The sequence below is a fragment of the Malania oleifera genome, chromosome 2 (assembly GCF_029873635.1).
Source record: "Malania oleifera isolate guangnan ecotype guangnan chromosome 2, ASM2987363v1, whole genome shotgun sequence".
Classification (NCBI taxonomy): Eukaryota; Viridiplantae; Streptophyta; class Magnoliopsida; order Santalales; family Ximeniaceae; genus Malania; species Malania oleifera.
The window spans coordinates 34,391,689-34,463,777 of record NC_080418.1 but is presented as its reverse complement, the minus strand read 5'-3'; the positions used below and the strand labels follow the sequence as shown (position 1 = coordinate 34,463,777).

The window sequence follows — 72,089 nt, the reverse complement described above, 5'->3', positions numbered from 1 at the left end:
GAGAATACCTCCATGAACCGACGATAATAACCCTCCAGTCCTAGGAAACTCTGAACCTCCTGCACACTCTTTGGTCTCAGCCAGTCAACCACAGTTTCAATCTTGTAAGGATCAACTGAGATACCGCCCTTAGACACCACATGGCCTAAAAATGTGACTTGATGCAATCAAAACCCACACTTCTTCATCTTGGCATACAGCTTCCTCTCCCACAGAATCTGTAGCACCAACCTCAGATGGTTTTCATGCTCTTCCGAACTCCTCGAGTATACCAGAATGTCATCAATAAAACCCACTACAAACTGGTCCAGGTACTCATGAAAAACCTTGTTCATCAGATCCATGAACACTACTACATCATTCGTCAACCCAAAAGGCATGACTAAAAACTCATAGTGGCCGTATCTAGTTCAGAAAGCAGTCTTCACAACATCCTTAGATCTAACCCCCACCTGATGATACCCTGACCATAGGTCAATCTTCGAAAAGGCTTGTATCCCCTGTAGCTAGTCAAAGAGATCATCAATATGAGGCAATGGGTAGTGGTTCTTCACAGTCACCTTGTTGATCTCATGGTAATCAATACACATGCACATAAACCCATCCTTCTTCTTTACGAACAAAACTAGAGCTCCCTAGGGCGAAACACTAGGTCAGATAAAGCCCTTGTCCAATAATTCCTACGACTACTCCTTCAACTCTTGAAGTTTCGCTGGAGCCATCCGGTATGGAGCTTTAGAGATCGATGCCTTTTCAAGCAGCAACTCTATCGCAAAATCAACCTCACGATCCGGAGGTAAACCGGGTAAGCCTTCTAGAAACACATCCGGGAACTCGTTAACCACTCGAATATCCTCAAGCTTCAACGCATCCCATGGTGGTTCCTTCATGCAAGCTAGGTACCCCTGACATCCGTCCATGAGTAACCTCCTCTCCTGTAATGCCGATAGAACCTATGGTGTCGAACACACACACGATCCTACAAACTCATACTCTGGCTCCCCCAGGAGGTTTGAACACTACCACATTTCCTCGATAGTCGATCATAGCATAACTGGAGGATAACCAATTCATCCCCAGTATAATGTCAAAACCAAACATATCGTACACCACAAGATTCTCCAGAAGCAGCCTTCTCTGAATTTCCACTAGGCAACCTCCCAACATCCTCCTATAGGACGTTACACTTCCAGACTTTGTTGCTACATATAACCCTTTATTCATAACTTGGGTCTCAACCCCACACAGCTTTACAAAGTTCACAGATACAAAAGAATGGGTTGCCCCCGAATCAAATAAAATAACAGCTATATTTAAAAGAAATAATAAGGTACCTATCACTACATTCCTCGCACGATCCGCATCCACTAGAGTAAAAGAATATATCCTCGCCAGAGCTGTGTTCGCTTGGCTGGTTCCCTGAGGTATCTGATTGTTGCCCCAGTTCACACTGGATGCAGGTACATCTCTCTTCGATGCACGATAGTCACAAGCCATTTGGCCTGATTTTCCACAACTGTAACAGTTATCCCCAAATGATTGGCACTTACCTTCATGCCATCTATGGCACCTGATACAACAATCACACAATTGATCCACTTAAGCACCCTGACGCTCGGTATTATGGCGGTAACTCGAGCCCTTGTTCTTCTTCTTCCATAATCCCTGATTAGAACCTAATGGCACTGGCCTCTTCTTCAGTTCCTAATCCACCTCATCCTCCCAGATGTCGGTCTCAATCACAGTGGCCTTATCCACCAAAATTGAAAATTCACGGATCTACAGCACACCCACTAATCTGCAAATATCTTTCCTTAGGCCCTTCTTGAACCTCTGAGTCTCCTCATACTCATTCAATAAAGCATCGCGCAAAACGAGATAGCTTTATATACCGAGCAGAATACCCCTACACCGTCATATCTCCCTGAGTCAGAACAGAGAACTCATCCGCCTTAGAATCTCGTGTGGAGGCTGAGAAGTATCTCTCAAAGAACACTTCCTTGAAGGGGCTCCATGTCATCTCTGTAGGACCAGCTCTCTGCTTCTCCAGCATACTCACTGCAGTCCACCATTGCCCAGCCTCCCCAGACAACTGGAAGGTAGTGTACAAGACTCTCTGCTTATTTGTGCAGTGTAGAACCTCCAGAATCCTTTCAGTCTTCTCGACCCAGTCCTCCGCTATCATCGAATCAGGTCCTCCTGAAAATGGTAGAGGGTGCATACGTGTGAACCTCTCGATGGTACACCCCGCAGAAGTAGGAGAATATTCACGTCTCCTAACACTCCGCCCGATATCCCGCATAACCTGCCTCGTCAGCCCTCAAAGCCTAGAAGGAGACTCATCGCTCACAGTCTCCTTGGAGCCACTATCCAAGTTTTTATCCTTGGGTTCCATTCTGAAAATAAAATAGGAATTGGTTAGAGTTCCTATGTCATACACAGTTTACACAATCATTGACATCTAATCATCTTAACTACCAATCTCACGGGTTCAGGTCTGTCCTATCACGCCAACATGAAATCATCAATGGTTTGCTATGATTTTACTGAAATTGTCATTCCAGGAAAAACACAGAACACCGCCTATGAGTCCCTGTCTAGCAACAAAACAACCCTCGACCCATTCTACCCATTTCCTACATCCTATACTCTAGTATGTACACATAGCTACGCCTAACCAAGTCTACAAAACCTAACAACCTGGTTAGCTCTGATACCAAGTTGTCATGTCCCGAACCCGACGATGGGACCCAGGGTGTGATGTAGTAACCTAACCTATCCCTGTATTATACAAAACACAAATGATACTATAATGAATGAGGGTCCGACCCCGTGGGGTTCCCGCACACCCTATACACATTCACAAACATGACATATACATAGCGAAAAAGTTCATTCCATACATACATTGTACCATACCAGAGTCTATACAGATTGAGTCTAAGCTCTATAATACAAAGCATAACCCAGGGTGCCAGCAAATACTCAAAATGAAAACCCTATTACAGTCCTAGTACTTACACAAGCACTTCACGCAGTATACCGACCACTGCGCTCCCAACACAAGGGCGCTAGTTCCGATGACTCAAAGGACCTGAAAACATGTACGAACGATAGGGGTGAGACACCCCCTCAGTAAGGAAGAATCAGGTTATATCGGTGTGTGGCATATGAGTGTTGTCATGACATAAAACATACACAGTTCAATACAGTTCCAGTATTTTCACAAAACAGTTCCAGTATAGTTCTCAACACACACACACACACATGATCAAGCAAGTTGATTTCGTCACACCCTTCGGAATGAAGCCGGCCCACATTACACAGTGTCCCCGGCACATAGCGAAGCCCCCGGCTCCCATGGTATCGTACTGGTACAACTGGTGGATCCACACCCTTTGGTGATGAACCAGTAAGAGGTAAAGACGGACACTCTTGCCACTGGCAGGTGGTATTTCACACCCTCGGATATAAAGCCGAACACATTTTCACAACCTGGAACAATTCAGAACTCACATTCCTATATCTCATTTCAGCAAATCACAACTCAATGCATGTTCATATAATAGTCCATTCCACACTCATTTGGTAATCTCAAAATCATGATTTTCACAATACAGTTTAAACAAGTCAAGGCACAATCATCTCTATAACACAATATATCTATGGTTTTTCAACGAAACCAGAGATGCAACCCAATGCCCCTTTTTTCCCAAAACTGCAATATGAAAACCCCATAATTTTACCAGTTAGATTTCCCCAAATAAGTAGCCAAAACACACACAGGATTGTGAACCACAGTTCTACCGAATTCGATTTCGAAAATAACCAATATAAACAGAACCCCTTTACCTCTTCCCGAAAATTCAACCTGAACTCTACAACTCCTAAACAGCGAACCGCATTCCCAAAACCTATAAACCACAATACAATAATTACTTACAATCTTAGTCTCTACAGTTCTACTGAAAACGGAAATAAAAACCGACCCTACCTCAATTTTTGGGTAAAATCCGAAGATCTCAAAACAAAGATTCGTTCCACAAAACACATAGAGATTTCTTCCCTGATCCTCGCAATAACATTGGTTTGTCGATTCTAACAAAAAACGGTGAAGAAATCTAGAGAGTGAGAGTGTGGCTTCGAGTTTTAGAGAGAGAGGGAGAGAAAACCTTAATAGCTTAGCTTCTAAGCAAAGAAATGGATATTTATAGCACCTTTGACTCAGCCAACTTTGTCGACGAGGCAACATCTTTATCGACAAGCTAGAGAAGGAAGTTCGTCGACGTAGTGGTGCTTTCGTCGACGAGTCTGAGATTTTTAGATTTCCCAAAACCTCTCGGCTTCTCCTCGTCGACGAACCTCTAAATTTTGTTGCCAAACAATAGAAGTGCCTTCGTCAATGAAACTCTGGCTTCATCCACAAAGCCTACTTAATTTACTGTTTTACCCTTTTCTCATTTATTTATTCCATATCTCACAGATCGGGTTCTTACAGCGTATGTGTGTGTTCTATATTTTTTCTTCATTAGTTGTTGCGTTTAATTTCCTTTGTACGATTCCGATTTCATTCACAAAAATTAGTATCAAAGTGTTGTTGTTATGGCATCGGTACTTCATCTGCGAAATTTGATGTTGTCAAATTTGATGGAACCAGAAACTTCGGTTTGTGGTAGAGGAGAGTGAAAGATTTTCTTGTGCAGCAAGGGATGGTGAAGGCCTTATATGGTGTTCAATCGGAAGGTATGGATGAGGCTAATTGGAAAGAATTAAAGGCAAAGGTTGTTACTACAATATGATTGTGTTTGGCCGATGAAGTGTTCTATTATGTCATGGAGGAAGATTCTCCTGTGGTTGTTTAGTGAAAGCTTCAAAGCCGGTATATATCTAAATCTCTTACTAATAAACTATTTCTTAAGCAAAGTCTTTATGGGCTTAAGATGGTGGATGGTTCAAACTTGAACCAACACATCAACGCATTTAATCAAATCATAAGTGATTTAATGCGGGTTGATGTGAAATTTGAATAAGATGATGAGGCGTTGATGCTACTGAATTCCTTGCCAGCAACTCACACATATGAGAATCTGGTTACCACTCTTACATGGGGGAAAGAGACCCTAAACTTGGAAGAGGTGACAAGTGCGTTGTTGGGATTTCATCAAAGGATGAAAGTCTGCGATAAAAATTCACACGGAGAAGGACTTGTGGTGAAAGGTAACCATGATTGTGGGAGAGGAAAACTTAGAAATGGATCAAGTCAAAAATCTTGAACTCAATCTAAGAAAAAAAAAAAAAAAGGATATGTGGTCTTATAAGTGCAGTAAAAAGGGGCACATTAACCCGGAGTGTCTAGATTGGAAGAAAGGAAATGCTAAAAAACATGAAGTGACTTCAAAATTAGCACATGTAGTTCAAGAATAAAATTCAATTTGTAGTGATGCTAATGTAGTTTCAATTTCTTCGAGGTCAGAGAGCCTCACGAACTCATGGACCCTAGACTCAACATGTCTTACCATATGACTCCAAATAAGGAGTGGTTCAGTACTTATAAGTTAGTAAATTCAAGTTCAGTTCTTATGGGCAATGATGTCTCTTGTAAAATCATTGGCATATGAAGTGTTAAAATTAAAATGTTTGATGGTGTTGTAAGAACCTTGAGCAATGTAAGACACATACCGAACCTACGGAAGAGTCTCATTTCACTTGGCACTTTGGATTGTAATGGATTCAATTACAAGTCCGAAAGTGGGATTATGAAGGTGTACAAAGGTAATCTGACAGTGATGAAAGGGCAAAAGTTAGATAGAAATATTTATACACTGCAGGGAACTACTATTGCAGGTGGAACTGCAGCCATAGATTTTGAATTTGATGAAACCGTTTTGTGGCATATGTGGCTTAGGTATATGGGTGAACATGGTATGAAAGAACTTCATAATAGGAAACTCTTGAAAGGTATGAAAACATATACGCTAAATTTTTGCAAGTTTTGTGTTCTTGGGAAACAAAATAGGGCACAATTCAAATCAACTATTCACAAGACAAAAGGTATTCTTGATTATATACATTATGATCTTTAGAGACATGTTAGAGTAGCATCACGAGGTGGACATGTTTACTTTGTGAGTTTTGTTGAGGACTACTCACGAAAAGTCTAGGTATACTTCATTCAGCACAAATCTGATACGTTTTCTAGGTTTAAGTTGTGGAAAGCTGAAGTGGAAAACTAGGTGGGGAGGAGAATCAAATGTCTCAGGTCAGACAATGGGACTGAGTATGTTGATTCTAGGTTCATGGAGTTTTTTGAGCAGCAGGGGAATTAAGAGACATTTCACTATTCACCGGACACCTCAACAAAATGGTGTGGCTAAAAGGATGAACCGAACTCTAACTAAAAGAGTTCGGTGTCTCAAGACTAATGCAAGACTATCAAAGAACTTCTAGGCACAGTTAGTATGACTTGTGTCTTGGTAAATTGGTCACTAATGGCATCACTAGAATGGAAAGTGGCAGAAGAGGTATGGACGAGAAACGCAGCAGACTATTCTGGATTGAAGGTATTCGGTTGTCCAACCTAAGTTCACGTGTCTAGTGAGGAGAGATCAAAACTTGATGCAAAGTCTAGACATTGCATCTTTTTGGGATATCAAAAGGGTGCAAAGGGGTTCAAGTTGTGGGATCCAATGGCAAAAAAGGTGGTAATCAGTAGGGATGTAGTTTTTGATGAGAAATCTATGGTGAAGCATACTCAAGAATTTGATGAAGAGAAACAGGAACTAGAAAATTGGAGTAGAGACGGGCATGTTGTGTAGGTGGAGTTAGAAACTCAAGGCAATGATAATGATCTTGGACCTCTGGTTTCAGGGAGTTCTAGCTTAGGAAACCATCAAGTCGACAATATTCCTATACGGAGATCTAGATGCACTATTAGACCAACACCAAGGTATGGGTTTGAAGAGTTAGTATCTTTTGCTTTCATTACCAGTTGCAATGATCCAACTACTTTTCAAGAGGCAGTGCACGGCCAGGAGAAAAGTAGGTGGATAAGTGCTATGATTGAGGGAATAGAATCCCTACATAAGATTCAAACATAAGAGTTGGTGAAGCTTCCAAATGGGAAAAAAGCGATAAGTTGCAAATGGGTATATAGGAAGAAGGAAACAATTTTAGAAAAGGAAAAAGAGAAATTCAAGGCACAGTTAGTGGCAAAGGGGTACTCACAGAAAAAGGGAATAGATTATGATGAAATCTTTTCACATGTGGTCTGACACACTTCCATCAAGGTAGTGTTGGCGTTAGTAACTCATTATGATCTACATTTGGAACACATGGATGTGAAGATGACAATTCTCCATGGTGACTTGGAGGAACATTTTTATATGGTACAACTGGAGGGATTCAATAAACCAGGTCAAGAACACTTAGTTTGCAAGTTGAAGAAGTCTCTTTATGGGCTAAAACAGTCTCTGAGGCAATGGTACAAAATATTTGATTCCTATATGATTAGGATAGGCTACAGAAGATGTGAGTATGATTGATGTGTGTATGTTAAGAAGTTTGATGATGGTTCTCTTATTTTCTTATTGTTGTATGTCGATGACATGTTAATACCTGCGAAAGATTTAACTAAGGTAAATTAGTTAAAGGATCTATTGTATAAAGAGTTTGACATGAAGGATCTTGGTTCAGCTAAGAAGATACTTGGGATGAAGATTCGTTGGGGCATAATTGTAGGGAGGTTGTGGTTATCTTAGAGCAGTTTTGTGGAGAAGGTGTTGGAAAGGTTCAAGACCATACTTGGCACATGCAGTGAGTGTGGTGAGTAAGTTTCTCTATAATATGGGTATACAGCACTGGGAAGCCATCAAATGGATTTTCAGATACTTACGGAGTACGTCTAATTATGGCATCATGTTTGGCAAGCAATAGGATAGTCCCATCAATTGTGGGATTTTTGTATGCTAATTATGTAGGATATATGGATGAGAGAAGGTTTACAATGAGTTATTTCTTTACCCTTGTGGGAGGACCTATATGTTGGAGATTCATGGTACAATCCTTGGTGGCATTGTCTACAACTGAATCTGAATACATGGCAGTTGTCGAAGCTGTAAAAGAAACCTTATGGATTATCGGCTTGGTCAAATAGTTGGGTATACAGTAAAGTGGGGTTGTGCTAAGTTTTGAGAATCAAAGCACTATCTACTTGCCAAAGAATCAAGTGTACCATGCTAGAAACAAGCATATTGATGTAAGGTTCCACAGGGTCCAGGAATTGATTAGTTCAAGTGAACTTGTACTAGAGAAGGTTCATATATCTGAAAACGCAGCTGACATTTTTACAAAATTGGTTACTATTCAAAAGTTCAAGCATTGCTTGGACTTACTTCATGTCTCCAAGTGCTAGAAGGGAGACGGACCCAACCTAACATTCCAAAGTCAAGGTGGAGCAACGAGCTATGTTTTCAAGTTCTCTAAAAGGGCGTATACTCGCTAAGGTGGAGATTGTTGTGTTTTTGTGGCTCATATACTTGATGGATTGCATAAACAAGGAAGAATACATAATGGAAAATCACATATGCTGAGGGGCATTAGGGAAACAATCGACGGTTTGGCCCAATCAGTCGATGGTTTGGTTTGGGAACTCGGTGCATATTTTCAAAATTTTAATGTGAATGTTATTTTAGTTGGGTGTTTAGAAGGAAACCTCCGAAATATTTATAAATATACCATTCTAGGTATATTCTGAGAGAAGAAGATCATTGTAAAAGTGATTGTATTGTAAGTTCTTTGAAACTTATATAGTGAAACTTTGTCAATTGCTCCTGTAAATGTAGGCATTACCGAATCACGTAATATTTTGCATTGTTGTTCTTGCTTTTAGATATATTGCGTGTGTGTTCCATATTTGTTCTTCATTAGTTGTTGCGTTTAATTTCCACTGTGCAATTCTAAGTTCATTCGCTGTTGTGAATGATAACAAATATGGTTAATTCTTGGGGTTTTCTCTATGCAAATATGGATTATTATTTAGTTCTAGGGATCTCTTTTGCTAAAATTATTATTGCTTGGAGTTGTTGCGGATCATGGAATAGCTCCTTCTAAATGAATAGTCATAAGATGTTAACAAACCATAAAACTTATATGCTACTACTAATAGAAACTTCTATCAAATGGATATAGCTAAAATATTTGTTTATGCTTTGAATCTAGTACGAGAATTGATTCAATCATGTTTTCAAGTGACATCCCATTCATCTAGAATGATGTTTTGGTGAATATTATAGTGTTTCTAAATTATCGATGAATTTAAATTTTGCATTTTATATTATTGGGAATGAAGATCAAGGATTTGCATTGTGGTTTATATGTGCCCAAATTTTTAGTGCAAACACCATAGCATGATATTCATTCTTTATGCTTAACCAATGTTCTTCAATGATTGATTTATGATTCAAAGAATTTGGCTTTACTTTTTATCAAAATGATCGAACTACATTTCAATCGCACCCTAAACATTGTTTTGAATTTGCCTTCACGTACATGACTTATTACTCAATGACTAAGGTTTTTTTATATTATGTTTTTTTGTCTAACTTATTTCATTCTCTACATTTTCTCTTTTGCTCTCAAATTTGAATTTTCATAATAAAATAGATAGATTTTCATCATTTTCAACCAAATGAATAAAAATATAGTCTAATTATTGGAGTTTCAATCATCCAATTCCCAATTGTTGCTACATCCCAAAATAGGATCTTCCAACTTTTTAAAATATAGTGATTAGTATAGCATTGTTGAATTGAACAAATTGTAATGATTTTGAGGACTCATAGGTTCGAATCAAGATGAATTGTGCTCATCTATTTAGTTGTAGTGGTGGGTTACGTTAATACAAGTTCAAAAGAAATGCAAAAACAAAAAAAAAAAACAGCAATAGTGGATAGAACTACCAAAAAATTAAGCTATCCAAATCTAGATTTGATCGAGCCAATAAAAAAATGAGCTTGAACAAAAATTTAAGCTCAAAGTTAAGATTAGATTAAGCTTTAGTTTTGATTAATTCAATTCACTAGGACATATTATTTTTTTTATATATGGAGCATTATATATTTATATAATTTCATACAAAAATATATATAACTTGATAATTAGAATTTGATCATAATATTGAGTTCTTGATATCATGGGTCTAAAATGATATTTATGTTGTGTCCCATTTAAAGTACCAAAGTTGCCCTTTCATTTTCATAATTTTTATTTTTCAAAATTTGGCAAAATATGTAATTTGAGGAAATTTGGAATATTTATCGACTTCCCCTTATATTTTATTTTAGAAACCCCTAAATGAGAATTTATTACACTAGGCAATCTAACCACATCACGTTTTAGACAACCAATCAAATCATGAAAGTTTGAATGATTTAAAGATATTTTTGGGAAGTTTAAAATCAAATGGTTAATTTTTTATTTTGAAGTCATTGGAAATTTGACAATACAATTGGTTGTCTAAAACATGACATGGCTAGACCCTAACTTAGTAATTTCTCCTAAATATTCTAGCCTCTTTGCCAATCAAATGCATCCTTGTCATACACATGCACTCACTATATCATGTTCCCTATTGTCTATATTTTAGCTAAGATGCACCCTCCTCACTCAATAATTCTCCTTTTTCTCCCTAGCCACCTCCTTTTCATTACTTAGAAATCTCTCTCTCTCTCTCTCTCTCTCTCTCTCTCTCTCTCTCTCTCTCTCTCTCTCTCTCTCTCTCTCCTATGCTCTCCAACATATTTCCTTGCTTTTTGAACTATGGCTCCAAAAGCAAGGGATAGTTAAACTTTTGATCCCTAATATTTATGATTATGTAAATTTAGTCCCAATGTTTCAATTTAAGCAAATTGACCCCTAATGTTTCATTGCACGTTTGGCCTAATTCCTCATAGACCATCAAATTGCAAACCAAGGAATGCTTAGATGCAGAACATGAAAGATTTTAGTAATATTTTGGTGAGGGAAAGGAGGAGTTAGTAGTTCCCACAAAAATATCCGTCATGGTTTGAAATGCTACTAAAATAGTGAAGAACATATATAACAATGAGGAGAGGGGAGAGAGAGAAAGGGAAAAAGGCATTTATGTAAGAGAGAAGCAAAAATTGAAAAAGTATTTGTGCCATCTTTGTGAGCCCCTAAATGGTAAATATCGTTTGGTGATGGCATTTTCCTAGGCATGTGACAAGTAAGGTGAGTCGATTATTGCAACATGACCTTAAGAATTAAAATGGGAGGTCACCTACTCATCAAGTGAGGTGAAGGAATAATTTCCAAATTGTCTTTGGAATGAAAGGGAAGGTTGCACAGATGAGCACTCATCACTCAACCATCCAAGGAGATCACAAGTGGCTACACAAGTAATGGAGGTCGCCAAGTCATCATGTGACAAGCATCACCCAACCATCTAGGAATCACCAATTATCAAGCAACAAGGCAGATATGCATGGGCATCTATATCAACTAAAATAAAGTTTTTATCAGTTATAATAATTGAACTTTTAATGTTTATAAGTCGTCCTAATCTATGATGAGATTCTTAATGTTTATAAGCATAATCTATTATTAGAATTTAATATTTTGATTATGATTTTGTAACATTAGGTGTAGGTTTGACTTAAGAAGGGTAAAATAAGTGTAGTGGTTATCCTAAAGGATTTCCAACTCAACTCAACAAAACATTATGCAATAGTACAATGCTAAATAGGTCTCACTGCCTTTTATCCCTCTAATCTCTTTATCTTTTTCTCTTCATTTTTTTCTCTCCTTATTCTTCTCCTTACCTATGTCTTCTTACCTCTTTTAATTTAAGTCATTTTACCTTCCTCTTTTCTCCCTCCCTCTACGATTCCTATGATTTTTACTATTACTATTTTGCATTTTTTATAAGAGTTGACATGACAAGTCCATTCACAACCAATCAATCATATACCCTTCTAAATCCACACCATCCATGTTCTTGATTTTTTATCAAATATCTTTTTGGCACAACCATATGAGACTCTTTATTGACATTAGTTTCTAGAGGTGCAAGGTACAACGACAATGTCATTGAAGCCAATAAGGCTTTTTGATGCTGATTTGGCAATGATTCAACAACAATTTTTTGAAGAAAGTTTTCATGTGGTCACTCATGCCTCTTACAAGGTAACATCCTATGAAAGGACATATTTGATAGTTTAGGAATCATTAAAAAAAACTCCCACAAAAACCTTAATTGCAGATCACTCACAATCATTCCATAGGAGTGGCTGAATCATCGTCTACAATTATTGGGATGGATTTGGCCAACCTGCCATTTTGAAGGTGGATGCTAGGGGACAAACCTGACCTGATGACACCAAACCCGATGAACACCACCCTTGCATCTTCGTCGCCCCCTATTCTCATCATCAACTTCCGATGACATCATTCTCCAATGTCGTTGTTTCTATCCTTGTCACCTAACTCTGGCGTCATTTGCGACATCGTCTCCAGCAACCCTTACCAATCTTACACTGCTGCACCAACTCCCAGCGACATCACTCTCGGTTATTCGACTCTACACATTCATTCTCAACAGTTGTCATCGCCTACCTGCATGCCGACGGTCACCACCCACCGTCACCAACCCTGTTCTTCTAGATCTCCGTCTTCGCCAGTTCCTTGATCATCGCCACTGCCTTCATGCCATGATTCGTCGCTGGTACACTTCCTTTGCTCGCCACTACTACTTTTGTTTTCTTCTCTGTTTCTTTGTTTTTTGTCTTTCTCTCCATCCCTTAGCTCTCCCCTCCCATTTTGTTTTCTATTTAATTCTTTTGTGATTAGTTCAAATGCGGAAGTAGCACGCTAACACAGGGCAGTATTTTGTATATTTTCTTATATTAAAAAAAAATAGAAACGTACCGAAGCACCTCCCCGGTTGAGATCAATGTCAAAAAAAAAAAAAAAAACCTCTTTTATTTGTCCCCATGGCTACTAATATTGCATGCACCGACAATTTTGATGACCTAAGTCATGTTTTTTATCTCAATAATTCTGACAATCCTAGCATCGTCTTGGTTTCCAATCTCTTGACTAAAACCAACTACAATACATGGAGCCAAACCAACTACAATACATGGAGCCAATCCATGGTCATTGCCCTCAGCACCAAGAACAAAGTTGGCTTCATTGATGGTACCATATCCAAGCCCTCCAATACCTCTTCTGCCGAGTATCAACAATGGAATCATTGCAATAATATGGTAAAAACATGGCTTCTCAACACTCTTTCAAAAGAAATTTCTACTAGTGTTCTCTTTTGTGATCTTTCTCGCAATATCTAGATAGATTTGAAGGAGCATTTTTCTCAAGTTAATGGTCCTAGGATGTATCATCTTGAACAATAAATCCATAATCTTGTTCAAGGTAATACGTCTGTGGCCACCTATTTTACAAGGCTGAAATTGCTATGGGATGAGTTGTCGTCTCTTTAGTCTAATCTCTTTAAGGGAGATGTTGCTCCATACCAACAGTACCAGCACACCATGAAGTTCCTTATGAGACTTAATAACTCCTATGGTGCGATTCGTGGCCAGATTCTTTTGATGGATACTTTCCCCATGATCAATCGCATCTACAGTTTAGTTCTTCAAGAAGATTGTCAACAGAACATCCAAACTCCCTCACCTATTGATGGGGTTGCATTAGCTGCAAAAGGTATTCGCTCCACCCCAAAAGATGGCAAGTCGTTCCGCAAGCCTAGAAAAAAGTGTACTTATTGTCACAAAGAAGGTCATACTGTGGATCGCTGCTACTTCATCCATGGGTTTCCATCTGAACCCCGTAAAGTTAGCTCGGGTTCCAAGCCAAGTGCACACTAGGTCTCTTCTGCTAACAACAATCCATCCACTAGCAATCTTCCTTTTACTCCGAATCAATGCCAACAGCTTTTAGCCTTGCTTCACTCCCATTCATCGCCTATGGAAAACCATATAGGTACTACTGAGTCTTTATCAGGTATATTCTCCCATCTTTCTTCTGAAAGTTGTTGGATTCTTGACAATGGAGCCACCGATCACATGGTGCACTCTCCCACTAACTTAACCTATTCTATTCCTATTTCTGGTCACACATTACGACTACCTAATGGTTCTCATGTTGTGGTAACACATATTGGATCCATCATTTTCTCTCCTTCCCTTATTTTGAAAAATGTTCTTTTTGTTCCTTCCTTTCATTTTAAACTCATTTTTGTTCGCCTGTTATGTCAAAATCTCAATTGCTTAATTGTTTTTTCTGTACACCTGTGTTTTATTCAGGACCTATGCTTGATGAGGATGTTTGGACAGGGCACTAAGAAATATGGGCTATACTACTTCCACAAGACATCTCCTGCACATTGTCAGGTGGCTACATCGAATTCCCAACTATGGCATTGCCGACTCGGTCATTTATCGAATAAAATCTTGTCCTTACTTTCACAACATATCTCTGGCATTAATTCTAATTTGGATCCATGTTCCATTTGCCCGTTGGCTAAACAACACAAGAAATATCCTGCACGTTGTCAGGTGGCTACATCGAATTCCCAATTATGGCATCGCTGACTCGGTCATTTATCCAATAAAATCTTATCTTTACTTTCACAACATATCTCTAGCATTAATTCTAATTTGGATCCATGTTCCATTTTCCCGTTGGCTAAAAAAACACGTCTTGAATTTCCTTTAAGTTCTATTTCTTCTACTGTACTTTTTCAATTAATACATGTGGACATTTGGGGGGAGTTATAGTGTTCCATCACTCATAGGGGCATAATTTTTCTTGACCATTTTTTATGATTACACTCGTTGTACTTGGGTATATTTAATGTGTCGTAAGTTGAAAACTCGTTCTCTTCTCCAAACATTTATTCGACTCGTTGAAAAAAAATTTACCCATGCAATCAAAATTGTGCGCAGTGATAATGGTTCTGAATTCAATATTTCCTCATTTTATTTGGAAAAGGGCATTGTGCATCAAACTAGTTGCGTTTCCACTCCTTAACAAAATGCGTTTGTCAAACGTAAACATCGACATCTTTTAAATGTTGCTCGAGCTTTTCTATTTCAGGCAAACATGCCCAAAGAATTTTGGGGTCATGCTCTTCTTACGGCTTATTTGATCAATAGAACCCCTACTCCTCTTTTGGGCGGGAAATCTCCATATGAAAAACTCTACAATGCCCCGCCTAAATATCACCACCTTCGAGTATTTGGGTGTCTCTATTATGCCTCCACTCACTTCCACCACCCTTCTAAATTTGACCCTCATGCAATTCGTTGTGACTTCCTTGGATATCCCTATGGAGAAAAGGGTTATGCGTCATATGATCTTGCCACTCACAAAATCTTTGTCTCCCATGATGTGGTCTTTCATAAGGATCAATTTCCTTTTAGCCGCACCCCTTTTAAATCATCATCTCCTATCTTACCGCATCCTCTTGACTCTCCAAATCTTCTCTCTACCAACCCTACCCAGACACCTCCTGTGTAACGACCCAAATTTAAAAATGAAATTTAAATAATAAGGAAAGGGAAATGGAAACTGGAAACAGAAGGAAGCCGTAGACTTCGTCGACGATATTGCATTTCGGAAGAGAAAAACAAAAAAGGGGAGTTTCAGGGCTTCGTCGACGAATCCCCTGTATTCGTCGATGAAGGCTTAAGAGAATTCGTCGACGAACACAAGGGGCTTGTCGGCGAGAAAATACCGAGAGAGGTTCTGAGGTAGCCTGAATTTCGTTGACGAACACAGGGTCTTGTCAACGAAATTTGTGAAGGACTCGTCGATGAAGGTCGGCTCGTCGACTAAATCCTGTTTTATAAGAATGAAAAATCTAGGAGAGATATTATTTTTTTACGAAACCTCTCTCTCTCCTCTCTCTCTCTCTCTCTCTCTCTCTCTCTCTCTCTCTCTCTCTCTCTATGGTTCTCTCTCCCTTCTCTCTACATTTTTGGCCCCATCAGTCGTCAGATCGATGATCCGAAGTCACCACGACGCTCCTGGCGGAGTTCTCTCCAAATCTGCTGGAGCGGATCGTGGGAGAAAGCTAGTTGGAAATCATCCCAAAGTTGAGGTAAGGCTTTTTAAGCCATATTTGGTATTACACTAGTTAGAAAAAGTGTCATACGCATGAAAATACTGAAGTTTAATACTGGGGGTTTTCAGTTTCGGTGTATTGGTCAGGAAACCCCTCAGGTGTTAAACTTGAATGCTTTTGGGTGGAAACTTTCTACCCAATAATTGAGTTTTTAGCAGTTGAGGAAAATATTGTATGCTTCGAAAAACTGAACTTTAATTATGGAATTTTTCATTTTCAGGGTGTTGAGTTAGGAACCCTGTGGGTGCGGGGCAATTTTGTTAGGGGTTTTCCAAGAATCAGGTAAGGGGATAAACTAATCTAGTACTGTTTTAGAAAATGCTTATAAATATATATAGTTATCATTTGATTTATGGAAAATGTATATGTTTATATACGTATGTTTTATATTTGCAAAATACTGTGAAAATGATCGTACGTTGAGTATGTGAAAAATCTACTGTGTGGCATAAGTAAAAATATATATATATATATATATATATATATATATATATATATATATATTGTGTAATGTTGTTTTCTAGGAATGTGGATTTTTATGAGGGAAAACCGGTGTATGGGCCGAGATGTTTTGTACATATATATTAATGTGTGGATATGTTTGCCGGCGTACGGGCCATGCTATGTGATTTGCCGGCGTACGGGTTGTGCTATGTGGTTTGCCAGCGTACGGGCTGTGCTATGTGATTTGCCGGCGTATGAGCCGTGCCATGTTAAAATGAGAAATACCGGCATACGGGCCGATGATTTTTATGATACATGTATATATGTGAAATGATATAATTGATGTGAAAATAAATGAAATAAGATATTTATGTATCACGGTTTCAGTATATGTATATGATATCAGAACCTGGTTGGCTTGGTTTAGGCTAGCACTTGCACGGTACCATTGCTATATGTCCATGATCCCCGTGATCATGATATCTATGTTAATGCCGCTGTACGAAGTGGTGTGAGATTGGATGGTCAATGTGGTTATTTTCGAGCCCCTGGTGTACGGACTAGTCTGGGTAGACCCATCGGACCTACAGACTAGACTATCGACTTGGCAGTGGTCGACCAACCATTGTCAGGTCCCACCTTCGGGCCACACAACCCAGTCATGTGGGGGTAATACATGACAACAACCAGCTAACCCACCAGGATGATTTTTATGTTATTATTATTATGACATGAGTTGAGATATGTTATAAGAATGCAGTATGTTCTGCTTTGTTGAGATATATATATATATATATGTTTTCCCAGATTTGATGAAACAGTACTAAATGTGTTATATATGATATATGTTGAACACGAATTACTCATGTTGCCACACACTAGTATTAGTTTATTTCCCTTACTGAGAGGTGTCTCACTCCTAAATTTTATTAACTTTTCAGGAGCCCCCGATAGGAAAGCGGGAAAAGCCCCATAGAAGTAGTGTTGTTTATCTGCCCTCTGCGAAGGGTAAGTTTTTGGTAGGGACAGTTAGGTTTTGTGGAGTTGTCCCTAGATTCCATTTTTGGGATGTATATATATATTGAGAGTTAGTGTTTATAGTACTCTAGTATGTATTGGGCACATTATGATGAGATGTATATAATTTTATATTTTCTGTTGCGTAGGCTTCTACTGTATGTTCTGTTATATCCCTGGTACCCACGGGTTCAAGTGGATTGTGACCTGCTGAGCTGGTATGTGTGATGTGTGGATTTGGTTTGATGTTGATTGATATAAAAATATATATATATATATATATATATATATGTGAAAAATGAGCAGGTCGTGACATCCTGGCTCACCTCCTATTCATTCCCCTTCTCCTGATCCAATGGTCCCTGTTCGCGATCCACATGTGTAGTTCAGCCACCTGCCTACCTACAAGATTTTCATGTTGAACAAGAACTCCCTTCTCACCCTAGCCCAACATCTAACTCGGCGGTTGTTCATTCTTGAGGTACTCCTTATCCTCTTTCTACTTTTCTTTCTTATGGTTCCCTTTCTTCTACACACTCTGCTTTCACCACTGCTATTTCCATTGCACAAGAACCCGAGTCTTTTTTGCAAACCATACAGAATCCCAAGTGGCGTGCTGCCATGCATGCTGAGATTGATGCCTTGGATGCCAATCACACTTGGACTTTGCTTCCTCTTCCACTCCACAAATGATCTAGTGGCTGTAAATGGGTGTACAAAATCAAACACAATCCTAATGGATTTGTAGAACATTACAATGCTCACATTGTTGCCAAAGGGTACAACCAAAAGGAAGGGATTGATTACATTGAAACTTTTGCCCCTGTAGTCAAGATGGTCATTGTTCACACTTGCTACTGCCCACAATTGGCACCTCTTTCAGCTTGATGTTAATAATGCCTTTCTACATGGTGATCTCAATGAAGATGTTTACATGCATCTTCCTTCTAGTTTCGAACGAAAGGGGGAGACTAGAATCTGCAAGCTTAACAAGTCTCTATACAGTCTCAAACAAGCATCCAGGTAGTGGTATGCTAAATTATCTTTCACACTTATCAATGCCGGTTATAAGCAATCTAAAGTAGATTACTCTATGTTCGTCCGATCCCACTAAACAAGTTTCGTCATCATCTTGGTCTATGTAGACAATATTATTTTGGTAGGAAACAACTTGGAATAGATCAACGGGCTTAAGAAATACTTAGGAAAATGCTTCAAACTGAAGGATCTTAGTCCCTTGAAATACTTTCTAGGGATAGAGGTGGCTCGCTCCAAAACTGGAATTTTCTTGTCACAAAGGAAATGTGCCTTGGAGATACTTGAGGAGATTGGTTTCCTTGGGGCTAAACCATACCAAAGGAACCAAACCTTGCACTTAGTGAGACAGATGGAGAACTTATCTCAAATCCATCTTCACATCTAAGATTGGTTAGGAAACTGATATGTTTGACTATCATTATAGACCAGATTTGGCATATGCGTTCCACACATTGAGCCAATTCATGGATAAGCCTCATACTTCCCACTTGGATGCAGCACGTCAGGTTTTGCGCTATCGCAAATAGTCATCTGGGTAAGGAATTCTTTTGCCAGCTTCTAGTGGCATTCAATTACATGCATTATGTGATGTCGATTGGGCTCAGTGTAGAGATACTGGGCGATCTGTTACTGGGTACTGTATTTTCCTAGGAAAATCACAAATCTCTTGAAAAACTAAGAAGCAAACAACAATTTCATGTCCTCAACTGAAGCAGAATACCGCTCTATGGCATCTACCTGTTGTGAAATTACTTAGTTAAAGCAACTTTTGACAGATCTTCAGATAGATCACCCACAACCAACGAAGCTGTATTGGGATAATAAAGCAGCTACTCACATCACATCTAATCCAATTTTCCACGAGTGAACAAAGCATATAGAGATCGATTGCCATCTTGTATCGAAGAAGATCCAAAACCAGGTTATTCAAACTATTCACATACCCACAAGTCAACAGCCTACAGATTTAATCACAAAAGCACTCGGACCCACACAATTCAACCATTTACTGAGCAAGTTGAGTATGATCAATATCTACTCCAACTTGAGGGGGAGTGTTGAGGATCACACAACACAACTCATTCCACCGAGGCTTTCCAAATATAGCTGCATTGACCCTCATGATTATAGATATTTCATTCATTCGAGGATATTAGTTTCCATTATACATACGGTATCATTTAATTGTAATTATTCTTTGTAATTATAAATATAGTATCCACACCCACATTAATGTGTGGTGGTTTCTCAAAAATTCACAAAATTCAACAACATAAGAAGGCAACAAGCTTTTGTTATAGAGAACATCAACTATAAAGATCATGAGAATGATTTATTGGCCAATTCTATAGAAGAACATGATAGAGAGAGAGAGAGAGAGAGAGAGAGAGAGAGAGAGAGAGAGAGAGAGAGAGAGAGAAAGAGAGAGATGAGCCCACCATCAATAAAAATTTTGAGGATTCCTTAGTGATTGTATATATCGAGTAAGAGAAGGATTCTGAACCAAACAAATATGAATAATTCAATCATTCTTTGCCAGCTGAGGACTTAAAGCTCACTAAAGGTCAAGGCAGCCTTAAGAAAAATAATGATCTCAAGCTTTATTTTGAGATTGTCGAACTCATTAGCAAAACTTTTAAGTTAGACGAGGACCATCCTTTGGCTTGCCTTAAATCCTGTAATCAAGTAATTGTTTTCTGCCCTACATTCTTGTTCGGTCAAAACATGCTCTAAGCATTATTTACAACATGATTCGACTGATCAAATAAATTATTCGGCCTAGGAAGATATGGTAGACAATACATTCTTCACGGCCAAAAAGTAAAACATAAATAAATAAAATTTTAATAAAATAAATGGGTGTACGTCTACTCATATATAAGTGTTTAGTACAATTAAATGGGGCAGTTATGGAAAACATTATTTGTTCCATCTTTGTGCACTCTTGAACGGTAACAATCCCTTGGTTATGGCATTCGCATGGGCATGTGACAAGTAAGGTGACTCACTTACCACAATGTCACCTTAAGAATTACAATAGGAGGTCGCCCATTCACCAAGCAAGGCAAAGGAATTATTTTCAACTCGCCTTAGGGACGAAAAGGGAAGGTTGCCCGAATGAGCCACTCATCACTCAACCATTTGAGGATATTACAAGTGGCTAACCAAGCAAAATAGATCACCAAGTCATCAAATGACAAATGTCACCTTGATCATATAAAGATTGTCCAACTATCAAGTGACAAGGCAAATAAGCATGGGCAGGCATGTCAACTATGATAAAGTTTTTGTCAACTATAATAATTGGAATCTGTAAACTTTAGAAATTGTCTCAATTTATGATTAGGTTTTTAATGTTAATTTAGAAACTCCAAATATTATTAGAATTTGATATTTTAAATTTATGATTTTGTGACTTTAGATGTAAGTTTGACCCGAGAAGGTTATAAATATGTGTAATGGTTATTATAAAGGATGTCCAACTCAACTTAACAAACATCATGCAGTAACCTAGTCCAAAACAAGCCCTAGTGTCTTTTATCCCTTTAATCTCTTTATCTCTTTCTCTCTCACTTTCTTCTCCCTTTAGTCTCCTCCCTCTCTTTTTCTCTCCTTGCCTCTTCTAATCTAAGTATTTTTCATCTCCCTCTTTTCTCCCTCCTTCTATAATTACTACGGTTTCTACGATTCCTACTACTATTATTCCTGCATGATGAGAATTAACAGAACGAGTTCATTCACAACCAATCCACCATCTACCTATCTAAATCCACAACATCCCTTAAAATGTATTTTTTTTTTTTATCAAACAAAAAGAGAGAATCAGATAAGGGTTGACCTTCATTATAATCGAGAGTGAGAAAGAGATTTTATTGAAAAAGGAGAGAGCATTTGTGAGCAAGTTTCAACTAGCAAAATGTCTTTCCTTATTGGTTTAAAAAATGTAGATGATATGATACTCAGTGTTTACTACCACTATATAAAAACTTCATAAATTGATAGGAACCCTAAATAATTGCTCCAATCTTTCATTGAAAATTTGTACTACATGAGTTTTTGTTTTATCATTGTTAATAAATGTTGGAAATAATTCACAACTGTGATTACTACGTGCGGAATGACCCAAAGATGCACAAAAGGTTGAAGATAATCATACCTAAACAATGTGGAATTAGAAGAATATAGAAGGGTAAATAAAGAAACTAAAGGCAAACAAAAATTAGCTATAACTAGTGGCATCGACTATTTCAATGTGTGACAACTTATGTTGTCAATAATGGTGTGTTCTTGTGCATTGAAGTTGAAAGAAATATCTAGCGAACTTTAATGTTTACACTTGATTTTATGAAACATGGGGTTTTTTTATGCTATGAATAATACATTTTGTGTCATGTATAACAAGGGAATATACTAAAAGTGACTTTTTTTAAGTGTGTAAGCTCATTTCCTTTTGTAAGGACTTTGAGTAAGAAACGGTTAGAAAAGAAAATAGAGAATAGCTTGCTTTTACTAGATCAAAAAATGAAATCGTCATATTAAAATTAAATGTCAAAAGTACTAAATAATGGTAGAATTGCATAAGAAATATCAATAAATAGTGAAATAGTAGAATTTCACAAGAAATAGTACTAAACAATGAAATAGAAAAATTCCACCACATTGAAGCAAAATTTCACAGTAAAACACAAAAAAAAAATGTGAAATACCAAATCAAAAAAGAAAAAAATGATGCAGTTCCCTAAGCAAATAGAAAATTTGAAAAATATATAATTGTTAACAGTGAGTGTAGTTTGTAAAACTAACTAGTATTAAACATATCAAAATTGCACAAACACAATAGTAAAAATAATAGCATCCATGTAAGAATGCTTCGAGCAATATAATCCAAAAATAACCCCATAAAATAGCGTCATCCATATAAAACAATAAAAAAAAAATGATTAGTAGTGGAGTTAGCATGGCATCCAATTTTTTATATTTCTTCTTACTTGAAGCACTACATCTTGATGTGAACACCCAAAAATGCATAAATTTGACATGTTAATGTTCTTCTTTTGGCCTTTGATAATTGAGGTTGAATATAAAAATTCATAATTTAGGAAATCATTAAGAAAAAAAATGTATAAACTTCATTGATTGATAGGAGCCCTATCAATGCCTTTCCCTGCTAGTTTTTGAATATAAGGATAATAGGATACTCAATGTTATATGCCACTATAGAAAATTGCTTTGTACTTGGCAGATTGCCTATTTCCTATTAGTTAATTTAATGGAGCATAATTCTTCCTAAAAAATGTGTTCTTATGACTACAGGCTTCATATATTGATAGGAAATGTTCCAATCATGCCTTAAATGGGTATGTGCATAGACAAGTTTTTGGTTATTTTAGTGATTCTTGGAAACAACTAACACATTGTTTCATAATGCAAACACCTCACAATTGTGATTACTACATGTGGAGTGACCCAAAGATGTACGTGGGAGAGGTTGAAGATGATCATCCTTGAACTACTCAGATTAGAAGAATGAAAGGACAATTGGAGGGGCTAATGGCAAAAGAAAAATGAATATAACGAGCAACATTGGTTGTTTTAGAGTGGAAGGTGTCAATGGTGGGGTGCTATCATGCATGAAGTTGAAAAAAAAAAAAAACATGCAAGGGGCTACGATTTCAGGCTTTGGTTTTCAGGAATATAAGACTTATCTATGCATTGCATGTACACATATGTTTTTAATGATATGTGTAAGAAAGATCAATTTTATCTAATGAAATGGAAGACTTAAAATGACATTTTTTTCAAAGTGGTATACACTCGTTTCCTTTTTTAAGGATCTTCGATATAAAATAGTTAGAATGGAGAATAGCTTTCACTTTTACTAAATCCAAAAAGGGAATATCGCACCAAAGTGAAATGTCAAAATACCAAAAAGTAGTAGAATTGCACAAGAAATATAAATATAAATAGAGAAATAGTAGAAATTCACAAGCAATAGTACTAAACACAATAAAATAGCATTATTCCATCACCTTGAAGTAAAATACTACAATTAAATTCAATGTGAAACATGAAATAAAATATGCTTTTCCTAATTCCAAATGGAAATAACACTAAAGCATAGCAAAAAAAAACGTAAAGAAATAATAGTCAACCGAGATAGTAATTTACATTCTAAATTAAAATAGCACCAAACATATCAAAATTACAAAAAACACTAAACAATAATATGCATATATGAATGCTTCAAGCAATATAACACATTAATACCAAAAAAAAAAGCGGCAACCATATTAAACAATGAAAAGAACAATTAGTAGTGGAGTAAGCATAACATTAGAGGAGAAAAAAAAAATACATCCAATTTTTAATTTTTCTTCTTACTTGAAGCATCACCTTCTAATGTTGCACACTTAAAAATGCATAGTTTGATATGTTAATATACTTCTTTCCACCTTTGGAAATTAAGGGTGAAATGCCAAATAATATCAAGAACTAAGTCAAAGTCTACGTGGTTTCACCCTTAACAAGGCATACGCAAAAGGAACATATTGTTAATTGCATTAGACCCTACTTGTACGCAACAACTGACCACTATAAAACCCTTTTGAATGACAATTATCAATCCCTATAACAAGCTCATACATGACCTTAGACTCCTACTTGCAAGCAATAAACAAATAATTGAGACCAACAAATAGAGACCTTCAAACTTGTCATGGTCTTTTTCTTATCATTCTTTACAAATTTAACTTTGGTCATTTGTTCTTCTTATCCTTATTATTATAATTAGAGTCATCCATACTACTTAATTCAATAGACTTAATGTAAGCCTCATCTTCAACATTGACATGTGAAACTTGTTGTCTTCCCTCCCCTTATCCTTAATGCCAATTTATTCAACTTAGTAGTTAATATTAATCTCAAAAAATAAATCTATTTCTTGAGGTTGGTATTAACATCAAGGAAAATCATCACCTATTATCTCATACTCATTATCAGAGGATGCCTCACTTGCCTCTCTTGAGTCATTACTTTCAACTTACAAATCACTTCAATATCAGGTAACACAAATTTTATCTAGTTATATGCTCCACCTCTATGTCCTATGACAAGCCACCTCCATCCCCTCCCCCATGCCCCTAGTCTTGCTAATTACACTAGCCTCAGTATTTTACCCCACTTGACTGTATATTATAGTATCCCAAAACGGATACTCCACACGCACACATATCATCTTTTGTTCACTATTTCCGGAATGCATTTTGCACATTTTTGGACATAATTATTGGAGACTTAATACCATTGCTCAAATCCTTAAAATAGCCATGCCAAAACTTGATTACATGCTTGTCCAAGTAGCCAAACTCATCAATCATTCTCTACAGCTTAATGAATGACATTTTTTCCCAATCACACAACGACTGAAGTCTCAAATCCTTTAGAAAAGTAATTCCTCCAATGGTGCATTAGAGAAATGGATTTCCTTTTTACATGTTTATGGTTTACACAATTCTAAACAAAATTACAAAAAACAAAATATACAAGATGAAAATGATAACAATAGGGAAAAAAAAACAATAGGTAAAGCACAATAAATCAACCTATGCAACATGTTGGGCTTTAGCTACCGTTCGCATAATGCTTACATGCATTTGGAAAATCAGCACAAAGCACAATACATTTTTCCCCTAATCAATAAATCACTAATGGAAGCAAAAACCCATTAAAGAACCCTAATCAAACACTAACCCTGATGCAACAAAAGGGCAAAAATAAATAAATACATAAACCCTAGTAAATCCAAGAAAAAACCCAATGAAACCATATTCAAACCACAATTAAAAAAAATTAAATGCTTAAGAATAAATTGAAATAACCTATGTTGTGAGATAGAGTTTGATCTTAAAATTCTACGAAATATAATCAAACACTATGTTATGAAATGATGGTCCAATTTCAAAAAATTCCACCAATAAAAAAAACAGAGAGAGAGAGAGAGAGAGAGAGAGAGAGAGAGAGAGAATCCCTTCTATTAGAGGCTTATACCAAAATCAACTATCCTAGCTAATAGGGCTTCATACAAGGGGGAAGGTAACTTCCGTGAGAAATGGTAGTATCTCCTCCTCCCAAAAGCCTTTCTATAAGACCCAATACTTGCAATCTAATAGCAAGTGATGAATTGGACAAATGTATGATAATAATGAAACATGAGTTAAATGTGTTTAAAGTGAAACATTCAAAATTAGATTAACACGACTCCCAAATATTGGAGACCCAAGTGTAGTTTTGTTAAGAAACAAATAGAACCCAATTGGTCAGTATAGAAATAAAAAAATGGGCCTAAACACAATACAAGGCATCAAAACAAAATTGCGTCTTCTCATTGTTTTTGAGTGCCTACAAATGCCAACATAACTCATTTGAGGGGAATGAGATTTGCTAGTGCCCATGAATTGTGAGTTAAGAAATTTTTAAAAGGATAGTCTGCCTGTTGCACGGAGCTCATGCGTGCGCAAGGTCCAACAAAGGGACAAATCATGATGGGATAGTATGCAATCTTACCTTACATTTTTGCAAGAGGTTATTGGCATGCCTTGAACCCGTGACCTTTAGATCACACAGCGATAACTTTACCGTTACACCTAAATATTGTGGTTTGAATCTTGGAAGTCACTTTTCAATTACGACAAAACTTTGGTATTAAGTGGACGAAGATAAAGAAGTTAGCAAGTTATTGTAGGGCATTAATTGGATACTCAAAGAACCCAAACACCACCTAATGTGAGAAAAAAGGGGGCTGTGGTGTTTATATAGAAAGAATATATGACAATTGCAGAAACTTCAAGTCTATATGACTCCTATAAAATGCAAGAAGCAGCATACTTATTTGGGGGGAGGGACTTGGACAAGGTTCTTAGCCCCTTTTTGTTCTTACCACTAGCCCCAGTAGGACAAGAACAAAAACTAGTGCACCGTAATAGTAAGACCTGCTTGAAATGGCATTGTATTTTTTCTTTTCCCAGTCCCTGTGCTATGCAATTACTGGGGGGGGGTAAAAAGTTAAAAGAATCTTACACAAGTTGTGCCCTCATTTGACGCTGTCCTACATCCCATTTTGCCTTCTGATGTGGGAAGAATGAAGAAACACTGTATCTCTCGCAAGATTTTGTATGTAAAAATTGTAATTACCTAGTGTGACTAGGTTGGCTGGTTGTTTGCATAGAAGCTTTTTGTGTTCCCTGCTTTCTGTGGTGTGAAGAAACATTGAGCAACTTCACATAAAAAATTTCCGAAACATGGTTCTAACATATCAAATTTCAAGTTCATGGATTTGCTGCTCTGTCCTCCAAATCCTAAAAAATAATCAAATGAATCCTCCACAATTCCCTAGCCAATCAAATAAAAACATCACAGCCCAATGAATTTTAAGTTTACCTACAAGTTTGGAAAACAACACAGAAGCCTATGAACAGAGGCATGGCAAAAAATGCAAAAGCCTATGAACAATATGTGGCATTCTTAAAACAATATACCTTAGATCCTCTTCACAAAGAACCCATCAAACATATTACACAAAAAATAAATTAATTGCACGCTTACAAAAGAATTTAAAAGAAATCTCAATAAGGGAAAAAAAGAGTCAACAATCTACAAACATCACGTGATCCTCAATAATACACAGGATAAGTAGAGCAGAAATTCCAGTCACTCCGATCTTCGCATTTTAATATTAACTGGAATTTCCTTGTAAGATTGAACCTTCCCAACTGCTTGGCGCAACGGTCTTCCAATGGAAGATCTTTGTGATTCTCTAGTTTCCGATCTTCGTGCACAACTTTTGTCCCTCTCTTCTTTCTTGATTGATGAACCCAGCTGTGTAGATCCATCTTTGTGCATTGCATTCTTAATTTGATGACCAGCTGGAAATTTAACATCTTCTATCTCAAACAATTTTTCTGAAGGTTCGTGCTGTTGGGATTCAAACCTAGCAGATTGCCTTCTCAAACAAGGCCTGGATAAATGAAAAATAGATAGATTTTATTCTTTTAGTTTTTGCTTGAGGGTGGAATATCAACTATATAGAAAATACAATAATCGCAACAGCCCTTGTTGCATATGTACAAGTATGGCTGCTGTCTGCTGAGTGCTGAGTGCTGTAGAACACAGATGTGTGTATCAAATGTGAAGAGCAACAAAATAGGCATATCAAACACTGAATGTTTTCCCAAAGAAACATTTTTAGTCTAGGGGCAAAGTAAAAAGTTGCCTATCACATGCCAAGCGGCTGATTTCCATGTTGGATCCATGTCCACAATAGTGGACAAATGTTCCATCCATCTGCCAAGTCCATGAATTCTAGAAGCAGTAAAAACATGCATTTTTCTGTAGAAGTACATGTACAAACTGACCTTTTGTTTTCAATTCTCTCCTTTCGAGAAACATGCTGGGAAGCAGAAGGGCTCATAGCTGCAATAAATCGATATGTGCAATGTGTTAAATATGAAAGAGACAATGAATTGTACCCCAACTGTTCATAGCATCAATTAGGTTATCGGAATTACATCGGCTTCTAGTGGAGCGCCTTCGGTTGGGCTTATGAGGCTTAATATCATTGTTAGCTTGACCTAAAGATTCCCTTGCTGCCTCCTTTTCTCCCTTAAAAGAAGAATACAAATGTGTTAGTAACAGAAATAATACACAAGAAGAAGAATGATCTAAAAATATATCATGCAAATCCATGCAGAATTTCAGCGGAACACCTGAGAAACAGTCTTCAGACAATTAGTCTTCTCTTTTTCCTGCAAAATCAAGAAGATTTAGTGGTGAATCAAACATAGTTTACATTGAGTTCAATAAATTGAAGGGCAACTTTCAATTGGTCCCATTCCAAGTATTATTTCCCAGTTTTCTAATACAATTAGTGCTTCTTAACTAATTTATGATCGTGTTTGGAATTGTCAGTGGTACTCCAATTTTCTATTCCTTCTATGGCGAAGCAAGTTTATAGAAGAAAAAAGTCCTACAGTATTGATGCAATGATAACCCATGCAGAGGCTTGTTTTAATTAATTCATTGAGAACATGTCTCTCCATAATTGCACACTATGTCAACTATTATGATGCTTGTGATACCCTCATAATCCCACATCAGTTGCATTCTTGCAGAGAAGATATTTGTCTGGCTTATAAGCTTAGGCAGCTTAAGCATTTTGGGCTAGTTCAGCTAGCGGGTTGGCCTAGGACATTACAAATGGTATTAGAGTGACCAAGTGGTGCTCAACTTGCTGTGCCTAATTGGTAGGACAAACATGTGACATAGAGGCATTACCCTGTAGAGAGTTGGACAGCAGAGCAGAGTGGATTCGTGTCCCGCTCGAGTCAGACTGGGCCTGCAAGCTGGATCTATAATGTAATTGAGTTGGGGAGATTGCAGTACTCTAGTGGCAATGCCACATCAACTGTGGAGATGACATTTGTGTGGCTTCTAAGCTTGCGGAAGCCAACTATTAGGTAAAAGACTCTAATAGCAAATTTTGTGCCTATAAAATAAAAGACAAGAAAAGTGATACAAAGATTCGATTTTGTATTGATCAAAGAATAAGTACAATTAAACCATTAATGATGATGATGATGGGAAATTTCATTTTTCTCTTGGCATAAGATAAGCTGTTCTCACTAGCTTACATCATCTTCAAAATTTTCAGCTGATCTTTGCTTTCTGTTCTCGATCTGGAATCAGAATTCTGATTCTCATTGAGCCTGTGCTAGAAAATTTTGGAATGATTCATTGTATGTCCACCGTATTTTGGATTTCTGATGCAGAATTTTATGTTTTCTTGCTTGGTCTAGAAGGATTTTTTCCAAATAATTGGTTTGCTAAGAGATCAGCAAATTAAGCTGGTGTTTGACAAACAGTGATTCAGATTTGTTCTGACAAGGAAATTTTTCTGTTGATTTTGATTCATTAGGGGTTCTTGCCAGTGATTTTGTGTTCAATAGCTGCAATTCAAGATCTTCATCTGTTCAAGATTCCTTTTCTTGAATCTCATTTCTTCTACAGATAATTCAGCTCAGGTTGAAAGAACAATTGGAATTAGTCCAATTGAGGCTCTTTTTATGTACAAGAATTTGAAGGGACAAATGCAATGGGTACTGGCATGTAGTACTTCATGGAGGGATCTGTTCAAGTCTGAAGTAACTACAGAAAGTGATTTAAGCTATTATAAACCAGTTCGAGAAAATAGTTGAATTCTCATTAATCCTCCACAAAATGTCTTCAGACTAGGTGAAGAGAAGTGGAAAAGAGCCATTAATTGGATGAATCATTGGAAAAGCTCCACCTTATTCTTACAAAACAATTAAGAAAATATGGAAGTGAGCAGGTACAGCTGATATTGTTACTCTTTCAAATGGAACATATATATTTCAGTTTGAGAAGGAAGAAAACAGCCTGGATCCTTGAAAAAGGCCCCTGGATTATTGGTAATAGCCCAATTTTTCTTTCCCCCTGGTCCTCACAAACTAAAAATCAACATATGCAACTGGATACTATGCCAATATGGTGAAATTTTATGGAATACCATCTGTCTACTGGACTGAACTTGGACTGAGTTGTGCTGCCAGCTCAGTTGGCAAGCCATTATATCTCGAATCCTTTAAAAGGAAAATGAAAAACATAACATGTGCAAGGGTCTGTGTTGATATAGATATTTGTAAGGATTTACCAGATCAGATTGAGCTAATGAAAACCGACAGGTGAATACAAAGTAATTGATTTGGAATATTCTTGGAAACCTCAAAAAATGCCACAATTGCTCTGAAATTGGTCACATTGACAGATTGTAAGGTTAAGAAAGATTTGGGTGGAAAAATGTAAAGCTAAAAATTCAACAATCATAGTCTTAGACATCTTGTCAAGATCTTGTTGAGGCAAATTTGGAAGGTACTGAGGACGAAGGAGAATTAAATTGCAATCTAACATTTGATTCAGTGGTAGCTGGTGATGACAAAAGAGAAGCTGAGAGATCCTGTGGATACACAAAATCCTGTACTGAAGAACCTGCCAATAAAGGAAAATCTGAAAAGTGTGGTACATAACTGATGATATCGTTGAGAATCCTCTCAACCACAGGGGAAGTGCTGGGAAAATTACTTGCTTTTTAATGGAAGATGATGAAGGTGTTTCTTCTCAACAAAATTTACCAGAAAAGCCTGTAATTTCTGTGAAGACATGTAACAACGAACCTATAAAACCCAACACTCAAGATCAGATACAAACTGAAATTAAAGCTGACATAGCTAAACCCCAGAAAAAAATAAAAGAAGGTATTATCACAAGGTCCCAGGTTAAATATGGATATAACTCAAAATCACAGGCTAGTTCCTAATGTCTAATTAACCTAGGGCATTTGAACATTAGGGGCCTTAATGAGCCTCATAAGAAGACTGAAATTGTCAGTTTCATTATTTAAATTTAAAAAAAAAAAAAAAAAAACAGAAACTTTAAGTTGGCCATTTGTGAGACACGTGAAAGCTAAATGTTTCTCTAAAACCACAAAGGCTATCAACATAGATTGGGTGTTTTTGGATAACTACAGTAGTGGTATCTCTCATGGCAGATTATGGCTAGGCTATGATCGTAAGGTCTTCAATATCATAGCTTGCATCATCAATCTCAACATATTACCACTAAAGTCAAAGTTCAGAATCTTCCTTTGTACTGTGTATGCTTCTGACCCGATTACTGAAAGATCATTATGGCACTATCCTCAGGACTTTTCTAATTGTATTGACAGTATTCCATGGTTTGTCCTGAGAGATTTCAATACAGTATGTAGTGTTTCTGAAAGCTATGGCTCGCCCTCAAATACCTGTATTGCAGCAGCAGATGATTTCATGAGTTATCTTATTGATTCTGGTATTCAGGATATTCCATATACAGGGCCTCTTCAAACCTGGTCTAATAAAAGGAAAATAGGTTTTATTGCTAGAAATCTGGATAGAGTTGTTATAGGCTGTGATGTCTTTTAGTATTATTATTATAATTAACTGTGTCAGCAAGGTCTTAAATTTCAATTTCGACTCAAATTTCGAAGCTTCAAAAGTATGGAAATTTCGATGGAAATTTTGATTTTGATTTCGATTTGAAAAAATACCGAAAAATCAATAGTAAAGCATGGAATTCTTTGAGAATCTTTAGGAATGGTTAGCAGATGTAATAATGTAAGTTTTATGACTAATATATTACAAGTTAAATACATATATGTTGTGTATAAAGTGGCAAAGTTGTAAGATAGTATGTGTATCAAATGTACTTGTAAGATAATGTGCATTAAACATATTCAGTTAAGCAAATGGGATTCATAAATCATTTAAATATTATTTATTATACAAATAATGATAATTTAGATATGAATGGTTAAATTAAAAATGTTGTTGTAAGTTTATTTTAACATATAATTTCAAAATCAATAGTAATAATCTTTTGCTTTGATAAAAATAAATAAAATAAATTAAGAGAGAAATTTCACTTCACTCCTAAATCTTTCATTTGAATTTCGAGGAAATTTCATTGCATGGGTAAAATTTTGACAAGTTCCGCTAAAATTTTGAGATTTCAATAAATTTGGGATGATTCCTTGAGGTTTCGATGGAAAATATGCAAGACAGAAATCGATTGCCATTTTGATTTCGAGGGTGCCGAAAATTTCAACAATTTCATGGAAATTTAAGACCATGTGTGTTAGTATGTTAATTAGTGAGAGTTAGTAAGGGTATAATTGTCATTAGAATGTATTTAATTTCAATTATAAATAGAGGGAGAGACCTATTTTCAAGTTAGGTCATTCATTTTAATCAAATCTTAACATGGTATCAGAGCATGATCCAACCTAAACCCCATTCCCCACAGCTGTTGCCGGAAAACATCATTCTCACGGCTGCCTTTCCCAGATCCACCTCTCCACCTCCACCTCCACCTCCACCTCCACCCCACATTATTTCACAAAACCAACCATACACCCATAAACAAAACCGCTCAAAGCCTAACCCCATAGCTAGAGGAGCCCCCACGCGCTGGCCAAATCCCAGTAAAGCTTACCCCACGTGCCGGCGCATGAGTGAATTTTCAGCCACCTTTTCTTTTTTCTTTTTTTTTTTTCCTCTGTCATGTTTTGATTCCATCTCTAAAAAAATATTATCAAGCTAAGGCCTGTTTTTTGCTCAAAAATTCAACCGTTTTCGACCATGCAGTTGCGGTATTCCGTTAATCTCAGTTCAAGGTTTGTGAAGGCTTCTTTGTGAGATTTTTTTAAGCAGTGACAGCGTTCGTATGTTCAGTTGTGAGGCTATGACAGTGCTACATCCATCAGTGAGTTGTTCATCTCGTCCATGGTTGTGTTGGTGCTTCACACAATTTGTGATTGTCCCGATTAGTTTTAATTGTTCTTCTTGTTTGGCATTGGTGTGATGGTAATTTGTGAGTTCTAGGATGAAATCTATGAATCTCAAAAATTTGTCTCCTACATCGATGCCACAAATAACAACTCAAAAATTGGATGGAAAGAACTATGTTCAATGGTCTAAAGTTGTTCGGGTTTATTTAGCAAGATTAGGAAAATCTGACCACTTGCTCCAATCTAATCCTTCTGATGAGAAGAGAAAAGATGTGTGGGTTCAAGAAGATGCCTTGATTGTTTCCCTTTTATAGAATTCGATAGAGCCAGAGATTGCACGGATGTGTATGCATCTAGATACGTGCAAGGAAATTTGGGAATATGTCAAACTTTTGTACTTTTGTAACATTACACATATATATGATTTATCCTAGGAGTACTTTCAGTAGCAAAGAGGAGATAAGAGTGTTGTAGATTATTTTGGAAAGATGAAGCATATTCATGAGGAGGTTAACATCGTGCAAGCTATAACTGCCAACATTTGTGAGATGTAGAAGCAGAGGGAGTAGATGGCAGTTCTTCGTGTTCTAGAAAGCTTGAGACCCAAGTTTGAGACGGTTCAGTCCTAGATACTTAGTAGTGCCGAGCTGCCATCATTTGCCGATGTTTATTCTTGTGTCCTTTGTGCTTCCTTTAGCACACATTTTCCTGCTCTTGCATCTAGCTCTGAGAGGACAGTCTTTGCTACATAATGTGGTTCTAGTTCTATACCAAACAATCACAAAAGTTATCAAGGTGGTTCGAGTGGTCATAGTGATAAAGCTGGACGAGGCTGAGGTACTCCTTGCAAGTGCACTCATTGCAGACAGAGTAATCATACTATTGAGCAATGTTGGGATCCTCACAGTAGACCTTCACATGTTGCCAATGCAGCCACCACTGACTTAAACCTTTGGGGGCAGCCAATGCAGCCACCATCGGCTCCTCACCTTTGCGGCCAAGTGGAGGCCAACCTACTATATCCATGTCAGAGGAAGAGTATTCCAAGTTCCAACAGTATCAAGCGTCATAACAAGCTTCTCTTCCCATTGCATCTCTTGCCCAAACAAGTAATCCCACAGTATGTTTGTCATCCAATACTTCTCATCCAAGTCCTTGGGTCATAGACTCCACTACTACTAATCATATCACAAGTATACCTAGCTTCTTCTCCACTCTTCAATATCCTACAAATTTACTTTGTATTACTCTTGTTGGTGGATCCACCATCACAGTCAAGGGAATTCGGACTATAAATTCCACTTCTTCTATTTATCTTCCTTCGGTTTTATATATTCCTAAATTTTCTTTCAATTTTATGTCCATTAGCAAATTTACTAAATCCATGAATTGTTCAGTGACATTCTTTCCTAATTCTATGTTTATTCAGGATTTGAAGACGCGGATGTTGACTGACGAAGGGCATGAAGCTGGTAGACTCTATCACTTTGAGCCGCTATCTCCTTCTACCTCCTACACTACTGCTACCACACATTCCAAATTCATTGTCGCCTTGGTCATCCTTCATTGGAAAAGTTGAAATGTCTTGTCCCTAGTTTGAGTTCTATGTCTACTGTCGATTGTAAGTCATGTCAATTAGGAAAGCACCACCGTGTCTAGTGTCGATTGTAAGTCTTGTTAGTTAGGAAAGCACCAATGTGTTCGCTTCCTGAGTCAATAAACGAGCTGCAAGCCCTTTTATGTTAGTTCACTCTGATGCTTGGGGTCCTAGTAGGGTTGTGTCTAAGTTGGGTTTCCAATACTTTGTAACGTTTGTGGATGACTATTCAAGAATGACTTGGTTATATTTAATAAAAATGACTATTCATGTATTTTGTGTCTTTTTTTCTAAAATAAAGACTCAATTTGATTTTCCAGTTCAAATACTTCGAAGTGATAATGCTAAAGAGTATTTCAGTGCACAATTCACTACTTATATGACTCAATTTGGTATTGTTCATCAATCGTCTTATGCCCACACTCCTCAACAAAATGGGGTTGTAGAGAGGAAAAGTAGACATCTTCTTGAAATCACTCGCACTTTACTTTATCAAATGCATGTACCTAAAGTGTTTTGGAGTGATGTTGTACTTACTACTTGTTATTTGATCAACAGAATGTCATCCTCTGGTCTTAGTGTAAAATTTCTTACTCCAATCTCTTTCCTAATTCACCTTTATTTTCTCCCCCTCCTCATATATTTAGGTGTATGTCCTTTATTCATCAACTAACTCCTGGGTGGATAAGTTGGGTCCTCGCGCTATAAAATGTGTCTTTCTGGGCTACTCATATACTCAAAAGGGATATCATTGTTATAGTCCTGTGTTGCATCTTTTCTTTGTTTCCGCCGATGTTACCTTCTTTGAGTCTACACCTTACTACACCCAATCATTGAGTGTTTCTAAGCTCAATGAGTCTCTTCCTTTGCCTAATCTTCTAGATTCTTCTTTGTTATCCTTGCCCAACCAACCATCTGAGTCTCCATATAGTTCAAGTCCTTCTCACTATCTTGATCATCTTAATTTGCTGGTGTATTCACGATGGTGGCTCCAAGGAAGATAGTCCTCTCAAGCTTCTACTGCCACACCTTCAATTTCGTCGTCTAATGATCATACTCGTTATGATGTTGATCCTCCTATTGCTGTTCGAAAAGGTAAACGCACATGTACTCAACATCCCATTTCCAACAATGTTTATTATGACTCCTTATCACCCTCTTATTATTGTTTTGTTACTACCCTATCATCCACTACCCCTCCTAAATCTGCCTTAGCCCATTTTGGGTGAAGGGATGCTTGGTTGAAGAGATGAATGCTTTACATGAGAATGGTACTTAGGACTTAGTACCTCTTCCTTCTAACAAGTCGTGGTTGGTTGTCACTTGGTTTATATTGTGAAAGTCAACCCAGATGGTTCTATGGCTGACGATAAAGGCACGTCTTGTTGCTAAAGGGTATACTTAGGTGTATGGTCTGGATTATTTGAATACATTTTATCCAGTTGCCAAACTAAATTTAGTACGTTTGTTAATCTCCTTGGCTACTACTTGTCACTGGTCTTTGCATCAATTAGATGTGAAAATGCATTCTTCCATGGTGACCTCGAGGAGGAGATTTATATGGAGCGACCACCTGGGTTTGTTGCTCAAGGGGATTCAAGCTTAGTGTGTTGGCTCAAGAAGGCTCTATATGATTTAAAACAATCTCTCAAAGAAAGGTTTGGTTGTTTCAGTGCTATAGTACTTGAGTTTGGTCTTTGACGGTGTGCTATGGATCATTCTGTGTTTTATCATCATACTTCACCGGGTAGGATCCTTCTTGTCGTTTATGTGGATGATATTGTTATTACAGACGATGATGTAGGTATTCAAAGTCTCAAACTTTTTCAACAGACTAAGTTTCAGACAAAAATTTGGGACAGTTGAAATGCATCTTGGGTATAGAAGTATCTAGATCTCGTATAGGAACGGTTTTTTCGCAAAGGAAGTATGTTCTTGATTTGTTGGATGAAGCTGGATTATCGAGATGTAAACCAGTTGATACACCCATGGATCCTAACAGCAGGTTAGTGCCAGATATGGGTGATTTGCTACCTAATCCTGGACAATACCGAAGACTTGTTGGAAAGATGAATTATCTCACAATTACTCGGTCAGATATATCTTTTGCAACAAGTGTTGTGAGTCAATTTCTAGATTCTCCAAGGACAAGTCATTAGGACGCAGTAATTCTCATTTTAAGATATCTCAAAGGTGCACCCGGGAGAGGAATTTTATATTGTGATCAAGGACACACTTATATCCATGGAATATACAAATGCAAATTGGGCTGGATAGCCTTCCAAACAAAGATCCACAACAGGATACTGTATCTTGGTTGGTAGTAATTTGGTTTCTTAGAAGAGTAAGAAATAAATTAGGGTGGCAAGGTCAAGTGCTGAATCAGAATATAGAGCTATGACTCGCACTTCTTGTGCACTTGTCTGGTTGAAGAACATGTTGGAAGAATTGGGTATTTCTCATTCTCAACTTATGAAGTTGACGTGTGACAATCAAGCTACTCTTCATATTGCCTCCAACCCGGTCTTTCATGGGCGGACGAAGAATATTCAAGTTAATTGCCACTTTGTTAGGGAGAAACTTGTGCCAAAGCTCATTACTACCGCTTATGTGAAGTCGGATATGTAGCTTGCTGATTTGTTTACCAAAGCGTTGGGGGGTGCTCTTGTTAAATTCATTTGTGACAAGCTAGGAGCATATGACATTTATGCTCCAACTTAAGGAGGAGTGTTAGATTTTATTTATGTTTTTTAGTATTATTACTATTAAGTGCGTCAGTATGTTAATTAGTGAGAGTTAGCAAGGGTATTATAGTCATTAGAATGCATTTAATTTGTATTATAATAGACAAAGAGACCTATCTTCAAGTTAGGTCATTCATTTTAATCAAATATTAACAAGAGTATTGAGCTCTCCTATTGGATTTTTAGAATTTGCAAATCTGTCGGTATTCGGTAAAATTTCTTTCCCTGGAGTTTCAAATCATTCCCCATCTTTGGTCACTCTTTTCTAAAGATTATATAACTAAAAGAAATTACCCCTTTAAATTCTTGAATTTCCGGGTTGCTCATTCAAAATTCAAGGACGTAGTGGCTAATGCTTAGTTTTTGTTGTAAAGTTTAGAGATGGAGGAGAGAAGAAGAAAAGGAGAGGAAATTAGAGAAGAAGAAGAAGAGAAAAAGAGAGGAAAGAACTGAGCGAAATTTAGTACAGCTCTAGGTATGCCTTCTTATATATTATTATTGATAATAAAGTCTTAAGGAAAAAAATATCCCCATTTACACAACCTAATTATTAAAATAACATATTCTCTTCTAACACTCCCTCTCAAGCTGGAGGTTTATAAATATCACCTAACCCTAGCTTGTAACAAGCATTAGACAAGGCGGGCTTAAATAAAGGCTTCATAGAAACATTGCCTAGCTGATCAACAAATTACACAAAGCGAATCCTCACAACCTTCAATACAACATCTTTCACAAAATGACAATCAATTTCCATGTGCTTTGTCTTCTCATGGAAAACTATATTGCTAGCAATATAAATGGCAGTTGGTAATCACAAAATACATCTATTGGCTTTGTTACCAAGAATCCCATCTCTGACATAAAATACTTCAGCCACATAAGCTCACTCACAGCATAAGCCATAGCTCAATATTTTGCTTCAGCACTAAATCTTGCTACAATAGTTTTTTCCATGCTGCACCGAGTAACAAGATTACCTCCCACAAATGTACTATACCCAATAGTAGACCTCTGATCATCAACAAATCCAGCCCAGTATGCATCAGAGCATCCCACAATCTCATAATTTCTATCACATTTATATGTCAAACCTTTTCTGGGAGAGCCTTTGAGATACCGCAAAATCCTACAAACAGAATCCCAATGTGGTTGTTTGGGATTTTCCATAAATTGGCTCACCACTCCCACTAGAAACGATATTTTAGGTCTAGTGATAGTCAAGTAGACCAACTAGCTAACCAACTGCCTACATCAACTTTTTTCTTCAAAGTCTAGTCCAACATCCCAAGACAACTTCACATTGCGATCCATAGGAGTATCAACTAGTTTAGCTCCCAACAAACCAATCTCACTAAGCAAGTCCAACGTATATTCTCGCTGAGATAGATTCAACCTTTTCCTACATTGTACAATCTCAATACCATGAAAGTAATGCAAAATACCAAGTCCTTAATTTGAAATTCTTCTTGAAGCCACTGCATAACATCTACAATCCCACTATGGTGGCTGCCAATGATGATGATATTGTCAACATAAACTACTAGAAGTACCACACCGCTCTCCGTTTTGCGAACAAAAACCGAGTAGCACTGGACAAAGCCAAATGTTGAAACTACAACACTAAATTTGTTAAACATAGCTCAAAGAGACTATTCTTTACATCCAATTGATATAAGGTCCAATCAAAATTAATTGCTAATGAGATCAATATAAGAGCAAAATTTAATTGAGCAACTAGAGAGGTCTCAAAATAATCAATACCATACATCTGGGTGTACCCCTTGGCAACCAACAGAGCCTTAAGTTTTTCAATAGAGCTTTCAAGAAGATATTTGATGGTGTAGACCCAACACCACCTAACCAACTCTTAACTAGGAGAAAGATCCACAAAGTCTCATGTCCCTCAAGCTGGTACCATTTCTACATCCATGCATGCTTCGACACAAGGTTAGCAAGTGCTTCAACATGCATGGAAAGGATAGAAACTGAGAAAACAGACAAGGCAAAAGAATGCATAGGACTAGGAAGTTAAAGAACTAAAACATAATAAGCAATAAGGTAAGCAACTAAGGATTGCTAAACACATGTTCGAGTACCTTTCCAATGAGTAACAAGAAAACCCAAATTAAATTGGGATGGATCTCTCTAGAACAGAAGTCAAAATCGTGATGGGCAGAGGAGGTGCCTGTATGGTGGTAGTGATGTCTGTGCTTGCTTTCCGCCGTTCATAAACCTTCAATTGTTTCTCTTGATCAATAAAAAATGGATTTGGGAGAGGAGCAAAAGATTGCTCGATAGGGATAAAGGTAGGAACATGAGGATCAACACAATAGAGGAGGCCATAAATCGTTGATAGAATCAGAACAGATTCATCCAAGGAGGACCCACCAATGGAAAAATAGGGTGTCCCCTAAAAAAAGTGACATCAGCACTAACATATTTCCTATGAGTGTAGGGATCATAACATCTATATCCTTTCTGAGCTCTCGACTATCCAACAAGACACAATTAAAAACGACAAGGAGAAAACTTGACCTGACCACTAGGTGGAACATGAACAAAACATGTGCACCCAAAGACACGAGGCACAACAGAGAACATGGCTGTTTTTGGTTAGACGATAGAGAAGGGAATTAGTCCCCCTAGAACACATAGGCATCTTATTAAGCAAAAAGAAAAAGTTATAAAAAGAGCATTGGTCCAAAAGGTTTTAGGAGCATGCATCTGAAGGAGTAGAGATCATGCTATGTCAAGTAAATGTCTATTTTTTCGTTCAACTACTTCATTTTGCTGAGGGGTATGCATGCATGATGTTTGATGAATAACTCTGGCCAAGCAAAAAAACTGAAGTTCACTTTGATCAAATTCAAGTGCGTTATCAAAACAAAAATTTGAATATCAAACTGAGTTTTTATATCCTTATTGAGCAAATACATTCAAAAATTCAGACCTATCTTTTAACAAATAGATCTAAGTTCTACGCAAAAAATCATCGACAACGGACACAAAATATTGATGACCAATCAAATTCTTGACTCTACAAGGACCCCAAATATTTGAATGAACAAGAGAAAACAATGATTTACTATGAGACTCAACTCTAGACAGAAAACATGTCCTAATATCCTTTCTCAGCTGACATGCAGAACACTCACAATAATAAACAGAATTGAACATAGGAAAAACTTGTGGTAGTTTTTGAAGGGATGGATGACCTAAAAAAACATGCCATTAATTAATAGAAACACCATGAGTAGAAATTAAGGAAGCCGTAAGACAAGAATTAGACCCACCATGACCACCATCGAATACATGCCATCCTCCTAAAGCCATCACCAATCCTTTTCTTTGTTCAGATATCCTAAATAACACAATGAGAAGGAAAGGTCACAAAACAATTATAAGACTTAGTTAATTGACTAGCTGATAACAGGTTTAAGGGAAACTTAGGCATGTATAACACACACAAAAATGGAATGGAAGAGATTGATAGAATATTGCCAGAACCATAAACCAGTGCAATCGAACCATCAGCAGAGTAACCTTAAAGTGTTATGAAAGCGGGGTTCAAGGACTCAAAACAAATTAGGAGTCATATGAGAGGAGGCACTAGAATCTAAAACCCAATGAGAGAAGCATGAAGAGCAAAAAGCCCATTTGTACTGGAATGGGCCACAGTAGCACTGAGTTTGGAGTTGTTGAACTCCACTCAAGATACGATGAATAATGTACTCATCTCCCTACTAGAGTCGCTAGGTGCATTTGAAATGTCAATAGTAGAATTATCTTTCACAAGAGACCTATTGGCCCATGCCGGTTTCCCTAGGAAATCCCAACAGTGATTAATGGTATGATTTTCCTTGCTACGACATGTGCAAATGCGAGAATTGCCACAACGAACTCCTCATTGTATTACGCAACCGTTGCCATGACCACAATCCAAACCTCGTCCTCATCATCCAAAACTTTCCCTACTACAGTTACAGATAGTATCCATGACTGACTTATTGCGGGAAGGAACTTGAGTAGTCAGGCAGCACACACTAATACAAACAGCACTTTCTGGACTTCAAAGGGGAAAAGAAAAACTGAACTTACAACACTTCAAACTCTCCAAAATCCAGAAAGTACAGAACTACCATAGGCAGCTATGACTACAGAACTGAGCTTACACTATCCTAGGAGGAATTACTTAACCACCCAGACAGGGCAGACCACAGCAAAGTAGTGCAGGCATTTTATAAACAACCTGGCACCAGCTCCAGGTATTATGGTTGGCAGCAATCAGAAACAAATGCAGAGAAGAACAGGAAATAAATATTTGAACACCAACCAAAACCAACCAGAAATCAGTACAAGATTGCAAGCAATCAATTATAAATACATGTCATCAAAACAGTTCACGTCATCAAAACAACATCATCAGCAAACCACAAGCAGTGTGACAGAGGAACAGCAGCAGCAGTAGCATACAAAAAACAGAGTATAACTGAGTTCACATCAGAAAATCACCATGAAAAAACACAGCTTCCTGCCAAGGATTCTGCACAACCTAACCTAGAGGGGGTGTTTTTAAACGATTCTCGGACCAACTAGAAAATCAGATTTGCGGACTGATTAGGGAAAGATAAGGAAAATAAATGAAAAGCAGATTCTCAAAACCAATTCAATTTAATCATATTTGAAGGGGATCAATGCTCTCATACCATGTTGTAAAGTTAGAGATGGAGGAGAGAAGAAGAGGATGAGAGAAGAATTAAGGAGAAAAATAGAAAAAGAGAGGAAAAAACTCAGCAGCAGTTTCCTGGAGTTCTACTACAGCTTAAAAAAAAAAAAAAGGGCAGCCCGGTGCACAAAGCTCCCACGTATGCAGGGTTCAGGGAAGGGGCAGACCACAATGGGTCTATAGTATGCAGCCTTACCTTGCATTTTTGCAAGAGGCTGTTTCCACGCCTCAAACTCGTGACCTCCAGGTCACATGGTGACAACCTTACAGCTGCAGGACAAAAATAAACTCATTAACACAGCCTAACTATTAAAATAACATATTCTATTCTTACAGTTTTCTTCTAATCCAGAGGATTCTACAATGTTTAAGCCTACACAAAGGCTTAAAGAGGTAAAGAAAGCTCTTAAGGTTCATATGTTCAGGTAGCACTAACTATTCTCTCTCTCTCTCTAGAAGCTTCTTCCCCCAAAAAATTCTGTCACTCTCTCCAGATTTCTTTCTCTATCTCACTCTCTAGAATGTTCTTCCCTCTCTCTCCTTCCTGGAGGCTTCTCCTCCTCTCTCTTTCCACGAAACTTCTTCTTTCTTCAGATAATTCTGTGCCCCTCTCTAGAACTTTCTTCATTAGAATTCTCTCTACTTCTTTCTAGAAACACCAGCTGGAGCTGCTGAGGAATTTCTACTTAGCTGATACCCACTTTCAGCACCTATATAAAAGGAGCTCAAGGGTCCAATGTTGGACAAGCAGCAGAAACTGTGTTCCTGTGTGCACAACAAAGAATTGTGAGTGTGCTGTGTGTAGGCAGCAAGGAAATGCTCAGTATGTAAGAGTCCAAAGAGTATTGAGTGTCATATTGTAATTATGAGGTACAGCAGAGTGTGTAAGGGTGTTTGTTGTTTGGTGTGAGTGTCTCATTGTCTGTCCAAGTGTAAGGTGTTGGGCACTTATTTTATTTCCTCAAAATCAATAAAAGCTAGTCTTTTGCTGTGGTCCACGAGCTCCCATTCTCAACAAGTGATATTAGAGTCGGGTTGTCCGGGACTATTCCAAAGATCGTGGTGCGGGGAGATTCCTCTAATACGCAGTCTGAGAATCTGAAGTTAGTTGGTTTGAGACCAAGGTTACTTGGTTAAGTGCAAGGCATCACCAAGTGACAATTGCAGATATTGCAACCTCGGCAAGCAGCATAGAGAAGCTCAACCACAACAAATATAAAAATTAAAGCATTCCCGTGCAGTTCTACCTGCTTGGACAAGACTTGTAGGAGATTGTTGGTGGTAGTCAAACTACACCACCAACTGATGCTAAAGAATTGAAGAAATGGAAAGTGAGAGCTGGCCAATCATTGTGCGTGCTGGCAGTAACAGTAGAAGACGTGTTATTAAAACACATCAAGGACGCAAAAAATGCCCAAGGATGCATGGAATACCCTAGCAGCTATGTTCACCAAGACAAATGATGCAAAGCTCCAGTGGTTAGAGAATGAGCTTCCATCAGCCTCATAGCAAAGGATGATTATTAGTCAATATTTTACAAAAGTTAAATCTATATGTGAAGATATTGCAATGTTAGACCCAAAAAAAATAAATAATTCAGCGACAAGAATGAGAAGAAATATTATTCAGAGTCTTAGGCCGGAATATAATAGTCTCATCACTACCACTCGTGGATGGACCAAAGAACCAACTCTTACAGAGTTGGAAAATATGTGAGCCAACCAAGAGGCTTTGGACAAACAAATATCTAGTCTCTCACTAAAGGATGAGGAAAAGGTTTTCTTTCATAAGAGAAACTTCAAAGGAAAGGAAAAAGTAGTTGCAAGAACACAAACTGGAGAATTCAAATCTGGAAGAATGCAAGAAAACCGGTGAAAAAAGCCAGATAGGAGGAGCTCTCAAAGAGGGGGAGCTCAACAAAACCATGACAAAGAAGAAAATGAAGATAAGAAATATCGGTGGCAAAACAACCAATGCTATAACTGCAAGAAAAGGGGGCACTTTGCTCGAGATTGTTGGCGCTAATGAACTGAAGGGAATGTCATGACATCCATCCAAAGTAAAAAAAGATAGTGAAGAAGAATGGAACCTCGAGCATCCTTCACAATAATGGAGGATAAGTAGAATGAAGAGCATGCAGCTGCCAAACCAAAAGAAGAATCAACACTCATCATGATAAGTGATAAACTAATTAATTATAATAATGATTGGACAATGGATTCTGGATATTCCAATCACATGACTAGAGAGTCAGAAAAATTAGAAAGTATTTTCGAATATAAAGGAGGGCGAGTCGCGGTAACTACCAACAACACTAAATTCCCAACAACTCATACTGGCAAGACAGTGATAGCACCAAGATTCAGCCCGCGATGAATGCAGCTGCAAATGTGTTGCATGTTCTTGGAATGAAGAAAAAATATGCTATCGGTATGACAACTCACTGCTTCAGGGAATTACGTGGTGTTTGGGTTGAACGATGTTAAAGTGGTACCTAAGTTTCCAGCATGTAGGTACACCAATCATGAATGGGAGAAGACTGGAGTCTATCTATGTAATGCAAGCACAAGAAGCATATGCAGATAGGACAAGAAACAATGAGACAACTGACCTATGGCATGCAAGAATTGGGCATGTAAGTTATCACAAGCTCAATATAATGATGAAGAAGTCGATGGTCAAAGGCCTCCACCAAGTAAAATGTTCAAGAAGACATTGTGTGCGCTACATGCCAGTATGGAAAAGCACATCAATAAAACAATAGTCCTCTTGAACTAATTCACTTAGATGTATTTGGGAGAGTAAAACAATAGTCCATCAATGTATTTCAGCACATAATAACCTTTAGAGATGACTTCTCTTGGTAGGCCTAGTTTGACTTTGTGAAAGAAAATTTAGAAGCATTAAACAAATTTAAGGAATTCAAGAAGATGGTAGAAAAAGAAACAGGATGAAAGATACAATGCCTAGGCATAAATAATGGGGGAGAGCATACATCGAAAGAGTTCTCAAATTATCTGCAAGAATATAATATAAATAGACAATTGACTTGCTCAAACACACCACAACAACATAGAACAGCAAAAAGAAAGTTGCATATTGCAAAAATATGTAGACAAATGTTGCATGCCAAGAACGTGCCACACATTTTGGGGTCGAATGCATAAAGACGGCAGTGCACTTGATTAATACACTACCTCAAGCAAAGTTAAGATTCACTTCACCCTACAAGAAGTTGTGGAACATCAAACCCACTATGAGTCATTTTCAAGTATTTGGTTGCATATTCTATGTATTTTTGCCATCATTTACGGAGAAAGTTTGACAAGAAAGCAATTCACTGCATATTTGTGGGCTATGACAATCAAAGGGAGGGATGGGGATGTTTAAAGCCCACAACTAGCTTTTGTTATGTCTCCAAGAGTATTGTCTTTGATAAGACATCACCATGGTGGTCATCACAGGAAGTACTACTTCCAAATACCAAGGGCATTAAGGAGAAGTTAAAAAACAAGATGTAGGAGCAAACTCAAATTGAGAAGGTTCAGCCAAACCAAGAAAGAGTTAACGAAGCTAAACCCTTGGAAGGTCAAACAGAGAAGAATCCAGAGCTAAATCTCCAAAAAAATATATAAGTCCTTAACAAACAGGAATGCATCAATAGGGTTACTGAAGAAGATCGACTGAGACAACTAGAAGAGTTAGCAGAAGAAGAAGAAGAAGAAGCTCCTCAGCCATAGGTCTACAAGTCCGCTAGACAAAAAAAGGCAAATCCAAATATGCAAATGTAGCTTTAACTAAAGAAAGTAGAGTAAAAAGCCATTTGCATGAAGAAGCATCATAGACCATAGAATGGAAGAAGGAAACAAAGGAAGAAATTCAAGAACTAGATCAAAATGAGTCATGGGATTTAATGCCAATTCCTAAGGATGTAAAACTCATATCTTGCAAATGGGTTTACAAAGTTAAGACTCGGCTTGATGGATCAATTGAAAGGTATAAGGCTTGATTAGTAGCTTAAGGATTCTCTAAAAAATATAGTCTAGAATATGATGAAAAACATTTAGCCCAGTAGCAAAAATTACCACCGTACTTGTCTTGCTTGCACTATCAACCAATAAGTCTTGGAAGATTTGGCAAATGGACATGAGGAATGCATTGTTGCATAAGAATTGGATAAAGCTATATACATGAAGCAGCCAAAAGGGTTCAAGAGCAAGGAGCATAGAGATTATGTGCACGAACTAAAGAAAGCAGTGAATGGGGTAACAAGCACCAAGAGCGTGGTATGGTAAGATAGTAGAATTCCTAATGCAAAGTGGCTACTTAGTATCACCAGCGGATTCAAACTTGTTCATAAAGGCCTAAAGGGGAAGATTGGCAATAATGCTCATATGTGTTGATAATCTGATCATCAATGGAGATGATCAAATGGAGATACATCAAAATTGAGCTAATGATTTAATTTGGTTCCAAATGAAGGAGCTTGGAAAACTTAAACATTTTCTTGGTCTTGAGATGGAGCAAACTAATGAAGGATTATTCTTATGTCAACAAAAGTATGCAGCAAATCTTTTACAAAAATTCGAGATGATCAATTGCAAGCCCCATCCCACTCCAATGGAAGCAAATGCAAGACTCTGTTCAATTGAAGGCAAAGACTTGGAAGATATGATGATGAACAGGTGTAGAAATCCCTAGAGTGTGAATGACGGCCACGACTGGTGAATAACGGCCAGCAGTGTGAACGAGGCCACGATTGGTGAATGACGGTCACCTACCATGGTAGGTGAGCCACTGCCACCTACCATGAGATCTTGCCACAAGCCAGAGGCTATAAATTGAGACCCCCCACCAAAGCTAAACTACACATCTCAACTGCAAGTTGTGTCCACTTCAGTATTTCCATATTTTATTCTCTGTGAACATGTTCAATAGGGACCCGAGTATGTAAAGAATACACAATTGAATATACAATTGATTCATTCTCATTCTCTACATGGTATCAGAGCTGGTTTTTACCTAAACCAAGCTAACTATAGGGGACAACTCCATCAACAGTCGAGAGTTGACAACCTCAGAGACTCAAACGAGTCGAACTAATGCCATCATCTGTTCGAATGGACTAGATGGCTCTTCTGTCCAACTATCGGCAGAAAAACTCAACGGGAGGAATTTTCGAGAATGGGCCCAGTTCGTGAAACTCGCAGTCGACGGCAGAGGAAAGCTTGGGTATCTTACTAGTGACTCAAAGAAACCTAATTCAACAAATGTTGTCGCACTCCAGCAATGGAGATCAGAGAATTCCTTAATTACCTCGTGGCTTATCAACTCCATGAAGCCAACTATCGGGAAAACATATATGTTCCTACCCACAGCAAAATAGGTGTGGGATGTAATCCAAGAAACCTACTCTGACAAGGAGAATACTTCCTAAGTCTTTGAACTTAAGACACGCCTATGGCAGGTGAAACAAGGCGAGAGGGAGGTGATAGACTATTACATGGAAATGCTAGCACTATGGCAAGAACTGGATTCAAGCAGCGAAGAAGAATGGCGTTGTGCTGAGGACAGTGCGTTGTTCAAGAAAAGATTGGAAAAAGAGAGAGTTTTTGAGTTCCTTGCAAGCCTTAATCGAGATTTATATGATGTACAAGGAAGGATTCTCAGTCACCGACCTCTACCACCCACTCGAGAAGTGTTTGCCAAAGTGAGGCGTGAAGAGGCAAGGTGCAAAGTCATGTTGAAGGAAGCTACATCCACGGTACCAGAGGGCTCAGCATTTGTGTTCCATGAGGCCTACAGTGGGCCAAATACCAAGCAACCAAAGGGCCGCCTCTGGTGTGAACATTGCCGAAATCTTGGCCATTCCAAGGATAATTGTTGGGAGATTCATGGCAAGCCAACTGATTGGAAACCACAACAGAGCACCAAAACGAGAGGCTATCAAGCTTGTTCTGAGACTCAACCCGAGAGGGAACAAGTGGTGGGCAACCATTTTGATAGTAACAGCAATAGCACCTCCAGCCATGACCAACTACAGAAAATCATGGAGATGCTATCTGCTCTCCAAGCCTCGGATCAATCACCAAAAAATACTCCATCTAGTAATTTGGCACATAGAGGTAATTTCTCACAAGCCCTATACACCTTTCATAACCATACACCCTGGATTATAGATTCTGGAGCCTCTAACCACATGACAGACTCTTGTCACCTTTTCTTATCATATACCCCATGTGTTGGTAACCTAAGAGTCAAAATTGTTGATGGATCTCTTGCTCCTGTTGCTGACAAAGGGAGTTTTCGGATTTCTGATTCGATTACGTTAGAGTTTGTTCTTCATGTTCCAAAATTATCTTATAATCTTTTGTCTATCAGCCAACTCACTAAACACTCCAATTGCTTTGCTAATTTTATTTCATCCCATTGTGTTTTTCAAGACCTGTCATCGGGGACGACGATTGGCAGTGCTGCGGAGTATAAGGGAATCTACTACTTTGAGGAAGCCAAAATGAGTGATTTGTGTCAAAGTAATTTTGTCTCTATCCCTAAGAATAGTGACCTAATGTTATGGCCTTCTCGGTTAGGTCACCCCAATTTTCAGTACATGTGTCATTTATTTCCTTCGCTATGTTCGAATAAAATGTCTCTTGATGTTCAATGTGAAGTGTGTGAACTCACAAAACACCGAAGAACTTCATTCCCAAAATCAAAATACAAACCCACAAAACCTTTCACAATCATTCATAGTGATGTATGGGGACCTTCCCGGATTTATAATCGCACTCACACAAAATGGCTTGTGACATTCATTGATGATCGCACTCGTACTTGCTGGGTCTTCTTGTTAAAAGATAATTCTAAAGTACGTTCGGTGTTTATTAACTTTTATGCCATGGTCCAAACACAATTTCACACCAAGATTCAAATCTTGCATATTGACAATGGCATGGAATATTTCAACCACACCTTGGGTCTCTTCCTTCAAGAAAAAGGGATAATTCATCAAAGTTCATGCATTGAGACGCCTCAACAAAATGAGGTTGCCAAACGCAAAAATAGCCACATTCTTGAGGTTGCACGAGCCTTAATGCTCACTACCCACATGTCTACAATGTTTTGGGGTGATGTTGTTCTAACAGCCACTTACCTTATAAATAGAATGCCCAGTCATGTTCTGTCCTATGCTACACCCCTTGACACTCTTCAAAAATTTTTCCCTACCTCTCAACTAGACTCCAATCTCCCTTTTCATTTATTTGGCTGCACTGCCTTTGCGCATCCTCACCAGCACACCAAGCTAGATCCTTGGACCTCCAAGTGTGTCTTCCTTGGGTATTTTCCATCTCAAAAAGGTTACAAGTGCTATGACCCTATTTCTCGTCGCCTCTTTATCAGCCTTGATGTCACCTTTTTCGAGACCACTCCATTCTATCCCAAGTCTTCTATTCAAGGGGAGAATGTGAGCAAATCACAGACTCGAAATAATTCCAATGGTCACATGTTTTTCCTAGACTTTCCTCTCACCAATCTACCATCCTCCTCCACTTGCTGGTCACAGAAGCAAACTTAAACTTAGGGGGAGAGATAGAACAAGAGAATAACAAGGAGATACTAGTCTACTCAAGACGGCCGAAGCCAAGTGGTAATGAAAAACTCATACCTAAAGCACCAAGAGAGTCAAAACTGGTGGCTCCAAGCAACCAAGAGCCCAACCAAGAACCTCCCAACAACTCAAAGTAGGTACTAGAACCTACTCTTAATAAATCTGATGATATTGATCTGCCCATTGCTCTCAGAAAACATCCTCATTCATGTACCCTTCATCCAATTAAAAATTTGTGTCCTATATACCTTGCCCATGGGATACCGTGCCTTTACTTCTAACCTTGACAGGGTCAAAATTCCAAAGAACATTGAGGAGGCACTTGAAATTCTGGAATGGGGAGAAGCTGTAATGGAGGAGATAAGGACATTGGAAAAGAATGGAACATGGGAGGTTATGAATTTGCTACGAGTAAAGAGACCAGTAGGCTGCAAATGGGTATTCACTATAAAATACCGAACAGATGGGATAGTTGAAGGATACAAGGCCCGGTTGGTTGCTAGAATTTACTCAGACCTATGGCATCGATTACCCAGAAACCCTTGCACCTAAGGCAAAGTTGAACACTATCTGAGTGCTCCTATCCCTGGAAGCCAATCTAGACTGGCCACTTCAACAACTCGACATCAAAAATGCATTCCTAAATGGTGAGCTGGAAAAAGAAGTGTACATGACATTACCCCCTAGATTCAGAAAAAGGGGTGAGGAAAACAAAGTCTATAAACTGAGAAAGTCCTTATATGGACTCAAACAATCTCCCAGGGTATGGTTTGATAGATTTACAAAGGTGATAAAAGGAGAGGGATACTGCCAAGGACAGTCCGACCATACTATGTTTTTCAAACAAAAAAATGGGAAGAACACTATTCTGATTGTGTATGTAGACAACATTATCCTCACTAGAGATGACATTGATGAAATGGGAAGATTAAATAAAGTTCTAGCCACAGAATTCGAAGTGAAGGATTTGGGGCAAATGCGATACTTTCTAGGGATGGAGGTAGCTAGATCAAAGAAGGGTATTAGTGTTTCACAATGAAAATGCACCCTTGATCTCCTGACCGAAACAGGCATGCTAGGTTGCAAACCAAGCGACACACCTATTGAAGCTGGAAAAAGAACAGAAGATGTTGGGAAGCCAGTAGATAAGGAGAAATTGAAGATGTTGGGAAGCCAGTAAATAAGGAGAAATATCAAAGATTAGTCGGCAAACTAATCTACCTATCACATACTAGAGCAGACATAGCTTTTGCAGTAAGTGTAGCAAGTCGGCATATGTAATCTCCAAAAAAAGCACAACAGGAAGCAGCTTTTAGGATCCTAAGATATCTAAAGGGATCTCCAGGGACAGGCTTATTGTTCAAGCGAAGTGAACAAAAGGAAGTGGCAATATTCACTAATGCTGATTGGGCTGGCTCTACAGAGGATAGAAGATCCACGAATGGATACTGCACCTTTGTATGGGGAAATCTGGTCACTTGGAGAAGCAAGAAACAAAATGTTGTACCAAGGAGCAGTGCAGAGGCAGAATTCAGAGTTGTTGCTCAAAGAATATGAGAAGGATTATAGCTACGGAGGCTATTAGAAGAACTACATACTGAGTTAGAGTTACCTATCAAGTTGTACTGTGATAATAAGGCAACTATCAGTATCTCTCTCAACCATGTCTAGCATGATAGAACCAAACATGTGGAAGTTGACAAATACTTCATTAAAGAAAAGGTGGAAGAAGGAACTATTTGCGTGACATATTTCCCTACTAAGGAGCAGATTGGAGACATATTCACCAAGGGACTACCTCGGCAACTCTTTGAGGATTTCATTGGCAAGTTGGATATGATCCACATCTATGATCCAACTTGAGGGGGAGTGTAGAAATCCCTACAGTGTGAACGGCGGCCACAGTTGGTGAATGACAGCCACCTACCATGGTGGGTGAGCCGCCACCACCTACCATGAGATCTTGCCACAAACCAAAGGCTATAAATTGAGACCCCCCAACGAAGCTAAACTACACATCTCAACTGCAAGTTGGGTCCTCTTTTGTTTTTCCATATTTTATTCTCTGTGTACATGTTAAATAGGGACCCAAGTATGTAAAGAATACACAATTGAATATACAATTAATTCATTCTCATTCTCTACAATAGGCAAATAGTGGGAGAATTAATCTTCCTCATAATGACACAACCAAATATATCATTTGCAGTCGGTGTGGTAAGCTGGTACATGCAGAAATCAAAGAAGATTCATCTAGATGCACTACGATGAATTCTAAGGAACATGAAAGAACTATTGACTTTGAGCTCCTATATAGTAAGGAAGGAGTAGACGAAGTTAAAGAGTATTGTGATGCTGATTATGCTGGTGACCATGACACACGTTGTTCAACTATTGCGTACATGTTCAATCTTGGCTCTAGAGCAGTATATTGGTGCAGTAAAAGACAATCAATAGTTTCACCATCAAATGCTGAGGCAAAGTGCAAGGCAACAGCAATGACAGCACAAGAAAGTACATGGTTAATGCACTTATGGAAGATCTTCACCAATTAATTGATTATTTAGTACAACTATACTGTGATAATCAATCAGCAACACGCCTAACAAAGAACCCTATATTCCATGCAAGGACTATACACGTGGAGGTGCATTATCACTTCATCAGGGAGAAAGTATTGCAAGAAGAGATTGAGATGAAGAACATCAAGACCAAAGACCAACTTGCAAACCTAGTTATCAAAGGACTCAACGATGTCAAGTTTGACAGATTCAAAAAGCAACGTGGTATGACTTTTAGAACGACATTGAGAGAGAGTAGTTGTTGAGGGGGAATCTTCAGAGAGCACTCTCTCTCTCTCTCTCTCTCTCTCTCTCTCTCTCTAGAAGCTTCTTCCTCCAGAATGTCCTCTCTCACTCCCTCTCCAAAGTTCTTTCTCTATCTCACTAGCTAGAATGTTCTTTCTATAGAAAGAACACCGACTCTCTATCATTCTCTAGAACCTTCTTCCCTCTCTATTTACCAAAAATTACTCTCTCTCTAGAAATTTCTCTCCTAAGAAATCTCCCTCTTTCTAGAAATTTCTTCCCTCTGCTCTCTTTAGAAAGTTCTCTCTCTCTTATTTAGAACTCCCTCTCTCTCTCAAATTCTCTCTACCTCTCTCTAGAAAATTCAAGGCATCTTGTTATATGAACTTTCTATAATTTTGTGAGTTGTTATATGTTAAAGTTTGATATACATTGTTGGCCCACAATCTAACAACTTAAGCTTTAAGGTAAAACGGTAATCTATCATGGTATCAAAGTTAATTACCAAGAGATCCTGGATTCTAGCCTTGTTGCCCGTGTTTATTGTGTGATGTCTAAAAAATTATTGTATTCCCTATAATGAGTGTTATCTATCATGTTTTTATCTCTCCACATGCTGTCAGGCTGCATGTGTGGGGGAATGTTAAAGCTTGATATACATCGTTGGCCCACAACCTAACGCTTAATCTTTTAGGTAAAGTGGTAATGTAACACCATATAAGGAGCTCAAGGCTTCATCATTGATGGAACAAGAAAGAAGTGTGAATGTGTGCAAAGTTCCAAGAGAAAGTGAGTGGTGGGTGTTGGGCACCAAATCCAAATGTGGATGACAGATATATGTGAGTGTTGGGCACATTGTAATTGTAAGAGTGTAATTATTTTGTTGTAAATCCAAGTGTAAGGTGTTGGGCACCTATTTTGTTTGCACAAATTAATATGACTTAATATCTTGTGTCCACCACCTTCAATTCCCAACACTTCCCTCTCTCTCCTTCTTGGAATCTTCTCCTTATATCTCTTTCTAGGAAACTTCCATGGATCTAATGTCCCACAAATTCTTGTATGGTGAAGTGAATTCCAACTTTGCTTGAGGTAGTCTATTAATCACATACATTATTGTCATCATGCAGGCCCAAAAACATGATGGAACATTCTTGTTATGTAGCATGCTTCTACATATTTCTGCAAGATGCCAATTCTTTCTTTCTACTACTCTGTTTTGTTGCGGTGTATCTAGGTAAGTCAATTGTCAATGTATATTACATTCTTGCATATAGTTTGAGAATTCTTTCAATATATACTCCACCCCATTATCTATACATAGGCATCATATCTTTCATCCTATTTCTTTTTCCACCATATTCTTGAATTCCTTAAATTTGTTTTATGCCCCGATTTTCCTTTCATAAAGTCAACCCAGTCGTATATGGAGAATTCATCTATGAAGGTTCTCATGTACCAATGATTGCTGATGAATTGTCGCTTTATCTTCCCAAATACCTCCAAGTGAATCAATTCAAGAGACTTCTTGGTTCTAAACGTTGAATCTTCAAATAGGGTAATTGATATGCTTTTCTGGCATCTAGGGCACATAATGTCTTCTCAAAAATCTACCTGAGGGAAGCCTTTGAGCATCAACTTGCTCATCATTATTTTAAGCTTGTCACAACTTACATTCCCAAGTATTCAATGCTACAAGTGCGTTCTCTCATTCTTTCTTATCCTATCTACGAATGCTTCATAGGTTGACATTATGTAGATAGATTCCAATCTTCACCCCTTCATGATTGGTGTATCCACAAGCTGGAAATTCTTGTACACCTTGCCATCATTAGAGCCAAACACCACGCAATTCCTTGAAGTAATGAGTTGTGATATCATTCCAAGAACATGCAACACATTTTGTAGTTGCTGTAGTTACGAGTTGAATCTTGGTATTATCACTGTCTTACAAATATGAGTTATTGGTAGTTTAGAGTCCTTGGCGGTTACCACAACCCGCTCTACTTTATATCGAGAAATACTTTCTAATTTTTCTTTGTCTCAAGTCATGTGATTGGAACATCAAGAATCCACTATCAATCACTATTATACTTAATTAGCTTATCACTTAACGTGATGATTGTCGATTCTTCCTCTGGTTCGGAAGTTTTATGCTCTTCATTCGGCATATCCTCCATTATTGCAAAGCATGCTTCAAGGTCCAATTCTTTTGCACTACCATTTTCACTCTAGATGGATGTCAAGGCATTCCCTTCAGCTTGTTTGTGCCAACAATCTCAAGCTAAGTTGTCCCCTCTTCCCGCAATTATATCATTGGTTGTTGTGCCGCCCATATTTCTTATCTCCATTTTCTTCTTTGTCGTGGTTTTGTTGAGCTCCCCCTCACTGAGGACTCCTCCTGTCTGGGCTTTTTCACCTACCTTTTTGCATCATTCTAGATTTGACTTCTCCAATGTGTGTTCTCACAGCTATTTTATCCTTTCCTTTAAAGGTTCCCTTATTAACGAGAGTCTTTTCCTCATCCTTTTGTGAGGCTCCACACATTTTTTCGTCCAAAGCCTCTTGGCTGGCTAATATATTTTCCAACTCTATTAGAGTTAGTTCTTTGGCCCACCCAGTGATGAGGCTATTATACTCTGGCCTAAGACCATGAATTATTCTTCTTATTTCATATCTCTACAATTTTATTTTATGGGTCTAACTTTGAAATTGCTTAACTAATAGATTTAACTTTCGTAACATATTGACCCACTATCATGTTTTTTTGGCGAGACTGACAAAAGCACATTCCCTAACTATTGGAGCTTTGCATCATTTGTCCTAGAAAATAGAGTTTCAAGGGTATCCCCATGTGTCCTTGGGCGTTTTTGCATCTTTGATGTGTTGTAATAGCTCATCTTCTGTTACTACCTCCAGTACATACAATGCCTTGTCAACTCTCACCTTCCATTTCTTTAACTCTTCAACAACATTTGGTGGTGTAGTTTGACTACCACCAACAATCCCCTATAAGTCTTGTCTAAGTACATAAAAAACTGCATGCAAATACTTCGATGTTTATAATTGTTGGGGTTGAGCTTCTCTATGTTGCTTGTCAAGGTTGCATTATCCGCCATCATTACTTGGTGATGCCCCACAGTTAACCCAGTAAGCTTGGTCTCTAACCAACTAACTTCACAGTCCTAGACTACGTACTAGCAGAATCTCCATGTACCATGGTCTTTGCAATAGTCTAGACCGCTAGCTCTGATACCACTTGTTGAGAATTGGAGATGGTCACAACAAGAAATTAACTCTTATTAATTTGTGGAAACATAATAAGTTCCCAGCACCTTACACTGGGACTTACAACATATACTCACATGCAGTCAAGTACATCTCACAATTACAATGTGCCCAACACTAACATAAATCTTACACCAACACACACACTCGCACTTCTTTCTTGTCTACCTTGTACAAATAGTACATAGTTCTTCTACTGCTTGTCCAACATCAAAGCCTTTGTTCCTTGAATAGGTGGTGCTAAAAGTGGGTGCCAGCTAAGTAGAAATTTCTAGGCAGCTCCAGCTAGTGTTTCTAGATAGAAGTAGAGAGAATTCTTGAGAGGGCTAGAGAATGAACTAAAGAAAGGAGAAGTTTCTTGGAAAGAGAAAGAAGGAGAAGCTTCTAGGAAAGAGAGGGAAGAACATTCTAGAGAGCGAGAAAAAAATAATTCTAGAAAGAGAATTTTTTGGAGGAAGAAGATTCTGGAGAGAGAGAGAGAGGTGCTCTCACAACAGAAATATGGTTCTCTTCCATATAGGAGGAGCTTTTCTCCCTCAGAATGCTACAATTTCTACGCTTATAAAAGATAATGATTGGTGCTGCCCTAGGACAGCAACTCACATGATAGCATAAATCCTTGAAGCTATTCCTTTTCAATCAATTTTATGTCCTTAAAGTGATCTAACAATTCAAGGGCTCGAGGAGCGTATTCCTGAACAAGGTGGTCATAGATCATCCAAATATGATTGGTGGATAGTTAAACTACTAACCTTTTAAACAAATGTTAGTAATTCTTCAAATGTGCGTGCTTTAATTCCTTTGAAGACGTAAAGCAATTCCCAAAGCACACCTTGGATGCACATCTCTAGAGTGAAAATTTCTAAAATTTGCTCTTTGTAGTTAATACTTGAGGCAAGCCATCTGTCACAGTCCATGGCAGCCTTATCTTTCCATTACTTGGTGTTGTTCGCTCCATCAAGCTAACATTGTGACTTATGCCATAGAAGCAATTTAAGGAATTCTCACTTAAGCTGCTCCCAGCTGCTAATAGATTTTGATTCTAAGTTTGTGTACCAATCAAATGCATTGCCTCACAAGACCAAACAAATTATCTAACAAGAAGGTCACCAAAGATACCAACATTCTCACAAGTTTTGATGAAATGAGCAACATGTTGTTTGGGGTTTCCTTTTCTATCAAATTGGATAAACTTTGGAGGTCAATACCCATTTGGCATCCTCATGTTATCAATGTATTTCATGTAAAATTGCAAGGACATGAGGGAACTTTCAAAAGGGACCACCACATTTGTTTAGATTTTGTTTGTTATCTTGTCTTGTAATTGTTGAACAAATAACGAAGCAACCAAGGTGGAGTAGTTTTCTTTAGAAGTCTTGAGAGGCTTCTTTTTCCTTCCCTTTGGTTTTACTGATGATGTTGGGAGTAAAAACCAGGATGATCTTCATGATCTTGGCTCAATTCACTGCTATTTTACACCTCCAGCTTGCTAATGAGCAAGGCAATTTGAAAAACCTTGTCTTCAACCATTTTGGTGAGAAGTAAGATCTTTCTCTCCATTTTTGTGATTTTCTCCTCCTTCGTGGAAATACCAATCACCACAATGGGCATGACATTAGCAAGTGAAAGGGTATTTAGCTGTGTGAATAGATCTCTTCCACAGGGCTACCAAGCAACAACCCAAAGTCTTACTATTGGAAGAATGATCATTCGTTATATGGATTGAGGTTTTACCCCCAATCCAAGATTGTTTCGAGATCAGAGAAATCTTCATGTTTGACATCTTCTCAACAAAGAAACTAAGTGTCATTGTGTGTTTTGGCTCGGTCCCTTTGACTTGTTGATGCCCTTACAGGCCAGCGTCCCTTGATTTGCTGTAAGTGCGCCCACAAAAGTGGAGTTGTTGGTGGTGTTGATATCTCCACCCATAGATCAAAAAGCCACAAAGGTGACAGTAACTTTCCTAATGGCTTGATTCAGAAGCCCTTTAATCTGATGGTGAGTTAAAATTCGTTTCTAAGAAGAAAGAGATAAGAGGCAGAGTGTTGGCCTCAAAAGGCTTAGAATCTTATTTTGATGATAACAAACTAAAGGAACTTAACATATTTGGTTAAGTGAAGATATTTCAAGACTTAAGTATGTGAATACAAGGTCAAGTGCACACAAGGATTATTGAAAGCTTATACTCCAAAGAAAGAAGATCTCATAAAGGTTATACTATTAAAGCATGGATTCAAAGATGATTTGATGAAGCTTAAAATATATTGAAGCTTGAAGACAAGATGAAGTCAAAGAAAGACAAGCATGAAGACTTAAGTGCTTAGAATGGCAAATTCTTAAGAAGTCTTTATGTAAGTACTTCAAGCGATTTCAATATGGATACATGAAGTTCTTAGGTTAATTTCTTAGACCTAGATACCTTTTAAAATACTTGGAAAATATTTTTATTAGGTCAAAAGTTATTTCAAAAAGGTTAAAATTATTTTTGGAATGAAAAGCACCAAAACAGGATTTTCCAAATTCTGTTATTTTTTCTATATATGCATTGATATGCATTTTTCTCTATCAAACACTCCTTATCTTAAAAAGTATTGAACATGAAAGTTGTGAGATTTTCTCTTAGCTTTCTGTTGATACCAAGAGCGTCTAATTTGGAGTTGTATATAAAAAGTTATGACCAAAATACTGAAAAGTGGTTGAAGCTATCAGGCGGCTAACCTTATCTGTTCAGGCGACTGAACGCCGACAGAACCACTTCAAGCGACTGACCCTTGTCAGATCAAGCGACTAATCTTCATAAAATTCATATTTTAATAGTTAGGAAAATTTTCAAAATTGATTTCTTAGCCATCAAACTTTGTGAAAACTTGGGGAATACTCCAAGCAACTTGGGCAACACGAAAAATACTCTTTAAACTCTATAAATACATTATTAAACCCAAGAATCAAATACACCAACAACCTACAAGCAGCAAATCAATCAAATTCTTTCTACTCTTCAAAGCTACCTTGCCTATACTCTTGTTGAATTACTTGCTGCGATTTTGCTGAGAAAAGCTCACGGGTCTTTGCATTTTTAGTGAGTTATTCAATCTAAGAAAGAACCCCGATGATATATATACTTGAGCTTCATATTTCCATATTGTTATTTGATTGAAGTATATTGCTTTTAAATTGTACTAATCAGCTCTTTTGAGAGTGTCTTTGTACACAAATTTGTTTCTTGATTTTCTTGACAGTTTAGGATTGTTGGATCGTTGTACAGAGTGTGGGGTATCGATTGGAGAGGGGGCTCCACCCTAGTTGAAGGAGGGATTGTAAAAGGTTGCTCATACCCGCAAAGGAGTGTGTAAGGTTGCTCGTACCTATAAAGGAGTGTTATAGTGGAATCCTTAGCTGGTGTGCCTAAGGCGAGGACATAGGTTCGTATAGCCGAACCTCGTAAAAGCTCGGTCTCACTCTCTACCCTTACTCTTTAATTTTTCTACATATATAAATTGCGTGGTTGTGTATCTAAGTGCAGGAAGCTGAAATATTGAGATTGAGAAACTTTTAATTAAAGGGAGTACGTTGATTGATCTTTTGCGGAAACCTTAAAGCGAGTCCGTTGATTAATCGTTTGCGGAAACCTTGGTTAAAAGGAAGTGCATAAAAACCATTAATACAGGGCTTTTATCGAACTCTACTTTGTGTTATTCAAACGCTGAATCGTGAAAGTGCTGTTGCAATGCTTATATTGGTTATGTAACTTGTGATTGGTTAATTAATTGGTTGTTTGGGTATTGATTGACATTGTTAAAAGTTCAAGTTGATTTACTCTTTCATAAAGTTTTAAAAGAAAATCTTGGTATCTAGCTGATATTGATTAAATCAATTCATTGATTGAGTGTGGATTGTGATTGGCTTAATTAAGTGTTGAAAATCAAATCATTCTTGTGTGATTGCTAAACATACAATAAGTTGGGAATTTGTAAAAAGAGTTAAAAGAAATTTTTAAAACCCAATTCACCCCCCTCTTGAGACTACACCTTAGTTTTCAATTAGTATCAGAGCGAGGTTATAGCAAATCTTAACTAGAAGCTATATAAAGATCTAAATGGCACACATTGGCGTAGCTCCCTTTGGAGAGGGTCAATCCTCAACCAGACCTCCAATCTTTTGTGGTCTTAACTATACTTTTTGGAAACAAAGAATGAGAATCTACCTTCAAACTATGGACTGGCAAGCATGGAGGGTTGTCACACATGGTGATCTTATCCCTACCAAACTTGTAGATGGAAAAGAAATACCCAAAGAAGAAAAAAATATGACCGCAAACGATCATAAGATGTTGCAAGTTAACTCAAGTGCTATAAATGCTTTATACTGTGCCCTTGACATAAATTAATTCAATAGGGTTATGGCATATAAATTGGCAATAGAGATATGGGACAAACTAGAAGTAACCTATGAAGGCACCGTTCACGTGAGAGATAATAGAATTGACATGCTTACTAGCGAATATGAAGCCTTTAGGATGAACCCGGATGAATCTATTACAATTATGTACACTAGGTTCACTCATATCATAAACTCCCTTAATGCCTTAGGGAAAAACTACTCTACTTATGAGATGATCCGAAAAATCTTTAGAGGTCTTCCACCCATTTGGGAACCTAAAGCCACAACAATTATGGAAAGAAGAAACCTTGAGAATACCTCCCTAGATGAACTAATAGGTTGTATACTCACTTATGAGATGGCAATAAACGAAAGAAGTGGAAAATCTAAAGCCCAGAAATCTATTGCATTTAAAACCTCACATGAAAACTCTAGTGATGAAGATGAAGAGGAAATTAATGCAGATGATGTAGCCCTCATAACCAAAAGACTTGCAAAAATTCTTAGAAAGAAGAATAAATTCACAAGAAATTTTCGGGACTCAAACTTAGATAAAAGCGAAACCAATAAAAAGGAAACAAAGGCTGAAACTTCCAACGTGCTACAATTGCAAGAAAGTTGGACACATAAAACCAGATTATCCACAACTTAAGAAGGAATCCAAGAAGAAAAAGAAAAAGAAAAAGGCAATGAAGGCAACTACATGGGACAATATAAGTTCCAGTAATTCACATAGTGAATCAAGTGACCAAGAAGTTGCTTATACTTGCTTTATGGCATGACAATGATGAAGAACAAAGTTCCACATCCAAATCATTAAATGACTCATACAATGAATCTTGCTCATCTAATGAATCCAATGATGAGAGTAGACCATCTTATCAAGAATTACAAAGTGAACTATTCAAGGTTCATAAAATTCTAGTTAAAGTAACTAAACAATACACTTCATTGAAAAATAAGAATGAAGTTGTTATGAAAAAATTAGAATCGAAAAAATCTTGCTGAAAGAGAAAAGGATTTAAAAATCAAAAGATTAGAAAGTAAGAATGAAAAGGTGATGAAAGAATTGGAAGATCTAAGATCCCGAATTTCCATTGATAATGAGAAAGATCTATATATTTCTAAACTAGAAAACAAAATCAACAAAATGTCTCAAAATCAAGAAAAGGGTAAAAATATACAAAACTCATAAATCTGTGATCTTAAGAGAAAAATTGAGGATCAAGCCAAAATCATCTACAATTTCACTAAAGGAAAATAAAATCTTAATAAAATGATTGGCGAACAAAAAATGTCCTTGAATAAAGAAGGCATAGGATTTAATGGAGTTGAGAATACAAGGAAAAAGAACCACTACATGGGGTACTTTGCAAAAGCCTCCAAAGACTATGCTAGCACATCCTCAAATGCTCACACTCACACCACATGTTTTCTATGTAAAGAGAAGGGACATATAAAATTTGAATGTCCACTAAAGAGAAAGAGTGTGAAAATTAAACAAGTTTGGAAAGTAAAAGAAATATCTCTTGATAAATCATCCGGACCCAAGAAAGTATGGGTACCTAGATAAAAAGCCTAGTTCACAAACTAAAGACTCCAAAGATATTAGGATTAGTCATTCAATTTTAGAAATTAAGAAAGCTAAACCTATACTAAAATGAAAAGCGATGCCTCCATAGCCTATAAGATTCAAGATAGCCAATTCAAATATAAAAGGAAAATTTCTCCTTGTTCAATATACGGAAAGCTATTTAATCCAATTTAATACAAAGATATTGAACTAGTTAAAATGAAAAATCTTAAAGAAGAGTTTATGAGCACATTGACAACTATAACATTAAAACAAATGAATACAAAAAATGTTATTGTTGGCCACAAATCAAGAAAGCTTGGATTGTACAAGGCTTATCTTCGAAATCAAGGAAGTCATTTGCTTAAAAAAAAAAACTAATTTAGAAAGTCATTTGAAGCTTGATAAAATGATAAATCAAAAGAGAGAGATTGGGTTGCAAAATTGAAATAACTTGCTAAACATGAGCATGTTATGATATTGATGATATTGATATGATATTGGTATTATTCTTGATATTGGTATCCATGAGCACTTACATGAAATTAATTGATATTTGAGCATGGCATGATAAATTTAAAAGCATGATTGGTAATCTTGACACCTTCATGAATACATAGTTTATACTTCAAGAATGAAATTATAAATCTATTGAATATGAAATACATTTCATTCAGGGAGAGTTAGACTTGTTAAATAATGATATCATGATTTATGTTCATTACTGAAAATCATTGAAAATTATGATATACAATCTTTTGTATTTTTTCATGCTACTTTGAGACTTATTGTTTATCTTTTTATGCATGATGAATGCAAATTTTTGTTTATGGTTGCTCTTTGCCTTAGCATTTATATATTTTATTGATATCTTACTCTTTTTGACTGATGTCAAAAGGGGGAGAATTTTTGGGCAAAAAAAAAAAATTGAGCAAGACACTACATACCTAAGCATGTATATTGGCTCAACTATGAAATGATGTATATGAGCATGATAATTAATCTTGATATATGAGCATGATATTGAAAGTGATCTTGATATTGCAAATGGTGTTAAGATGATGCTTATTGAAAGGGGGAGCCTTTCTAAGGCTTACTCAATTTTTTGCTCCTTATTTGTCATCATTAAAAAGGGAGAGATTGTTGGCTTCAAAAGGCTTAGAATCTTATTTTGATGATAACAAACTAAAGGAACTTAACATATTTGGTTAAGTGATGATATTTTAGGACTCAAGTATGTGAATATAAGGTCAAGTGCACACAAGGATTATTGAAAGCTTATACTCTAAAGAAGGAAGATCTCATAAAGCTTATACTATTAAAGCATGGATTCAAAGATGATTTGACAAAGCTTAAAATATATTGAAGCTTGAAGACAAGATGGAGTCAAAGAAAGACAAGCATGAAGACTTAATGCTTAGAATGTCAAAGTCTTAAGAAGTCTTTATGTAAATACTTCAAGCGATTTCAATATGGATGCATGAAACTCTTAGGTTAATTTCTTGGACCTAGATACCTTTTAAAATACTTGGAAAATATTTTTATAAGGTCAAAAGTTATTTCAAAAAGGTTAAAATTATTTTTGGAATGAAAAGCACCAAAATAGGATTTTCCAAATTCTATTATTTTTTTTATATCCTCATTTATGTGCATTTTTCTCTATCAAACACTCCTTATCTTAAAAACTGTTCAACATGAAATTTGTGAGATTTTCTCTTAACTTTATGTTGATACTAAGAACGTCTAATTTGGAGTCGTATAGAAAAAGTTATGATCAAAATACTGAAAGGTGGTTGAAGCTGTCAGGCGGCTAACCTTATCTATTCAGGAGACTGAACGCAAACAAAACCACTACAAGCGACTGACCCTTGTCTAGTCAAGCGACTGACCTTCATAAAATTCAAATTTTAACAGTTAGGAAACTTCCCAAAAGTGATTTCTTGGCCACCAAACTTTGTGAAAACTTGGGGAATACTCCAAGCAACTTGGGCAACACGAAAAATACTCTTTAAACTCTATAAATACATGATTAAACCCAAGGATCAAATACACCAACAACCTACAAGCAGCAAATCAATCAAATTCTTTCTACTCTTCAACGCTACCTTGCCTATACTCTTGTTGAATTACTTGCTGCGATTTTGCTGAGAAAAGCTCACAAATCTTTGCATTTTTACTGGTTATTCAATCTAAGAAAGAACCCTGGTGATATATATATACTTGAGCTTCATATTTCCATATTGTTATTTGATTGATGAATATTGTTTTTAAATTGTACTAATTAGCTCTTTTAAGAGTGTCTTTGTACACAAATTTGTTTCTTGATTTTCTTAAAGGTTCAGGATTGTTGGATTGTTGTACCGAGCGTGGGGTATAGCTTGGAGAGGAGGCTCCACCCTAGTTGAAGGAGGGATTGTAAAAGGTTGCTCCTACCCACAAAGGAGTGTGTAAGGTTGCTCCTACCCGTAAAGGAGTGTTATAGTAGAATCCTTAGGTGGTGTGCCTAAGGCGAGGACATAGGCTGGTATAGCCGAACCTCGTAAAAGCTCGGTCTCACTCTCTACTCTTACTCTTTAATTTTTCTGCATATATAAATTGCGTGGTTGTGTATCTAAGTGCAAGATGCTGAAATATTGAGATTGAGAAACTTTTAATTAAAGGGAGTACATTGATTGATCTTTTGTGGAAACCTTAAAGGGAGTCCGTTGATTAATCATTTGCGGAAACCTTAGTCAAAAGGAAGTGCATAAAAACCATTAATACAGGGCTTTTATCGAACTCTACTTTGAGTTATTCAAACGTTGAATCATGGAAGTGCTGCTGCAATGCTTATATTGGTTAAGTAACCTGTGATTGGTTAATTGGTTGGTTGTTTGGGTATTGATTGACATTGTAAAAAGTTCAAGTTGATTTACTCTTTCATAAAGTTTTAAAAGAGAATCTTGGTATCTAGCTAATATTGATTAAACCAATTCATTGATTGAGTGTGGATTGTGATTGGCTTAATAAAGCATTGAAAATCAAATCATTCTTGTGTGATTGCTAAACATACAATAAGTTGGGAATTTGTAAAAAGAGTTAAAAGAAATTTTTAAAACCCAATTCACCCCCCCTCTTGGGACTACACCTTAGTTTTCACAGAGATATCCCACCGAGCGGCTGTATTTCAATTAAAGACAAGAAAATTGGTAGAAGAATTTTATTTTTTATTGATCAAAGAATAGGTACAATTCTTTGTGTATTTTTACAACAAACAAGATAAATTATCCTCTCATTTGATCTCCTTTAAAGTGGTTCTACCAATTCAAGGGCTTGTGGAGTATATTCTTGAACTAGGTAGTTGTAGATCTTCCAAATCAGAGATACCGAACTTGACAATTGACGAAAGATAGATTTGCATTGATCTTTGATTGCCTTATAGAGATCTGCCGATTCAAGGGCTTAAGGAGTGTATTTCCAAACAATGTAGTGGTAGATCTTCCTGACGAAAAACTTGATGATCGGTAGAAGACAAATTTGTGCCAAATCTTCATGAGCTCAAGCTTGATCATAAAGAATAGCTGTTAGAACAAAGATCGGATCTTGGAAGAACAATCGAAGATTTATTGTTCTATCATGACTTGATATTCACAATGTAAGTAGCTCTGACTTCGAGAGAGTTGCCCAGTAGTGAGTCTTGGTTATTATTGCCTCAAAACCTCCTTGAGAGGCCAATGAGAGTATTTATAGGCTGGGTTTAGGGTTGGGGGGAATCCAGCCCATATTTCCACACATATCCATGTCAAGGGTTGGGTAACCATGTTTAATTTGCAAAGACCCAATATGTGTGTGTGTGTGTATTGTTGTGTAAAACCCCAAAATATGCACAGCGGAATATATATTTGTATGTAAAAAACCAAACACACAATGTAGTATTTTAATGGTGAATATACAGAACAATCCACAACCACAGCTAGATGAAAGTAAGAACAATCACAATGACACAAGGAATTACGTGGTTCGGCAATGCCTACATCCACAGGAGCAAACGGTAAGGATGCATTATCTTCTTGTCCAAATAACAAGAGAAATACAAGAACCCTCTCAACTTTTACAAACATTATCAACCATCTCTCTAAATACATTGATATGACATATATAAAGAGTTCCCAAAAGTTTACCCTCCAAACCCCAACTGTATTAACGTTCCCCTTTCAAAATTTGAAATCTACGCTTGGTGTCCCAAGCCAAATCGTCAACAGTTTCAGACAGAATGTAAATTGTCTGAAATCCTACTCCAAATCGTTGCAGTTTTCATCGACTGACTGGTCAAACCGTCAATGGTTACTGCCAAACCGTCAACGGTTTCCCCTGCTACATCTAGCATCTTTGATTTCCTGCCATGTTTTCTTCCTTGTACATGTATACCACTCAGTATATAAGTCACATATCATAACAATCTCCACCTTGACGAATATACACCCATTAGGAGAAATCGAAAACATGAATCCGTTGCTCCACCTTGAACTTGGGACGTTAGGTTGGGACCGCCTCCCATCTAGCAATTGGAGACAAACACCAAGTCCAAGCAACACCGCTTGAACTTGCTGCAGCTTCGGCTTCTACCATCAACCCCAATTCAATTGTAGATGTTACACCTAAAAACTTCACCCTAGGCTTCCAACAAGGCCTTCCCACAATAGTAAACATAAACGCTGCTGCAAGCCATCTATAACCAAAGCCCCCCCTGCATAGTCTTCAAAAAATCTCACAACTGATAGTCCACTCTGTTGCCTACCGAAACACCCCATTGCACCATCATAAGGAACCTTTGACATATCCCAGACATCACAGCTCATCCTTGGGTACCCAACGGTAGACATTCCATATCGATTCTCCACAAAACCCTCCTGAGATGGCAAACAAAGTCTCAATACGGTTCCATCTACAAAGTTACTCTGAGACAACACCAATCTCCTTGCAGCCTTGTCCACAAAGTCACCCTGAGATAACACTAATCTCCCTGCAGCTCTATCTATGCGAATCTTCAAATCAAGACCCTTCTTGGTCGTACCCGATACATTCATGTCAAAAACTTTCAACAGAGTTACCAACTGATTAGCCTTAGCCAAAGCCTTCCCAACCAATAACATGTCATTCACGCACAACAGATACATCACTCCATTGCGTTCTATCACCCTCTTCCCTACTAGAAGCCTCACTAACTCCCACACCTAGTTCATATGCAATAACTTCGTCTCATCCACCACAACACTTATCCATCTATTTTTTCCTTTGTTGTGCACAACAACTTGAAAAATAGTAGGAACCTTGCTGTTGGTAGTAATGAATGCATAAAATACCAGAATGCCAAATTTATACCTGAGTGGTGGTCTGATAGTGCACATGGGCCCACCATGATCCTGCTGGTCTCCCAAGCTGAAACTCCCTGCAACATGAACAATGTCATCTCTGCCCTAAGTCTGTTGCTCCACCTACATCACATGCCCATTCATACTGTGATACTCTTTATCGAACAAACGTAGGCAGGGAATTTAATAGCATCAGCGCCTTATCTTCCTCCTCGAACTTTACATCAACACGCATCAAATCACTCACAATTTGATTGAATGCATTCATATGTTGGTTCAAATCCAAACCCTCCACCATCTTAAGCCAATACAGCTTTTGCTTACGAAATAGTTTGTTCAATAAAGACTTAGACATATACCGGCTTTCCAGTTTACGCCAACCTACTGCTAAAGAGTCCTCATCCATGACATGATACAACACGTCATCAGCCAAACACTGTTGGATGGTTGATACTACCTTTGCCTTCAATTCATTCCAAGTTGCTTCATTCATGCCTTTCGGTTGAATTTCATATAACGCTTTCACCATGCCTTGCTGCACTAAGAGTTTCTTCACTCTTCTCTGCCACAAACCGAAATTTCCGGTTCCATCAAACTTCACAATGTTAAATTTCGCAAATGAAGATCCAGAGGCCATTACAACAATGCTCTGAAACCAATTTGTTGTGTAAAACCCTCAAATATATTTGTATGTAAAGAATCAACCACACAATGTAGTATTTTAATGGTGAATATACAGAACAATCGACAACCACAGCAAGTAGATGAAAGTAAGAACAATCACAATGACACAAGGAATTACGTGGTTCGGCAATGCCTACATCCACGGGAGCAAACGGTAAGGATGCATTATCTTCTTGTCCAAATAACAAGAGAAATACAAGAACCCTCTCAACTCTTACAAACATTATCAACCATCTCTCTAAATACATCATATATGACATATATAAAGAGTTCCCGGAGGTTTTCACTCCAAACCCCAACCATATTAACGTTCCCTTTTCAAAATTTAAAATCTGCGCTGGGTGTCCCGAGCCAAACCGTCAACGGTCTCAGACAGAGTGTAAATTATCTAAAATTCTGCTCCAAACCGTTGCAATTTCCATTGACTGACTAGTCAAACCGTTGATGGTTATTGCCAAACCGTCAACAGTTTCCCCTGCTACATCCAGCATCTTTGATTTCTTGCCATGTTTTCTTCCTTGTACATTTGTACCACTCAGTATATGAGCCACATATCACATCATATATATTATTTGTGCCAATCAAAATAATTATACAAATAATTTTGCACTTTCTTTGAGTAATAAAATAAGATTGTATTGTATGTCTACAAAGGCTTGCACATTTAGGCTCATTCGCTAGCCCCAAAGTTCTTCGACTGGTTGGCTTGGCTTGATGCATTACAATACCTCCTCTGACAATGTAATAGCATATTCTATGCATAGTTTATATAATCTGTTGTGTTAATATTTAAGCCTCCAAAACATAATCAGAGCAATTTTAAAATTTCGAAGGAAACTCTTGCACTCAATTTAGTTGAACAAGAAAAGAAATCGGCCACAAATTAAATTTCATTTAAAATTCAACAACAACTAAGATTTTCCAATGGTTGAGTGTAGATTCTGATCTGGTAAGTGTCACAATTTGGAGGAGATATTACTAGAAAACATGCTATTGGAGATGAGGAAAACATCAAAGCAAGCAAGAGTCAAATTTCTAGCTCAACTCTCAAGGAATTTATTTTCATTATATTTGTCAGAAATTTATGCTGAAAAATAAGGAATACTAGAGTATATCCACGTTCAAATACTTCTGACATATAGTACACCTCATCAAAATAAATAAATATATAAAACTTTGAATATATGATTAAAAAGACTTCTAAACAGTGAATCTGTCACTAACATATGGGGCAGGCACATGGGCACCATAATTTCCTTGTGAATGAGAATTTCTTAATAGGTCTTAAGATGATGTAGTCAAAATAAACATTATGTTGAATCATGAAGCAAAGCATAACACATCATGAAATTCCATCCTCTTTCATGTATCACCCTATGCTTCCCAAAAATGAACAACGGTGTGTCCAGCATGTGTAGTGCACTGCATGTGATTTACACATCACATATAAATAAAAGAATTTAGACATAATATTGACTATATAGAGGCCTCATTAAACAAAAATATTCCTACTTAACAATTTGGTCACTATTGTATTGCATTACAATAACAAATTTTGAAAATCAGAACAAACCTCCAGTTCCAAATTCTTTGCTTTAAGCAAAGCATCCTTGCAGATGAGCTCATGTTGCAGTGCCTTTAGCTGAAACAATCATACCGAAGTCTTAAGCAGATCAAAAGGATTCAGACGTAAATCTCCATAAACCAATAGAATTTAATAACTAACACAAGTTAGTTGTTAAACCCAACTTACCTTCTCTCTACCCAAATTAAGTTCCTGAAGAATTGGCAGAAACACGGCTTTCATTACTGAGAAACAGAAATTTCTAGAAAGGATATTGAAATTAAAATTAACATCCAAAAAATCAAACCGCTAAAATGTGGCTGTTGGATTGAGCTAGGCTCCAATTCTGCAGCTGCATTTTCTGCAAAGTAATTCTCTGTTTCTGCAACTCAGCTCCACTCAATTCAAGAAGTTTACTGTTGGACAAAAATCAAGAAAAACGAGGTGCCAAAGAACAAACGTAAAGGAGCAGAAATACAAAAATCATAGGATACTCTCTCTGCTTTTATTGTATAGGAAAAGAAAAAAGGAGAAAAGAAGAAGAAAGATACTCTCTGTCCTCTAGAAGTTTCATCAGTGCCATGTTTTCCTGCTCAAAATTTCACAGAAGAACCCACTAAGATAAGGCACTCACTTGGCACAGCACAAGAACACATAATAAGGAACACCCAAATAACGATTGTACCTTGAGAAGCTGGTCAATATAGTCTTTTTCCGATGAGGAAATCACCGGTGGCATTTCATCTTGTTTATGTAATTTGGGCTGCGACTGCGAATTGGTAATGTCAGAAAGCCTCTTCCTCACTATGCTTCCAAAGGACGATCTTTTCACCACTTTCTCCCCCCTCATTTTACCTATTACGCCTCTGAACCCTAATTGACTTCAAGATATTGCGTAACTAAGAAATATAGTCGAAATCGCAAACCCTGGTAGCTCTTTAAATATAACTAAACCCTAGATAAATAAGATAAAAGAGGAAGCAAGTAAAATTTTACAGAAAAGGAAATGCGAGGACATAGAGTGAATTTCTAGGGTTTGTAGTCTGTGAGAGTGTGACTGGAAAGTGAAGAATCACTACGCCCAGAATTCAGGCGTATGTATGATCAAGAATTGTGAAATTTTTAAAACATTCACATGCCAGATCGAGCAAAACGCCAACCACTCTCTCTCTCTCTCTCTCTCTCTCTCTCTCTCTGAGAGAAATTGATGGTAGGTTTCTGGAAGAGTGCATACGGGATTGAAATTCAAATGAAAGGGATGGAAAGGAAAAGTGAAAGAGGAGGACCAAGGCTGGGTATTCCAACGGCTTTCCCAAGCAAAGGATCTTAAATGCTGTCCGAACCTAATTTTAAATGGAGATCCGAACCTACGACCGAACCTTTTTCTTTCAGCTTTCTTTTAAAAAAAAAAATTTGTTTAAATATTACACCTTAGCCGTTACAATTAATTGTTTAATTTCGGGTGTCTCATATTATATACATGGTGTGTTTAAATTAAATTACTTATGATTTGTAGTATTATAAGTTTAAGATAACTTATAAATGAAGAGGCATTTTTTAAATGATAATTAAAAATCCCATCAACTTCTTTCAAAATTTGTATGAAGATGGTTAGGTCTAAGTATTGATTTAACATGACTTTCGAATCTCGTTTTAAGGATAACAAATGAAAGTTGATTTAGCATATTGTTGTTAAGTGATGATATTTCAAGAAAGCTTGAAAGACAAAGGTCAAAAGATCAAAAGAAATGCAAATTCAAGATCACTAAGAACCATAAGGTCACTCTCATCTTCAAAGTGATCCAAAAGAAGCTTAATGGACCCAAAATGATTCAAAGCATATAGAAACCTAAAGTTGACTCAAACTCAAGTCTAAGAGGACTCAAAGAAAAAGACTCATATGAAGACTACAAGCATAGAGTGTTTAAGGCTTTAGGATTACCTATGTAAGTACTTCATGCTAAATATCATGTGGAAATATTTTGAAGCTCATTAGGGTTTGTTTTGGACCTAAAGACCTTGTTTTAAAACACCGGAAAATATTTTTGTAAGTAACAAAGTAAGAGAGCTAAGTATTTTTTGAAAACTGAACTGAAAAAATAGAAAATATAACTGTTCAAGCGATTGAAGAATAACCTCAGGCGCTTGAAGATTTTCCTCAGGTGATTAAAGAATAAACTCAGGCGCCTGAAGATTTTCTTGATGAATTTTTGAAGAGGCGATGTAGGCTCAAGCGACTGACCCTTGTCACCTTAGGCCCCTGACCTTGTTTTCAGTTTAAAATCAAAGTTTTAAGGAACCTTAGGTAACTAACCTCGAGACTTCAGGTGTCTGAACACTATTAACGGCTATATTTTTTAAAAGTTTTAAAATTCAAATTTAAATTTCTTGTGCCCCAAATTTTGTAAAAATTTGGGAAATACTCAAAGTAAACTTGGGTAACATGAATTAACCTTTTTTAGCCTATAAATACATGTTTTCACAATTCAAACTCACACCAAGCAATTGAAAATCTGCTCTCAAGCTGAAAGCTCTCTTATTCTCTCAAAGCTCTCTCTTGCTCACTCCTTCAATTTGAATTGCTGAGTTATTCTGAAGTGTTGTTCATTCTTATCTGAACTCTAAACATCTGAATTGTTGATTCCTAACTAGAGAAGTATTCCGGTGATTTTGTTCTTGAGCTTCAATTTTATTTCTTTTGATATTT

General features: G+C 37.3%; 1 protein-coding gene across 2 annotated transcripts; it reads right to left on the bottom strand.

The window, feature by feature from the left end:
- Nucleotides 1-27,162: 27,162 nt before the first annotated feature.
- LOC131148750 (SHUGOSHIN 2) lies at nt 27,163-70,727 on the bottom strand. 2 transcript variants are annotated; one of them, XM_058098655.1, is made up of 9 exons: nt 70,068-70,727; nt 69,934-69,971; nt 69,690-69,798; nt 69,572-69,595; nt 69,392-69,460; nt 28,423-28,461; nt 28,225-28,318; nt 28,072-28,129; nt 27,163-27,674 (listed from the first exon to the last, which is right to left on the bottom strand). In XM_058098655.1, the coding sequence occupies exons 1-9, from the start codon at nt 70,230-70,232 to the stop codon at nt 27,368-27,370; spliced, it is 903 nt and encodes a 300-aa protein (XP_057954638.1). In that variant the 5' UTR covers nt 70,233-70,727; the 3' UTR covers nt 27,163-27,367. The 2 variants fall into 2 exon arrangements, with proteins under 2 accessions (XP_057954638.1, XP_057954639.1); XM_058098656.1 differs by lacking the exon at nt 28,423-28,461 and having other exon boundaries at nt 70,068-70,630.
- Nucleotides 70,728-72,089: the final 1,362 nt, after the last annotated feature.

Excerpts from the sequence above, each read along its gene's own strand:
- LOC131148750 (XM_058098655.1), bottom strand. The coding sequence starts at position 70,232 with ATGAGGGGGGAGAAAGTGGTGAAAAGATCGTCCTTTGGAAGCATAGTG. Across the intron at positions 69,972-70,067 it reads ATATTGACCAGCTTCTCAAG|GAAAACATGGCACTGATGAA; the intron begins GTACAATCGTTA and ends AATTTTGAGCAG. Across the intron at positions 28,130-28,224 it reads GCGCTCCACTAGAAGCCGAT|CTATGAGCCCTTCTGCTTCC; the intron begins GTAATTCCGATA and ends GATTTATTGCAG.